Source organism: Channa argus, chromosome 16 (genome assembly GCF_033026475.1).
Source record: "Channa argus isolate prfri chromosome 16, Channa argus male v1.0, whole genome shotgun sequence".
Lineage (NCBI taxonomy): Eukaryota > Metazoa > Chordata > Actinopteri > Anabantiformes > Channidae > Channa > Channa argus.
Window position 1 is genome coordinate 562,788 of NC_090212.1, and position 67,213 is coordinate 630,000.

General features: G+C 39.6%; 2 pseudogenes; one reads left to right on the top strand and one right to left on the bottom strand.

Moving 5' to 3' along the window:
- Positions 1-43,275: 43,275 nt before the first annotated feature.
- On the bottom strand, positions 43,276-44,323 carry LOC137101965 (uncharacterized; annotated as a pseudogene).
- Positions 44,324-59,287: 14,964 nt separating this feature from the next.
- Positions 59,288-60,072, top strand: LOC137101712 (uncharacterized; annotated as a pseudogene).
- The last annotated feature ends 7,141 nt before the right edge of the window (positions 60,073-67,213 follow it).

A 67,213-nucleotide genomic window follows, 5' to 3' on the forward strand; every position in this document is an offset into this window, starting at 1 on the left:
GAGCATGTAGGTGAAAGGAACAGATGTGATGAGAATGTGATGGGCAAGTTTGGTCTTCCGCACTCCCCTGCCAGATCCTCGTTATTATCGTCGTCATTGTCATTGTTATTATCCTCACCAACCCCACATCTGTATGTATGTTTGGTTCATGTTCCGTTTTACCCTAAGTAGTTGTTACTAAGTGGGTTCATTTTTGTTTAGCAGTTTGTTTGTTTTTTTTACCTGCATCTTATTTAGTTTTTTGGTGTGTTCCTGTTAATGTCCTCTGCCATATCCCTTGAGTTCAATTTGAATTAGTAGTTATTGTAATCCATATCATTTGTTTTTAGTTTATCTATCCTGTTTATTAGTTATTGTTATCTTATCTTTTACTGAGTCATCTTCCCCTCATGTTCTGGGCCTCTGGTTAGTTTTGTCTGAGTCTGTTGTGTTTCTGAGCCTGTTTTCTTATACCCTCCTGTAAGATGCAATTTCTGTTCATTTAAGTCAGTTTCAAATAAAGCCCTTTTTAGTTCATCACTTGCACTGTCTCCTCTCTTGGGTCCATCCTCTAACCAAAACCGTGACAGCCTAAGGTGAAGGTAGAGGTGGCAAAGGCCAAACAAAGAGCATATGAGGACTTGTATGTTAGGTTGGACACTAAAGAGGGAGAGGTGGATTTGTACAGGTTGGCCAGACAAAGAGACAGAGATGGAAAGGATGTGCAGCAGGTTAGGGTGATTAAAGATAAGGATGGAAATGTATTGACAGGTGCCAAGAGTGTGATGGGAAGGTAGAAGGAGAACTTTGAAGAGTTGATGCACGAGGAAAATGAAAGGGAACGAAGAGTAGAAGAGGTGACTGTTGTGGAGCAGGAAGTAGCAAAGATTAGTAAGAGTGAAGTGAGGAGGACGTTGAAGAGGATGAAGAGCGGAAAGGCAGTTGGTCCTGATGACATACCCCGCAATTGTCACCACTGTATGTCATTAACTCTGTGTTCTCTCCCGTAGTTGTCTTTGTCCTTCTCTGTCCCTCCTGCAGGTGTCCCCCAGCTTTGAAGCTGTGTATCTTCCAGCGTGCAGCTACTGGTCCTACCAATCTGCCCGATCTTTTGTTGTTGCTTTTTGTTGCTCTGTTCTTTTCTCTCTCCCCTTTCCACTCACCCCAACCAGTCAAGGCAGATGGCCGTCCACCCTGAGCCTGGTTCTGCTGGAGGTTTCTTCCGTTAAAGGGAGTTTTTCTTCTCCACTCTTGCCTATGACTTGCTCCAGGGGGAATTGTTGGGTTCTCTCCATACATCTTTATAATCTAGACTTTATTCTGTAGTGCCCTGAGATGACTTTGTTGTGAATTTTCGCTACATAAATAAAGTTTAATTGAATACCTGTGGAGGTATGGGAGTGTCTAAGAGAGGTGGCAGTAGAGTTTCTGACTGTTTGTTTAACAAGATCTTGGAGAGTGAGAGGATGCCCAAGAATGGAGAAGTGTACTGGTGCTAATTTTTAAGAACAAGGGAGATGTGCAGAGCTGTGGCAACTACACAGGAATAAAGCTGATGAGCCACATAATGAAGTTGTGGGAAAGAGTAGTGGAAGCTAGGCTAAGGGCAGAGGTGAACATTTGTGAGCAGCAATATGGTTTCATGCCTAGAAAGAGTACAACAGATGCAGTATTTGCTTTGAGGATGCTGATGGAGAAGTACAGAAAGGGTCATAGGGAGTTGCATTGTGTCTTTGTAGATTTAGATAAAGCATATGACAGGGTGCTGAGAGAGGAGCTGTGGTATTGTATGAGGACGTCTGGAGTGGCAGAGAAGTATGTTAGAGTGGTGCAGGACATGTATGAGAGCTGTAAGACCGTGGTGAGGTGAGCTGTAGGTGTGATGGAGTTCAAGGTGGAGGTGGGTCTGCATCAAGGATCAGCTCTGAGCCCCTTCTTGTTTGCTCTGGTGATGGACAGACTGGCAGATGAGATTAAAAGGGAATCTCCATGGACTCTGATGTTTGCAGATGACATTGTGATTTGTGGTGAGAGCAGGGAGCAGGTGGAGGAAAATCTAGAGAGGTGGAGGTCTGCTCTGGAAAACAGAGGAATGAAGCTTAGCCGCAATAAAACAGAATACGTGTGTGAATGAGAGGAACCCAAGTAATACGGCGAGGTTACAGGGAGCAGAGGTGAAGAAGGTGCAGGACTTTAAGTACTTAGGGTCAACGGTTCAGACCAATGGAGAGTTTGGAAAAGAAGTGAAGAGGCGAGTGCAGGCAGGTTGAAACGGGTGGAGAAAAGTTTCAGGTGTGTTGTGTGATGAAAGAGTATCAGCGAGAATGAAAGGAAAGATGTTCAAGACGGTGGTGAGACCAGAGATGTTGTTCGGCTTAGAGACAGTGGCACTGAAGAAAAGACAGGAGGCAGAGCTGGAGGTAGCAGAGCTTAAGATGTTGAGGTTCTCTTTGAGAGTGACGAGGATGGACAGGATCAGGAATGAGGACATCAGAGGGACAGCTCATGTTAGATGTGTTGGAGATAAAGAGAGAGACCAGATTGAGGTGGTTTGGACATGTTCAGAGGAGAAACTGTGAATATATCGGTAGAAGGATGCTGAGGTTGGAGCTGCCAGGCAGGAGGTCTAGAGGAAGGTCAATGAGGAGATTTATGGATGTAGTGAGAGAGGACATGAAGTTAGTTGGTGTGAGAGAAGAGGATGCAGAGGACAGGGTTAGATGGAGGCACATGATTCGCTGTGACGACTCCTGAAAGGGAACAGCCGAAAGGTAAAGAAGAGGAGTGCGTACTATCAGCTGATACAGAAAATGGTGAGACACCTAAAAGACTGTTTGCTGGCAATATCACATCAGGATTTTGCTAGAGGATACACACTCTTAGTTTTAATATTGATCCAGACTAAGGAATGCGCCGGCCACGTGTCTCTGGCTAAATGTGAAAATGTCAGAGTAGAATCTCGCTTTAAACAGCCTCAGCATCGCACAGTTACCATTTTGGCATATTCTGTGTACGACTCGATTCTGGAAGTGTCTGCAAGAAGACAGATTTTGATGGACTTTCATTAGACATCATGAATACTGTAGAACTGACAAGTATTCTTAAAAGGACAACCTGTTCACCTTTCTGATATGCCTGGAGAACATCGGCTAGGAGTCTATTTTACTGAAAAAAGGACTGTTATTTTTTTGGTCGCTTTGGTAACCCCCCCCCCCCCCACATATGCTCAATTCCCTCAACTCTTAAACATAATTGTTGTCATGGCAAAAATGACAATATCTGGTCTTAGACACTTCAAGTGTAATCAGTAAAGAAGCTTCAACATCCAGGATGTCTTTTAGGGTTTTATTATCTTGCAAGAGAAGTACATGGACAGACTTCCAGTTCTAAACCTCATACATTCACACATTAGTTTTATAACTTTCTGGGGGACCATCTTCCACCCTCAAGACACTGCCCTGGCCCTTTCATGGAAACCATTTCCCTTTCCAGCACTTTGATAAGCACCTGTGACCATGGAGTGACTCTGGGTCAGAGTCAGTGTGGGATGGTCCGCTCAGCCAACACTCTCTGGGAGCAACTCAATTTGGGTTCAGTGTCTTGCTAAAGGACACTTCAACATGTGACCGAAGGAGCAGGGGATTGAACCAACAACTGCAAGATTGGTGGACAACTGCTCTACCTTCCTGCGCCACAGTTGCCACATGCAGTCATTCGCCCTAATGACAGCAGTTCATATACCGATCTCCTGCACAACACAAGTCTCCAGATCATCTCAGTAACCTCCACGGTACTCGAGTACACTAGGCTTCTTAAAACTAACCAGCATAAGAATTACCTGCTCATTCATTGTGTCTCCTCTCCCACAGAACCACTAGCCGCCCTGCTATGTCCCGTCATCCTCTTCGACTCCTCGGCACCCACGTTCCACGGCTACCTCCCGTAACTCACCGCTCCATCACTCTTCGTCAGCAGTCCCCTTCCCCCCCTTTCTACCTGCGCTGCCTACCCCAATAAACCATTCTAACAATCCCCAATAACCTGGTTCCATTTCTCTTTCTGGATCCACTTGTATTGGCTGCACTTAGTAAGTGTGACACATTTTAATCGCAAGACACACAACAGAAGTTATCAGATGTACAAATTCACAAAGATTCAATATACATCCTCTTAATGTTGTATTGGAAATTCAGGCACTGTTTTTGTGTGACATCGACATCACTGGGGTACAGAGCTAAGTACAGATTAGAAAGTATGTAGCATATTTACACATAGTGATTTATATCACTAGAATCTGTGTACAGATGAACATCAGGTTATAAAAGAGGAACTAAATTCTTTGCAGATGTCATATCAATGAGTGCCATCTGATGAGTCATAGCACTCTGTCTTCTTTTCCTTTCCGCTGTTCCCTTTCAGGGGTCATGTGTCACCATCTAATTCTATCATTTGCATCCTCTTCTCTCACACCAACTAACTTCATGTCCTCTCTCATTGCATCCATAAATCTCCTCTTTGGTCTTCCTCTAGACCTCCTGCCTGGCAGCTCCAACCTTAGCATCCTTCTATCAATATATTCAGTTTCTCCCCTGAACATGTCCAAACCACCTCAATCTGGCCTCTCTGACTTTATCTCCAACACATCTAACATGAGCTGTCCCTCTGATGTCCTCATTCCTGATCCTGTCCATCCTCGTCACTCCCAAAGAGAACCTCAACATCTTAAGCTCTGCTACCTCCAGCTCTGCCTCCTGTCTTTTCTTCAGTGTCACTGTCTCTAAGCCGAACAACATCTCTGGTCTCACCACCGTCTTGAAAACCTTTCCTTTCATTCTCGCTGATACTCTTTTATCACACAAGACACCTGACTCTTTTCTCGACCCGTTTCAACCTGCCTTTTCACCTCTTTTTCCTGTAACCTCACCGTTCCACCTGGGTCCCTCTCATTTACACACCTGTATTCTGTCTTGCTGTGGCTAACCTTCATTCCTCTATGACTCACATAATTAGACCTCTTACACAAGGGATAAGACAACACATGTAAAAATTGCAAGCACAAGTGTAGAAGTAACCAAAGACAATATAGCAGGTTTCCATTTACCAAATATCTGGTCAATCCAGTTGATCCAACCCGTATTTACACCAAGGTTTCATGCCAATTCTTCCCTGAGGGATCTAAGACCCTCCAGGGGTTTGGTGATACTTCCATCAGGTGCAGTATTATTAGGAATGAAAGTACAACATAAGTCTCCAAAGATCACACAAATACCTTTCTCAGCAAGGAGCGTGTCTAGGGTCATCCTATTCTGCCATCTGCTCCGCCAGGTATTCTACAGCATCAGAGGTGTGGTTCTGTGCAGTTCTGTGATAGAGTCTGTTGATTCACCACGTCAAAGTATATGTTTTACTCATATTTGGCACAAGGAGTCTCATTCTGTCTTCTATGGTGTTCTCACTTTTTGCTGTAAAAAATCAAAATTCCCCCCTTTTGAAACATGACTTAACCTGTGTGTCAACTTTATCAGTTTTTAGGAAAATTTTTAGAACTTTTGGAATTTGCAACCCCCCCTTTTTTTACATTTCTTTCTCAGAGATAGAACATTTTTGCACAGTAGTGAGTGATGATAAAATGTCTGAGTCTCTGTGTGTGTGAGATACTTCCCGTTGGGCAGCTTCCTTAGCAACTGCATCCACTTTTGTGTTTCCTGCTGAAACTAAGTCAGTGTTATTACATATCAAGCAGCATTATTAGGTTAAAAAAATATGATTATCAGATTCGTTTAACTCTTTGTCCAGAGTGTTCCAGATTCGTGAACAATTCAAAAGTCAAGGCTAAAATCCAGCATTTCTACAGTTTTTGTCTTCAGTTCCTCTTCTATGAGCCAAAAATTCAGTTAAATAATATGATAAACATCACATTATGTAACAACAGCAAAATCTTCTTGGTTTTCTCCAGTGGTGAGATTGTGTAATACAGAACCATCTGGAAAAAGTAACATTGTAACTGAGTTAAGAACATTACATCCAACACTGTATCGTATCTCAGACATCTTACTGTAGAAAGGTGATGAGTTTGTGCTCCTGGTATAAGAGAGAGAGTTAGATCAGCCTAACCAACACTTTGTCTGCAACAGTCACAGCTTGCAGGCAGCAACTACAGGATCCAATTTAGCTGAAAAGTAAGCAATATGTTGTTATCTGCTATCACAGTCCTGTAACAAAACAGATGTCATACAGCCAAGTCCCTGGTTAACAAACTTAACACAGGGATTGGGTAACAATAATGTGGAGTCTGCTCAAATTATTTTACATGAGCTGAAAGTTATTTTCCATGGAACAATACATTTGGAGCCTTTCTGTCTTGATAAATTTGAATCCATTGTTTTCAGTTTGATGTCATACCCAATAAACTCATAATTTGTTTCTGGGTTAAAGAGATGAGAATGTATTGGTTGGTTATGCCCTTAGCTGTGATCACATGACCTAAATAAGTTACCTTAGATAAATTAGTGCAAATTGCAATGTAAACAGACTGATTTTATGTCGTTTTCAGCTAAATGTTTGAGTGGCTTCACCTTATCTGACATGCAGGCTTTCTCAGACAGGACCAAGAAGTTATTTGGTTGTGGATTTAATACTTCAAGAGCTCTCGGATGGATTGGCATTTTACTGTTCTCAAATCCTAAACAGGACAGCTTCATGCCCTTTTACTGGGAAATATTAAAATCTTAGTTGATTCACACAGGAAAGAATCACTAGCTCATCTGATCCTAACCCTCTCCTCTCTGCTAGCACCTCCTTCACTATGTGTTGTTGCCACCATTTCTGATATTTCTGATTTCTGATAGGAAAAAAGTGCGTGTTTTCTGCTCGGGCACAAGCAGGCAAAACAGAACTAAAAGCCTACCTGTAGGCACAGGCAGACACTGAAGATATCACCGTTGATTCAACCTCAAGATGTTACCAAGCATGCACAGAAGTACAATTTTGACAAAATAGCCTAAATTTTCCCACCTATCTTATTCTGATTTAACAAATGAAAATATGGGTAACAGCATTTGGAACATCATAGAAAGTTTTGTTCCTCATTCAGAGAGACAGCACATAAGTGAAAAGACCAATGAAACACTGGAGTCATTTTCTCAAAATTCACTGAATCCCCTCTTTGTTCATAAGAAACATCAGGTCCATGTGAAACATGTGCTGTACAATGTAAATCACTTTCTGACATGAACAAAACAAGACAGACTGCTGCAGCTTCCATTCATACACATATATAACAGATAATCAGGGCTATAATTCATAATGGTGTGTGTTTGTACATTTAAATTATTAACCACTTGTATTACGTCTGATATCGACATCAGATAGATCCACAACTTAATCATAACATATGTCAAATTTATGGGGCATAATTCTGACAACATGAATGCATGTTTAAGAAATCGATCTTGAGAATTAGCACAAGGCAACACTTTTTTTGTGATTTTCCAGAAACACCATGGGACAACATGTACAACATGTATATTGCTCATTTTGCGACTTCAGTTCAGTTTTAATACTGACCTTATTGCCTATCAAAAAATAAATAAATCACCTCTTGATCCCTTTCAGAGTGTATTGAGGAATTTGACTCTTTCCCTCAGCATTTAAACCTCAGTTGGTTTAAATTTAGCTCTGATATTACACACATTGCTCAATCAAATCCACATTTATTCCAGCATGTGTGAGCTTTAACAAGCAGTTTTCATTGCATTTGTCTGGCAAACTATCAGTACATGTCTGAGCAAGCATGTCTTCATTGCAGTGTGTGTCAGTGTGCATCACCTCCCTCCTTTTGGTCAGTCATCAGCAACTGTCCCCGCGACACCAGCTGTTCCTCCTCCCGTCAGTTCGCCACTGGCGATGACTTCTCAGGACAATCTCTGGGTCCGTCCTCCACAATCCCAGTGGGAAAGTCCTTTGCACCAGGTCCCCTTTGCTCACATGTGTGGCATCCCTCTGCAGCTACTGAACGTCAGCCACATCCAACTCCTTATCCCCTGTCTCTCCATCGTCCACAATATCCTTTTCCTCCACAACATCTGTCATATGAAGACATCTTCATCCTGAATTACTGACTGTCTGGGCCTGCCACTTCGACCATGTTTTTTCTCTTCCATCTTTCCCCTTTCTGAGGTGGTTGCAAATGAGGCAGATGATGAAAATGCAGAAAGGGAGGAAGATGAGGATGAGGACGGAGATGTGGTGGAGTCAGGTGGTGGTTGTTGTTGTGGGACGGATTTTTGTTGCACACGTTGTTCATGGTGTCCTTGCGGTGGTGGTTGTGGAGGCACTGACGAGTAGGAGTCCAAGCCAGCGTCCAGTTTTAGTGCCGTAATCTGTGGACAGAGAGAAGACACACTGGGAGAATATGGTGGTGGTGTGTGTTGTATACTGAAGCGTCATCTGTTCTGTGTGGTGCAGTTGTCATGAGCTTTTTTTTTTTTCTTTTTTTCCCTTCAGCCGTCTTCTTTCCCTAAACTCTACTTCATTTTTCTTTGTTCACATATTTAACATTATGTAAGTTACACATCTGTTTGTGACACTCTTTTTAGCCTTCAGTTTCTTTTCTTGATTTTCTCTCACTGGCACTCAATTCCTAGTCCGAGTGTGCGCACTTCTTGCCACACTTCCAATAAGGAAATGCCAGGGTATCTCTTTAAAGCTCCCAATACAAAAGCTTTATTTGGTGGCCCCTTCGTCCAACTTGGCTGTTGCCCTTTATACTCCCCAACTAACTTGGAGTTCTTGATTAATTACACTTAGCTGTCAATATCCTTTATACCCTCCAACTGACTAAGAGTTGCTAAGTTGTGACATCAAGCTGTCAACATCCTTTATACTCTCCAATCTTCTTTACAACTCACCCGGTATTCATGCTGACCAGTTTTATAAGTCATATGTGTTATATTTCAGTAAGTCCTCAGACCACAGTAAATATTCTGCACTTTTATAGCGCTTTTCTACCTATTGGCACTCAAAACACTTTACACTGCTTCTTATTCACCCATTCACACTCACACACTCATACACTCATACACCAGTGGGGGATTTGCTATGCAGCTGGCCAACACCAGGAGCAACTAAGTTGGGGTTCAGTGTCTTGCTCAAGGACACTTCAGGGATTGAACCAACAACTGTGAGATTGGTGGACAACCACTGTACCTTCCTGCGCCACAGTTGCCCATGTTTGTAGTGGTGGTTTTAAGACTAAAAATGGTACCCTCTCTATGAAGAATTGCTGCTTTTTGCAGCCTACATGCATACCACACACGTGTTGCTAACACTGCATTTTCTTTTACAGTTAATAACTGTTTTATTTTACATAATAATTCGAATAGGACTATTAGATATTAATAATTTTTCATTTGTAAGTACAATATTAGGAAAATTAATTTTCTACAGTAAACATGAAAGAAAATAAAGCAATGTTAGTGCTGTTCTTGATTTGTTTTGCCTTAAACAAAAGTACTTATTAGAGTACTTTTAAAGTCTTTTGTGGCTCCCTTCACCCTACACTTGATGTTTAGTAAATTTTCTTCTGAATTGAATGTATTGATTGATGAAAAAGGGGGTGTAAGGGGTGACTTCCACAGTCTGGTATGTGTAGAAACTCTTTGCCTACCTTCTGTTGTCCCCTAAAGCACAGCTATTATTCCCCATTGTAAAGCTAGTCTAGTTAGTAAAGGGAACCACAAAGAAGGTGCAGGTTGCCTTTAGCTTTCTCCATGTGTCACATGGTCCTTGCCTTGCATGTCATACCCTTCTCTTGAGAATATCCTTCATTGCTGTAAACAAATCCATAGGTAACAAGATAAAATTATTATTTACAGGCAGTAATGTGATCTATGAGTCAGATTGCTGCTACCTTTCCTCAGTTATTCAGGCCTCTATTACGATCAGGCTTCACGATAAAACATTAACCTTACACTCTACAGGAGGTGCCATTATTGACTCAGCTTGCCCTAAATTTTAGCACTTATATTCCTAAAATGCAAGGTGATAAACCTTGTGGTTTTTGTTTGTATGTTTGTTCTTTAATGACACTATCGCTTCTCTTTAAGCAACACCAGCAGTAAAAACTTCTGTTTTCATCTCCAGTACTGTAAATGTGTCAATCTTCAGTATTCTCTGGATTTCTGACATAGGTGATGTCACTATGGTAGTTTGAGAGCACAGATTTTGGAAATGGCTCAGGTTGTGTTGTCTCTCTCTCTGTCTCTGTCACACACACACACACACACACACACACACACACACACACAAACACACACAGTAGTGCTCACTGTCCTTAATGACCTGTGGATGGACCAAAAAGAGCTGCAGGGCAGAGCATCTGGATTTTGCTGATAACCATGCAGACAAATAACCCAGCACTGTCTGCCTTGCTGGGCAGGCACATCCCTTTGCATGCTGGGCTACATCATAGAGGACTCACAAGAGTAATAAACAAAACATAAACGAGCGACTAATCAGCTGCATACTATTTCACACAGAAAAACATACAAAAAGAATGCGCTTACACAAAGAATGCATATTACCTGCTGTGGTAGCCCCACTGAGGGCCATCCTGCTAATCAAGGGGAGACAAAAACAGCCTGTGATTAGATCATTAAAATCACACACAAACACACACACGGGTTTTGCTAAAATGACTAAATGTGAATTGGAAGATAATGTTTGCTATTAAGAAATAGATGTGACAACAAAATAGATAATATAGTAATAATAAATTCAATAAATAAAGGCAAAATCATACCTTCTGCATACCATTGTCTAGTGATGGACCCTTGTGTATTGCTTTGAAACAGCTGAGCCTTTGTTAGTGACTCATGTTGGCCCCTGATATAGACTGGAGACCTCTCTAGGGAAGAGCCCACCTCTTGTTCAATGAGAGTTAAGATAGGCTCCATCCCCCTGCAACCCTGAAAAGAGTAAGATGTTTAAAATAACGAAAGAATGGATGAACCTTCTTGGGCTTTTACTTGCGTAAAAGGTTTGAAGTGCTACTAGCCCATTCTCATTCCTGAGGAGTCATTGCTGAAACCTTGTTCTCCATGACATTATTAAGACAACCTGTGTAAATGATGTCACTTATTGGCAGTATGTAATGTGTTACTGTAACAATATTACCTTTCCCAGTAATGTGTAATGTGAATGTGAAAATGAAAACATGACCTCAACTTAACCCCTTAAAACACTGACTAAGACTGCACAACACAACAAAGCAAGTCCCAAAGTTAAAATGGAACACACCTCTGAATGTTTTTGAGAATGACCATGTTTTGACCACCACATTCATTTTAAATAGGGTGGCCAAAACATAACAACATTAGAATATTGGGTTGTATTACATTATACAAGGGTAACTAATAAAGTAAATGGTCTGCACTTATATAGCGCTTTTCTACCTATTGGCACTCAAAGCACTTTACAATGCTTCTTATTCACCCATTCACATTCACAACCACACTCATACACCGATTGGGGAGGGACTGGCCAACACTCACCGGGAGCAACTAAGTTGGGGTACAGTGTCTTGCTCAAGGACACTTGGACATGTGACCGGAGGAGCCGGGGATTGAACCAACAACTGTGAGATTGGCTCTACTTCCTGCGCCACAGTCAATAAAAGTATGTGGCAATAAAAGTATATTATACTTTTTAAAAATGGCTAAAGGGGCAGCTATAGCTCAGTTGGTAAAGGCAGTTGCTTACGGACCACAGGGTGAGTGGGTCGATCCCCGGCCCTGGCTATTTGTCAAAGTGTCCCTAGGCAAGACCCTGAACCCCTAACAGCCCATTCCCCATCCCCAGCGATGCAGTGCTGGTCCAAGCCCGGTAGAAATTAGGGAGGGTTGTGTCAGGAAGGGCATCTGGTGTAAAAACTGTGCCAAATCAACATGCGGACAATGATCCGCTGTGGCAACCCCGAACTCACGGGATAAGCTGAAAGGAGAGTAGTAGATACTTTTTAAAAATGGCCATATTGTGAAGGGGGTCTGTTGAGATATGAAGATTGGGGTTTGTCAGCCTGATTCTTCTCACCTTATGCTCAAATTATTTTGAGATTTTAGTGGATAATATTGGAAGAGTGGTGGCAGTGGCCCAGTTGGTAGAATGATCCACTGCCCCACCTTTCCCAACCACATGTCGAAGCCTCTCTGGACCCCCAACCCCCACCACTCATCCCCATCCCCAGCCGGCAGTGTCAGTCCCAAGCCCGATAGAAGGAGGACTGGGTCAGGAAGGGCACCCAGCGTAAAAACTGCCAAATCAACATGAGGAGAAATGATCCGCTGATCCCCTGAACTCACAGGATAAGCCGAAAGTTCAGATGTGGAGACAAACAGTGGTGGGGAGTGGTAAACGCTCTCAGGGGGATGAGCCTCTCGCACCTGCAATAAAAAAGATTATTTCTCAAATTGATTAATTAATTATTAAAATGAAGTTTGCCTCTTTTATGATTCAGTAAACACTGAGATCCTTTATTACCTGTGGTAAATCACTTAAAGTAGGCTGACAACCTGACTTTATCAATCATTTTAAATAATTTTTTTTTAAAACTTCCTCAACATTGATAATTAATACTATTTTAATATTTTGACAGTTTACAGTATTTTCCCAAGGTCTAAACATTTCAATAAACTAGAAACCTTTGAAGCTGCATCTGGTGCAGGAGGAACTCCAATTCTATTCTGTTTAATCACAGAACCATTCTTTCCTGTGGACGTAATTACATGGTTTATAATCCAGACCTGGAGCTCGGCAGCAGGCTCCACAAAACACATGTTTCCACCTCACAAACATGTTCTGTTTACCTTGACATAATCATTGTTGGATGTCGATCTAATTACTAACCTCAGAGCACCATTTAATAAACCATGCTGTCCAAGAAGTTGCATCCTTTTTGTATCAATCAAATATACAGCGGGTTTAGAGAAAAATCACCCACCTTGGAAATGTTTTTTTTTTTAATTGAATCATGGTTGATTTAATTTGGCTTTTTTGACCATAATTTACAGAAGGGGCATCCATGTTAAAGTAAAAAGATCTCACCAAATTCAAACAAACCGAGAAGAGGACTCCCTGAAAAGCCTACAAAATACTGCAGCAAGAGTGCGGACTGGAGATTTGTCTTCACTAGCTTGTGCCAAATCTAGAATAGAATTTAAAGCCCTGCTTCTTACAGATGGATCTCTCCATCATATCTAAAAGACCTTGTAGTACCATAATATCCCAATATACCTATCTTAGAATTTCCCAGAATTTCCAAAGGTAGAAGGCGAGGGAGAACCTTTGTGTAGCTGTGTGCTGAGCCTGGTTCTACTGGAGATTTCTTCTGTTCAAGGGAGTTTTTCATCTCCACTGTTGCCTAGGGCTTGCTCAAATCAGATTTGTTTGTGTTTTTTCTATATATGTTTATAATCTGGCTTTATTGTGTAGCGAGATGACTGTGTTGTGAATTGGCGCTATATAAATGAAGTTGAATTGAATTGAAATTGAATTGAATAAAACTGAAAATAAGATTCACCACCTTAAAAGTAACTCACCTAAACCATCGCTGGTGCAGCTTAGCAGTTTCCAAAGTCACAGAGTTAGTTAAAATAGAGATCACCTGAGTGCAGTGAATGTGTTTAAAAGATTGTAGTATAAATAAATCTGTACCCAAAAGGTCCTTTTACAATACAAAAACAATTTGCCTAGAGCAAGCTGCAAGCTGAGTGATTGTGAAAGAAGAACCTTGTGAGGCCATCAAGACACCTATGACTATCAGACTAGGTAATTTTTTTTGGCGGGTAGGAACTACATAGAAGAACTAAGTTCCAAAAAATAGTTGAAAAAGTTAAAAAAGTTTCCATTGTTGGAAAAAGCGCTTGAATAGTTCATTTTGGTCCTTTCATGGATTAAGAAAAAAATTGGTCAGAGAAATTAATAGACATCAGGGATCAAACGAAGAGACTGCGGAAAAAAATTTGACATAATATTCATATAAAATCTGAAGCAGTTGTGACTTACAGGGGACCAAGTCCCCTATGGATGATGGTTCTGACCGTACAATAAAAGTCTATACCAAGGAACACTACTAAGTGAAGTCATCACCCATGTTAGGGCAAAAGACAAGTTTTCCTTTTGTTTTACATGTCATTTTTATTTCACATCCAATAATTGCATCAGCTTGAATACCTCTCAAGTCAAGCCAGCAGAGATTTTGTTAACAGCAGAAGGATGCCTTTCATCCTGTATTAGCCAGTCCTCATAATAATTAAAGCCAGTGTTCTGTAATTCTTCAAGTGCAACCTAATGAATTGGGCACTCCCCAGGATTTATTTGAACAGAATCAGTTAAGAAAATGTTCCAGGAGGAGAAATAAAGGGTACTGCTTAATGGGCAATTCCATTGATGAGAAAGATGACGATTATGTCAGATGTGCAGAGTTAAGATAATGACCTCCAGGTGGATGGCTCAAGGAAAAGCCAGACAGATATGCACTTAAAGCATGCAATGATCTTCAGTGGACCATGAAGGCAATGAGGAAGAATAATGTCTTTGCTCCTACTTATCACAAGAATTTTTTCTTTGAGTAAAACACAGTTTCAGTTCATTTATAGCCAAAGCCAAGGGATATAATGTGGCCACATTATGGCGTACTTCCTCTGATTTATGATATGATGTCAAACAAACTCACAGACCTCTCTCCAGCTGACTTGCATACGCATGATTTAGTGACGGGGGACAATTAGTGGGAAGACAGCACTGCTGTCATCAGTGTGTGTAGGTGGTTTGGCAGGCTGTCTGTTCAATGTTTCAAGAGCTTTTGAATTTTTTGGAGGTGATGTACATCTCTGTGCTCCAAACATCTGTATGTCTGGTAGTGTTCAAAAGAGGGGGAGAGAAAAGATAAAAGAGTATTTGAAATATGGGTGTCTAAAGGTCTTAGTGTCTGCCAAAACCTGCAAATGTCAAATTATCTACTCAGGTTCACAGACAGGTAAATCATCTCGAAGCAGCACAAAGAACATTGTGGTACTGCTGGAGCTTATGTGGGTATTTAGCTGAAGCCATGTGGAAATGAAACAATATATGTCCACAGCTGCAACATTGTAAACTTTTGTGTTTTTAAATGCTTCATTACGTGTAATGATCTTCTAATTTCATTATTAGTACTTTTTGTACATTTATTATTTACCCAAATATTATGGCCTGTTTCATAATAATATATATTATTTGATTATAATAAATGATGCATTTATTGGCCAATTGTAACTTTATGTATGATGTAATACATGCTCATTTAATAAATGACTGTAGATTATAGCAAAAATCTGCATCTTTGAAGAAATAATATTTAATAATAATAGACCAAATGTTACAAGTTACTGTTCACCACAGCCAAACACCATGTTTTCTTTGGCAGCAATAAGATAAAAAATACTATATAAGTGCAGACCAGTTAATATATACAATTTACAATCCCATAAGCATATTCTTGAATAGACTTCAAAACAACCCAGTGCCCAAGCACTTAACTGACTTTTAATTATGAAAGTGCAGTGACTTAACAGCACCATGCATAAGTCATTTATTCCTCTACGTAAATTAATTTTAAACAAGTTAGGGAAAAGCCGATTGTAACATTTTCAGCTTTCTACTTCTTTACAAAGTGTCTGTAACACACTACATAATGTAGTTTGAGAAAACAAGCAGCTCCAATGGTTGATGTTTTTGGCAGCGGCAGGTACATGATAAAAATGTTCCACTTTGAGCAGAATGTGTAAATTACATGTACGACATAATTACACCACCAGAACTAAAGATTCATAAGAGGCCAGTAACATCCAGCTAGCTTACTTATATATGAGAATGTACTGTAAGAGGGAGCTCACCACAAGGAACTGGCTGTTCTTCACCAAACATCTGTATTAATTTTTTAATCACTTAGTCTAATATTGGTTCTTTTAGAGGTGCAAATTAGTTTTACTGACTTCCAGGTTTTTATCTACACATGGACATAATTTTCATGAGCAATGACTGTTCTATGATCTTTATTCTGGCCAAACTAACATTACCCATGTAGCCCATTCTAACCACTGTAGCAGGCACAGGTAAACAGCCCACATATGTTACAAGTTGGCACCTGAGTCCCCCAACAGTTAAAAAGGCTTGACCTAACATCACATTCTTTATTATTACTGTAAAGTACTTGCAAAAATCAACTGTTTGATTTTTACCAACAACCTATTATTTTCTGTCTCTGTGCCACAGTATGTGCTTTTTATGCTGTTTGCATTATTAGTGTCGTCCACTTCACATTTTCTGCACTTATGTTCTGACTGACATGTATATTGTATTTATATAATTTGGGGAATGGGGAATAAATGCAGTTTTGCTTCGCTGTACACCTCCTATTTGTTTGGTTTTATATGAAAATAGAAGTAAACGTGATCTAAAAAAATTTTTTTTTACTGTTAAAGTCTATTAAAGTCAATGTTTCTTTTTGATCACAGTGTCTGCAGTCTGTCCAAATTTCAGGTAACTACAGGCCCATACTATTTTCGGAGGAGCAGCTAATGTACTTTCCTATATTTGAATAAGGAGACAAAAAGTGTGAGTTCTCAGATCCATCAGGTCGGTCTGCAACCAAGCAACACTGGCATTCCATCCATGATCAATAGATGTTGCAGCCTATTAGTAAGCAAACATTTAGAATTTACATTATGTTTGGAATACAATGAGCATTCCACTGTGAATACTAGTCAATCTGAAGCATCATCCACAGCTTTAACCTGAAAATGAGTAGACAACATCCCTAAATGCTGCACACAAAAAATAAATCATATTTTTTGCACATTTGGGATCATAACGTTTCTTTCAGTCCTAGGCTAAATTTACAAATGTTCTCTACTGCCTAACACTATCATACCTCCCACCAACGCTCACACCACTGTACATTCCTCAAGGCTCCCTTTCCATGAATAACCAACTAGTACTCCAGCTCATTAATAGTAAATACAAAAACACACCACCATAATGATTCAGCAGAGAGACCTCTAGTACACTTCACTCTCTCTACACTTCATACTGTATCTATAAGTATATCCAAGTTGAATGATTCTGCCCCCTGAACTTCTGAGGCTCTCCATGTTAAATTTCCTGATTTATTACCAAGCTTTGAGCTGCAGAAATTGATATGCCCTTCGTCTTGAAGAAGGACATAAAAATCTCATCCACAGTTGGCCATGATGTGTGAATAGAGGCAAACTCTGCAGGGCAGGAAGGCGGCCTCAATGAACCATTAGAAAGTCATTATTACGACTGTGTGTGATTGATCCTTTCCCAGGGACCCATGCTACGCCTTAACAATTAACCCACAAGCTATTAAATGTTGGCAGTGCAGCAGAGTGGCAAATAAATCATCGTGCTTTTACACCTTCAGATTCAAGATGGGTGCGGACTTTATTAAAGTGGGGCTTTGAATTAATCTGAAATTAAACAAGGGAAGACATTGCAGCAGCTTACAGGATCTGCTACTGGGTTCTAGATTTATGGATATTGAGTTTAATAATACAAGTATTATTGCAGTAGATTTTTCATTTTCTGAGCATGTGCTGATATAATTTTGCATTTATGTTGGAAAAGGAAGTAAAAACAATGTATAGCTCTGAAATTTACTTTGAATAAAGCCCTCACCTTTGGTGTTTGCACTGATAAACTATTATGGCCTTGTGGTGGTATTTCTCCACCTACCACCCTAATGAAAAAGAAATATACTTAAACAACATTTTATTGATAAAACTTAAGTAATGTTAAAGTGTATCTATACCAAGTATACTTTGGAAGCTTTTTAGTTGAGGAACATATTTTTTTATTTAATTCAATTCAATTCAATTTCAATTCAACTTTATTTATATAGCTCCAAATCACAACAAAGTCATCTCAAGGCACTTTACAGAATAAAGTCAAGATTATAAAGATGTATAGAGAGAACCCAACAATTCCCTCTGGAGCAAGCCATAGGCAACAGTGGAGAGGAAAAAATCCCTTTAACGGAAGAAACCTCCAGCAGAACCAGGCTCAGGGTGGACGACCATCTGCCTTGACCGGTTGGGGTGAGTGCAAAGTGAAGAGAGAAAAGTACAGAGCAACAAAAAGCAACAACAAAACATCTGGCAGATTGGTAGGACCAGTAGCTGCACGGTGGAAGACACACAGCTTCAAAGCCGGGGACACCTGCAGAAAGGGATAGAGAGAGGGGGACAGAGAAGGACAAAGACAACTACGGGAGACAACACAAAGAGATATAATAAACTATATGCTTTATTAAAGAGGAAGGTTTTAAGCCTAGACTTAAAAGTAGGGAGGGTGTCTGCTTCCCGAATCTGAACTGGGAGCTGGTTCCACAAGAGAGGAGCTTGATAGCTAAAGGCTCTACCTCCCATTCTACCTTTGGAAATTCTGGGAACCACAAGTAGGCCTGCATTCTGAGATCGAAGTGGTCTACTGGGATGATATGGTGCTATGAAGTCTTCTATATATGATGGAGCCTGACCATTCAGAGCTTTATATGTAAAAAGCAGGGTTTTAAATTCTATTCTAAATTTAATGGGAAGCCAATGGAGAGAAGCTAGTGAAGGTGAACTATGATCTCTCTTGCTAATTCCATTCAGCACTCTTGCTGCAGCATTTTGGATTAATTGCAGGCTCTTTAGGGAGTTACTGGGGCATCCTGAAAGTAGGGAATTACAGTAGTCCAACCTAGAAGTAACAAATGCAAATGCATGGACCAGTTTTTCGGCATCAATTTAAGACAGGATGCTCTTAATTTTGGCAATGTTCTGTAGGTGGAAGAAGGCTGTTCTAAAGATTTGTTTTATATGTGAGGTAAAGGACAAATCCTGGTCAAAAAAAAGAGCTTTATATTTAAGAAGCATGGTTTTAAATTCTATTCTAAATTTCCTTTTCCGCTTTTCTCTCTCCTCCCACTCTCCTCTCTCAGAAATAAAGGATTTATCCACTACGATGATTGTAAATGATTAATTAATAATTAAATTGATTCTGGTGTACAGAATAAAATGTAAGTTGGCTTATTCTGATTCATTAACAATTAATAAAGCAGTTAGTTAAAGCTTCTAAAGCCTTTATAAATCTTCCTTAAAAATTCCCCAACTTTTGATCTTTCAGTCAGAGCAGAATTCAGACAGAGTAAAAATAGATATTACAGATCATTTAATTGAGGATTTAAGAGCTCATTTCAGATGTCTGAGGCATTGTCCACAGAGCTAAGACACAGACAGGCTCATTTTTGTAGGTTGGACACCCAACAGTGCCTATAGGCTGACAGCACCAGGCATGTACCACATAAAAGTGCATGCGGGATGTTTAACAAGAAGAAAACATAACAGTTGTGACATAAATATAGCTATATAAATAAAGTTGAATTGAAATTGAATTGAATTGAATTAAATAAAAAAATATGTTCCTCAACTAAAAAGTAACTTAACAAACTTCCAAAGTAACTTAAGTTTTATCAATAAAATGTTGTTTAAGTATATTTCTTTTTCATTAGGGTGCTAGGTGGAGAAATACCACCACAAGGCCATAATAGTTTATCAGTGCAAACACCAAAGGTGAGGGTTTTATTCAAAATAAATTTCAGAGCTACACATTGTTTTTACTTCCTTTTCCAACATAAATGCAAAATTATATCAGCACATGCTCAGAAAATGAAAAATCTACTGCAATAATACTTGTATTATTAAACTCAATATCCATAAATCTAGAACCCAGTAACAGATCCTGTAAGCTGCAGCAACGTCTTCCCTTGTTTAATACCCTTAGAAGCTTCTACACAGCTTCTACACAGTGTGCAACAACACAGTTCCCAAACCCCTTTGGATGTGAACTGGTATTGCACTGAGCGTTTGTCCAAGCCTTTTCATTTAAGCCAACTGCTGCTGCCAATGAAAATAAACTAAAATAGTAAAGCTTAGATTTTTAAACTAAACTGGAAAAACAATTACATTTTTGACAGAAACTTAAGCATGTGATGCTACATCTTATCCTTTGTTACTATATCCCATCATCTGTCCTTTTTCTTTATCCTGTTAGGGGTTGTGGTAGTGATGGAGTCGATCGGTAACATTCTAGTCTGATTGATTTGGTGAGTCTTCAAGTGGTTCCTGGTGGCAACAGCAAGTCTGTTTAATAATGGAAATCCCAGAGATCAGTTTGAAACGACAGGTGGTGGCTAATCAGCACCTGCCGATCAACATCAGCAGAGTTTGATAAGACTGATGAAGATCAGATTATTGAGCCTTAAAAGAGTTTCACATTTGTACAAAAGCAAACAATATGTATATTGATACAGTTTGTGCTTAATGTAATTACTCCTCCTTTCATAATGACCATTATTTCTTAATTACACTGTTTCTTTCTTTAGTTGTCCCTCAACTGCAGACCAACACCACATATAATCAGCAGGGGGCAGTAGAGACAAATACAGTGGCAGAGCAACCTGACCCTCAAGAGAAAGGAATGGGGCAGAGACAAAGATCGAAGAGCTCATCAGAATGGTCATGGACAATGGGACACAATGAATGCTGTAGTGTAGTAGGCAGGTTATCCCTCACTGAGAAAAGAACTGGCAAATATGGCACATTTCCAGCCTCTCAAAGACAGTTACTGTGAGTTATAACATTTCACAGCAACAGAGTAAAAAAATATTTACCACAAGTAGACATGAAACAATATGAACGAAATAGTAAGGCTCTATTTTGGGGGGAGGGCAAATGATGTGACACAGAGTGCTGGTTGTTATGTACAGTGCACCCTGTGGAGATGTTTGATTGTAACTGCTGCTTCAGCCCAAAGTGGGAATCAGCAGACACCCACTCTGATCCTCTGGCTTATCCCGTGAGTTCAGGGTCGCCACAGCTGATCATTGTCCGCATGTTGATTTGGCACAGTTTTTATGCTGGCTGCCCTTCCTGACGCAACCCTCCCCAATTTCTGCTGGGCTTGGACAGGCACTGTGCAGCTGGGGATGGAGATGGGTTGCTGGGAGTTCAGTGTCCTGCCCAGAGACACTTTGACGTATGGCCGGGACCAGGGATCGAGCCACTGACCCTGTGGTCCCTGGACGACTGCCTTACCAACTGAGCTACAGCTGCCCCCCACCCTGACTACTACTACTAATACTTATTACGACCACTAGACGAGGCTTGTCTATCACATATCTGGATAGTAGAAAGCTGAAGTATTAAGGTGTTCAAGCACCTCACAACTGATGCCTGTATAATTTAATTGAATTAATCCTCTTCCTGGGCCCAGTATGCCAGATCTACTGATGCTAGGATAGCCACTAACTCATTGCTTCTGCCTTGTCTCAGTTACACAAATTGGGCAAAATGTCACAATAAATTGTAATGCAAGCACACAAATTGACCAAAATGACAAATTTACAAATGCATATTGTATCAGACCTCTAATTCACCTTCTAGTAAATGTGAGATACTCATATGCACATATACTGTGTACACTCTCCAACACTACATTTACAGCTCCCTGTCTGGGATGTAATTAATACAAGAACCAATAGTTGGGGAAATGAACACACCTGCCCTCTTACATTTCCATACAGTGCAATGGCAGCAGCTTTTCAATGGTCCCCCCTCCACAGGGAGAAGGAGGATGCAGTATAACAGCCATATGAACAGGGGAGCTAAATAACAGTTACACTTAAACTTGTTTTTACTAAATAGGTAAAAACAAATTAATATACATCTCTTTTTATGTTCAGTAAGAAAATGCTCCATTCGCAAATCCAATTTTCTGAAGTTTACGGAAACTATAAAAACTAAATAAATAGAAAATGCAAAGATTTTCAAATCATGTAAAACCTAGTTTTGTGCAATCTATCAGTTGTTGGAACTGACAGTATGTTGTCAGGAGCATGTTGTTGTGGTATTTACAATCAAATGATTCCAATGATTTGCAAATCATTGCATTTTTTAATTTACATTTTACACAGCAACTCTATTTTCTGTGAACATGGATTGTAATTTGTACACTTTGCACGTTTCTTGCTTGCAAGGATTGAAGTGACAGTAATAACCATAAAATCTCCATGAGTCTGAGATTTGTTGTGTAGACACTTGAGAAAAGTACATTGCAGTAATTTGACCTGCTGGAAACTAAACACGGATATATGGATCAATGTTTTTTTATTCTGGCACTGAGAGTTTGCGTAAGACCAGTAAATGTAATGGCAATAATAATAATAATAATACAAATAATAATCAAATACAAAATAAGTAAAAATACCGGGGTCAAAACAACATCTAATCAGTTATGTTTTCTGGCCCCAGACATGTGTAAATGTTAAGGGGCATTCTAAATGAGCTGTTCAGCCAAATGGAGAACGGAAATGAGTTTTTACCCTGAAAAGCACATGCTTACACCTTATATGGAGATTACATCAAGGGACATGGTGTAGTGTGACCAAAAACATGCATGAGATGCCTTCTTGTGAATAACAACTGGTTACTGGATAAATTATTCTGAAGACAAGTTGGTAGCAGTCAGGGCCATGAAGAGATGTTCCAGGTAGTATTTTATTTATTCCCAGCAGCAGCAGCAGCAGCAGCAGCAGCAGCAAGGTATGAGAGACCTGAAAGGCAAAAAGGCTGAGAACAACTCTCATATGCATCAATTTTATTTTAATTTCAATGCTGCCACTTGCCTTGATTATATCTCCTCTTACAGCAGAGGGGGAATTAAACTCTATCAGCTCCACAGCACTGATGCAATCTGAGTGGAATGACATGTCAGTGGGCTCACCACCTTCTCCCCTGCTGTTTCTATTGATCTTGGTATTCCAGATCTGAGGGACAAATTGATATGATTAAAACATGATGCAGCTCTGACACTAGCACTGGCATGCATGCTCACATTGCTGAATGTGTGATGTGCAGAACACATCTCAATATACGTTCTATTACATTTATTAAATGCTACTGGAAAACCGTTTTGGCTTTTCCATGGAAACATGAAACAACTTGTCTGTGCCCCTGTAGTGTAAGTGAGCATGTAGCACTGATATTACACATATTGTGATTCAGGGCCACTGGCCAACTGTTAAAAAGGGACAAGCCAGAAGCCTTTGGAATACTGGAATAATAGTAGTTTAAGTTTTAAAATTAGTTAGCTAGCTGTTTTTTTGCTGTTTGTGGAAACTTTGACAGGCGCACGGGATGAAAATTGTCTTAAAATAAGTATCCACTTGATCCACTATGATACTTTATTGCAATGCTGTAGGGCTGCATTGCAATTTAATGGATGTTTTTAGGGCTTTGTTGTGGTTATTACATACCTTACATCAACATGGTAAATAAACTTTAGATTACATCATAGTGTCAAACTAGTGTCATTGCTTTTTGTAACCTATTAATGAGGCAATAAATAAAACTATGCAGAGTTAAGAAAACCCTGTAATATTACTGTAACATGAAGGTCAGAATTGTTTGCTTTGGATGCTTTCTTTGCTTGTTCAGTAAGAGCTTCAGATAAATAAATGTATATATAACGCAACAGTTGAGTAAAAGTGAATCCCACTCAACAATCGTAGGGAAAGTCAACCAAAGTTCTGGCTTATTGGGGTTTGAGTGATTGTACTGAATTGTGGATGCTAAAGAAATAGAGGCTATCCTGGACCAGACCAATGACTTTGGCTCTCTGTGCAACTGTGAGTGGTATAAACATAAAAGTAAGTCACAGCCTTTGAGATGGATAGTGCTGAAGTCTATTGATGTTGTGTTTCCTGAATGCTTCAGTGATGTGGACCATTTGCACTGACTGTGTTTTTCTCCTCTTTGATGTTCCCTACATAAACTCAGCTCTGTGTATTAGCACTAAGTTTTTCAAAGCTTATCTCACAGGACCCTGGAGATTGCTGACTTATTCGGATGCGTGCTGCTGATGATAAGAATGGACTTTACTCATGAGCACTGTAAGGATTTGAAGACTAGCACTTGGGAAGAGTAGTACAAACTTTGGCAAATAAGAATAAAGACAACACATAACTAAACCTAGTGACTATTAAATAAGTAAAACCATACTTGTAAGAAAAACTAAAGACATTAGAATCATATACTCAGCACCACCTCTTGAAATAACAATGCTGAAAAATGTTGGGGTTCAGTGTCTTGCCAAAGGGCACTTTGACAAGCAGGGAATCCTGTGGTCCGTGAATGACTGCCTTGTAAAAAGTAAAAAGTTATGAAACATGATTTGTTTTCAGAATTCTTCTAATCAAACAAAAATTATGGGGCACAATGTCTGAATATTTTGGTTTCTCCTGTGACAAGATCCACGCATGTACAGTAAAAGTAAAAGTATTCCACTAAAGTAAAATTAAGTACGTGATTTATATTTTACTTAAAGTTTTCTAAATAAAAGTGCTTGACTATTTTTTTCTCAGTGTGCCTTTCTGTTGATCAGTGCTGCTTTATTCTTGGGAGAAACATTAACTAATTAATGGTAATGGACATAAATGACGGGTTAAAGTTGTTGATCAGATTTTTTTTTTTTGTTTGTTTTTTTCTAAACTCCTCATGTTGTACTACCACACAATTATAGTAACATCCTTTAATTTCAAGAATAAAACAGTGATCCAACCACTGATAAAATCCAGAGAACTGGAAATAAAGTGAGGATGGACACAATTAAACCCAGTAAAACATATCAGTCAGACAATCATATTAATGTCAACGCCAAGTTCAAGAAACATTTGGAGGCTGCTTGTTCTATTGTTTGTTGACTTTAACATGGCAGAGTGACACTGCATTCAGTGATCACCATTTAAAGCCACACTTCACCATGAAATTAGTAAATTTATGTCTAATAATAAACTCACATTTAAGCACAACAATCCTCAAAGTTTTCAGTTTTATATTTGCATTTAATTTACAAATTAAATTGTTCCATCTATAAAGCTACTAAAGGGAAATGATATTATAAAAATAGGAGGTTTTATTTGGGTGGTGGTACAAGTGAATATACCAAAAAGAATTCCTGACTGCAGTGTGCTGAATGGTGCAATAGTCCTTTAGTGACCACAGAGCATTTTTACCCTCCACCAGTTTACAGCGCTGTTGGAGGGTATGAATTGCCCATCCATTCTGCCACAGCCAATAATACATTCCTCTCTCTGTCTAGCAGTTGGGGCCATTGGAATGAATCTGACAAGACAATTAGAGAGAGAATGCAGAATTTCACTTGTGTCATTGTGAAGGATTAGTAATGAGGAACATGGCAGGACAGTTATTTGACAGGGGATAAGCTTTGAGGCTCTCAGCTTGTCTCCACGGGCTCTCAGAGAAAGTTTGGTCGAGGTCCAGTAATTGATTTGTTATTGTTTATTTGTAGAACTGAAGGGCCACTCCTATGTTCACTCTCTGCAAGTTTACTTTGTGGTATTTCATTACAGTATGGCTTCATTTATTTGAACCCTGAGAGAATAAAGGGTTTATTACAAATTTTAGATCATTTTAGAAGGAGAGGAGAGGCAGAGGGAGGCTCTCTGCAGTAATGTTGACACAAGTGATTACAATAAGTTGTACATGATATTTATGTTGTCAAGCAAAACCCCAGACAGTTATTACTGACTTATTATTACTCTGTTCAGTGAAGTTAAGGTCTCTTTGGACAGGGGTGGATGGATTGCCAGACTTGGGTCTAATAGGTCATTGTGGGTCAATTTGTGTCTATGTGTCTGTGTCTGAAAGTCCCTGTCAATATTTTTTGTTTGAAAAATACAACATGACTGAACCACTAAATGTGGACAACTTTAACGCAAGCCCTCTGCTGTAGTCTACAGCTAACATAGCCCTGTAATCCAGAAACTGAAATATTTGCCATGCTTTGACATTTAGCCTTTCTAGTAGTTGTTCCCAGATGCTGATCCTTTAGGTTGAATGTTTGATGGTTCTGTATTGTTATATGTGGACCACTAGGGCCTCTAGCTTTGCACCCCTCTGTTCCTTCTCAGTTGTCAATTTCCTGTTAAGATCTTCTAAGCCACCCATGACCTGTCCCTTGGGCCCCATATAGCACTGTCCATGTCCACTGACCTCCTTCTGAAGCAGTAATTGGCGGGAAAGAAGTTGGCTAACTAACTATGTAGTAGTTACCAACTATTTAGCTTTTGTGCCTTACCTGTCCTAACATTCATAATCTGTCTTCGTAAAACAACCAAGCTGTTTTTGTTCCTCACACAACCAAACCGTCATTCATAATTACAAACAATATTAGTGATGACAAATCAATGGACTCTGATGAAGCTGGAATGTTCTGTAGGTGTGTTGAACTGAACATCTTTGAAAATCCTCTAAAGTTAAGTCAGTTAAGACAGAGCTGATAATAATGTCACACCCACATTAATCATGCTTCATTTGACCAGCCAGGTTATGATAACCACACCTGTTCTAGCCAAGTTAACCATTTTGGGGTATTTTGTGCATATTAACACAGACAGATGTCGGACAAATGTGTGTGTGACTGTGTGACTAATGAGATACAAATAAAGCAGAAGTGCAAAAACAGTATATACTTGAAGCTTTAACTTAGTAGATATATGCTTGTTTTGACCAAGGGGGATTGTTAGTAGTATTATTTTTAACAGTAGTACGAGTAATAGTAATATTACTGTTGATGTTGGTGAATCTCTCTCTGATCCTCAGGTGAAATCTGATTAGACCAACCTTGTAAATATTCCACTGAATATATGAAGCACTAGGTAGCCACTGAAGGAGTGAGAAGCCCGTTTATTTAATTTTTTTTTCCAGATTTTTTTTTTCCTGCTTAGGTTATACCACCTGTCTTTTATTTTGTGGTTTGGTTTTTGTTTGAATCTTGTCTTAGCTTTTGGTTTGCTGTCAATCGAAACCCATGCCCAACGCATCTGTATATTAGCATTTCTTGCATTTCAGAAAGCCAAACATAGCCAAACTCTGCCCCTCCCTCTCCCTCTGGGACACTGAAAGGCTGGTCCACACCTTTGACTCCTCTAGGCTGAACTACTGCAATGCACTCCTCATTCAGATCTCTGGCAGGAGCCTTTAAAATCTCCAATACATTCAAAACAGTGCTGCCAGGATCCTTATGAGATATATGAACACGTCACTCCTTTCCTCCAGACACTTCACTGGCTCCCCATCCACCTTCGCATTGAATAAAATGTCGGTCTACTTACCCACCATCCATGGAAATGCCCCACAATAGCTTAAAGAACTCCTCACACCACAATCTACAACAAGACCCCTTCACTCCACCAATATTTATTGTCTCTACCCCTCCAGAACCAAACTCTACACAATTGGGGATCAAGCTCTCTCAGCAGCTGCTCCACGGCTCTGGAACGCTCTGCCTAAGAACCTGAGGGCACCACAGACTGTGGTGACTTTTCTGTTCAGAAAACATTTTATAAGTGATCATTACTTTTACTTTAATGCTGTGTTATTTCATGTTTTATATGCTTTACATATTTAATATGTTTTATTCTTGGTTCTAATCCGCTTGTGTAGCACTTTGAGATTTGTTAACAAATGTAAAGTGCTTATTAAATAAAACAAATTATTATTGTTTCTATGCCTTAAATGTTTTTTTATGTTTTATTCTTGCTTTTAATCTGCTTGTGTAGTACTTTGAAATTTGCAGACAAATGTAAAGTGCTTTATAAATAAAATTAATTAGCATTATTATTATTGTAGTTGCTGTTTTGGGTATTGCTCACTTCCAAAAATAAATTACTACCTTTTGGATTTTTAATACTTTATCCTGCTGGTTTCACTAGGTATTGGGGAAAGTGGGAAAGCATATTATGTTACGCCTAGGTCACCCTTAACCAGGGGCATAACATTAGATTTTGAGGTTGGGGTTGCTCAAAATTATTTTGAAACTTTCTCTGTTAGAAATTTAACAACAAAGAACATTCCAGTTGAAATTTGACTGGGTGAAATCAGAAGTCCCCACTTAGGCTTAAAAATGGATTTCATCATTACAGCCTATTTTATCAATGAGTCGTGTTTTTTTTTTTTTTTTTTTTACTCGTCTTCCACCAGCAGACACACCAAAGTCACAATCTGTTTTTCTAAGCCATTTTTGAACACACACATTAAATAACAAATAACTCAAAATGTGCTAATCAGCTTTTCCTCATTTTCAAATTGATTCATGTTGGGAGGTAATTGCATTTTCTTCTTCAATAGATATGTCACCAGTAGTGACATATTGCTATAAAGTGGGAGGTTATTATAGTGCTATTTTAAGAGACAACTGCTGAAAAAAGTGTTTGTAGAAGCCTGGCAACCACTATTAAGGTGCTATTTCAGTAGATGCCTAGTTTAAACAGATAAACCCTACAGCATGCAGTAGATATTATCACCCTTCTAACCAACCAGAGAAACTCACACCCAATGAATTACATGCCAATGTAAAAGGGTACTTATCATGTACAGTATATAGGAAACACCTATGCTGTGACTGTGGCAGTATTGAAGGCCTTGGCTCATGCTATCGCTATTCATACCACAAGTTGCATATTGTAACTCTGTCTGTCACTCCTACGACCATTATCCAAAATTCTCATAAGAAATCTGATAGAGTGTTGTGACAGTTACTAAGAACATTCTTTTATATTTTCTGTCTTGTTAAAACTATCTTGTTTCAACTCCACTTAAACACCCACGCATAGACACATATTTAAAGGTGGAATATCTCTGATTACACTTAATGACAATAATTACGCACATCATTGAATGTAATCAAGCACGCTATAAGCTATCAGCCAGAATCAAATTGGAATAATCGGAAGCAGAATACATTATCAGTACAATAAATAATGACAAAAGCAAGACGCAGCAAGTAAAATGAAACTATTAACTAATCAGTCATCAACATTGACTTATCAAAAGCTAAGCAGACATTGTCAAGCATTCTAATGTGAAACTTTGAGAAAATCAGAGACACTTAAGAAAATTCAAACAGCGTACTGACAACTGATATAGTGAAATGATTATTTTTCATTTTTTGCCATGGATGTAGAAAAAACTAATTAGGTTAGATATTAGAAGTTTACCACTGTTTCAGCACTTTTATATTAAGAACAAATAGCTTACAGATCCAGGGCACTTTTGTAACAAGTAATCAAGAAAGGAAGAAAGGGTCTGGGAGACAATCAGTCCCAACATGCAAAGTCTTAATGTATAGATTCAGCCCTTGGCACAATCTTTCTCAAGTCCAGAGTTCCCAGTGTGGCAGGTCTGTGCACACGCACACTTGTGCACATGTCTAAACACCAAACAGGTATTTTTATTGATACTTATAAAAATTGAATTATAATATGTAATTATAATAATTAATATTATTATGCTTCAGTAACATGATAAATGCTGCTAAAATACAGAGTTACAGCAAAAGCAAGTGGTGGAATGGTTACCACTGCCCCTTCACAACTAGAAGGTCCCTAGCTAGTGACTAGTGAATTTAAATTTAAATTTTAATTTAAATTAATTTAAATTTAAAATTTGTTTTTCCCCACTAAATATGAGTAGACCTATAAACAGTACACGAGTCACATATTTGTACAGTTCCTTGTTAAAGCAAGTCTGTGAGCTACATCCTAATATGGCTTTAATAGTAACCTATGGCTCATGGCCACAGCTCTATTAGTGTTCCACAAAAAACAATGAGTTTAGAGTTCAAAATGGACAGAAGCCATAAACACAGGAGCAGATTTTCATTATAGTGGTCTTTCATCCCTTATGAAATGTAATAAAATTCTGTGGGCCCAAGTTAATCACACAGAATTAGAGCGCTTTAATGAACTTGTAATTTATGACTAAACCACAGAAAATGAAGTATTGTACTGCTAAATAAAATCAGACAAGTTTCCTGTTGTCTTTTGCCTACGATGGTTGTAAAACTGTCTATCTACTCTCCTACTCATTATCTGTTGATTAACTGAACTATATTAAAGTATTTGCATTTTTCTTTTTTTTCCATGTAAAGTGAGTGAACAAATGTCTAGGGGGTTGCCTATGTGTTTAATGATGTAGGTCGGGCTGTAGGACAAAATTGACGCCAGTTAGATGTAGAGGGAGACAGAGGTGACGGAGAGGTCACCATGTCTGTCACCACTGAATCAAGCCAGGTCTTAAACCTTTCTTCTCTGATGTTAGTGTTGGTGAACCAACTGTCTGCACTCTGGTTTGCAACCTTATTTCCTTGAAGGCTCCCCACTTGGATCAAGGAAATGCTGAGCACCTCAGGGATGAATAATAATGATTCATAATTAGCGTAAGCACCTATACTGTATGTAAATGGTAAATGTTCTGCACTTATATAGCACTTTTCTACCTATTGGCACTCAAAGCGCTTTACACTACTTCTCATTCACCCATTCATACTCACAATCACACACACACACATTCACTCACACACCGATGGGGGAGCTGCTATGCAGCTGGCCAACACTCACTGGGAGCAACTAAGTGCATACATTTTAGCGCAATCCAGGACAACTGTGGTTTAGGAGGTAGAGTAATTGTTCACCAATCCTTGGATTTTTGGTTGTTGGCTCTGGTCAAAGTGTCCTTGAGCAAGACACTGAACCCACAACTTAATTCCTCCCGATGAGTGTTGGCCAGCTGCATAGCAGCTCCCCCATCTGTGTGTGTGATTGTGAGTGTAAATGTGTGAGCGAAAAACAGTGTGGCTTTGAGTGCCAATAGGTAGAAAAGCAGAAAGAAAGAAAGAAAGAAAGAAAATTGCGGACTGTTTATCATCTCTATTTTTTGCAAAAACAATAGATAGCCTAGGTTTAATGTCAAAATGTTGCCACATTCTTTATTTATATGTTTTGTAACACGTGTTTTGTAAGCCAAATCGCGATCGCGATGATTGGTTTGTTGCTGAAAGAAACGTACAAAATAAAGTTAGAGATTGATTTTCTGACCATAATAGATACAGTATGAAAAAATACAATACAAATTTACGTACCAAAGAACAGTTTTGTATGAATAACAAATTTTGTACAAAAATGTCAGTTAGAACATTATAATTGACACAAAGTTTTTATCAAGTTATGAGCATAAAGGTGTTAATATTTGCACGTTATTACATATGTGAGGATCCTGTAAACAGACAGGTCATCATTGTAAATGGTCTGCACTTATATAGCACTTTTTTACCTTATTGGTACAAAGTGCTTTAGATGTTGCTTAACATTCACCCATTTATACATGCACGCACATGCAGAAACACACACACACACACACACACACTAGGATTGCTGGATGACCTTTTCACCTCCTGACCCACAATAATTCGTTCCATTAAATTACTGAAGCATTTGATTCACCAACACATCAAATAAAAACACAAAATGAAAAATGTTAAAAATGAGGCCAAGGTAAGTGATTTATATTTATGAAATTAAGAGTTTAGGAAGTTAATATCAATCCCAATAATATTTGTATTATTATGTTTATGTGTTTGTCAGCAAGGGAAGTATCACGAACACCCAGCAGATAAAGCTGGTATTAACATATTGAATCTTAATTAGGACACTAATAGTGAGCAGTACTGAGATCAATCAACAGAGACTAACAAGGCTGACGCACCACTGACTGCAAAAACATGTAATCTTTTTACCTGGACTGCATTTCAACTCAGGACTCCCAATGTTCCACTACAAAGAGCACAGTGACAGCTTGATGAATGGAGTTTATAATTGACTTCATTTCAAGGTCAAGGATGTACCCTGCAAGACGCAGGGTACATCCTTGACAGGTCTCCAGTCTATCTTAGGGTCAACACAGAGAGACATTCACAGACAGTCAACGATTCACACTCATATTCACGCACATGGGCAATTTAGAGTGAGCAATTAACCTCATATGTACGTTTTTGGACTTTGGGAGGAAACCCACGCAAACACAGGGAGAACAAGCAAACTTCACACAGAAAGGCCACAGTGGATTCGAACTGGGGACATTCTAGATGAGGCTGAGGCAACAGCACTAATCACTCCACCTTAGTGCTGCCCCACATTACACTTACTAGTTATGAGTAATAGTATGTTACTCACTCATTTTAGGGTTCCACTGTTCAGAGTATTACCAAAATGAGTAGGGCTGTCACCTGGGCTTAGCCACTGTAACTACAGAAACCTTCGAATTGCACTTTCTGAAGAAAATAATATAGTTGAAAGGTTATTCTGCAAGTCAGCATGATTCTGCTTTGTTGAGAACTACACAGAGCACAGTGACAACTTGATGGATGGAGTTTATAATTGACTTCATTTACAGTGAACATTCATAATTTCCACTCGAGCTGCACAGATGCATACACATTGATTCATTGACTCTTTGTGTCCTTATTTTAAAAACAGTGACCCTAGTTTAACCATTCAGTGAATATTCAGTGAAGCTGCTAACTGATCACAGCCAGGGGGGCAATGCTTTATCATTAAGTAGAGTTTCATATTTTTGCTTTATAAAGGTACCTCAGTAGTAGTTGTTGCGATGCAGTTTGATACTCACAGGTTAATTGGGATTTAAGATGGACAAAATGTATTCAAACTATCTCTGCACTTTTGTTTCTCTCTGTGTCTGCGGTGCCTCCTCTCATATAGTATGGTAAAATAATTCAGGCTCTAGCTCTGCAGTGGATCAATTAGGGTTGTCCTCTGTTAGGAGAGGCAAGGACACTTTACTGTAACAATCACTCTAATGAATGTAGAGATGTTCAAGGTAAAAAACAGGCTCAACTTTAACAGCCTTCTCCAGCATTAAGGAAATGAGTATTAGTTCATTCTCAGGTCAGTTTGATGTTTGCTAGGTCTGACTAAACCTTTGACTGTACTTAATAATAACCCATTAGTAATAAACAATTTTTGTAATTTAGTGCATTACACTTACTATCCAACCATCCATTATCTGTAAACCCTTATGCTGTACAAGGTCATCGGGGAGCCTATCCCAGCTCTCATTGGGGAAGAGGCAGGGTACATCTGTTACGGCTGTGAGACTGATTCGTGTTGCCTGGGTGATCAGTACTTTCTCCTACCCACTCTGGTTCCCGGGCGACTGTGGCGCAGGAAGGTAGAGCGGTTGTCCACCAATCTCACAGTTGTTGGTTCAATCCCCGGCTCCTCCGGTCATATGTCGAAGTGTCCTTGAGCAAGACACTGAACCCCAACTTAGTTGCTCCCGGTGAGTGTTGGCCAGCTGCATAGCAGCTCCCCCATCGGTGTATGAATGTGTGTGTGATTGTGAGTGTGAATGGGTGAATAAGAAGCAGTGTAAAGCGCTTTGAGTGCCAATAGGTAGAAAAGCGCTATATAAGTGCAGACCATTTACCATTTACCATTCCCTCTCGCCTCTCTCCTCTCTCTCCTGATCTCCAAGCAACCTCATTCCGTTTACCTGTGGCCTCCCCTTATATGCTCCGTTCACCTGTCCCTGTCTGCCAGTTTGTCTTTCCTACCTTCCGAGTGACAAGCCTGTCTCTCGTCCTGAAAGAATCCCCGTTTTAAAGTCTAGTTTGAGTTCTCAGTCTGGTTACCTGTTATCTTTCGAGCGTCTAAGTTTTTGTTTGATACTTTGTTACCTCCCTGCCTGGTGACAGCGTCCCAGAGGACGTCTGTTTCATTCTGTTTTGACAAGCGATTTTTGAAATTTCTGCACGTCAGTTACATTCCTGATGAATTTATTATTTTTGAAGAAAGTCTTGCTACTTCCTTTTGTTTTTACTTGCCTTTCAGTTGTACTTTGTTCGGGTCTTCCTGTTTTTTATCCTCCTGGTTTCTTTCAGCCGCCTTTAGTTGCTGTACTTAGCTGGTTTCTGGTTTCTGGTAAAACGTGATAACATCCTTGAGGAAACCCACACAAACACAGGGAGAGCAAGCAAACTTCACACAGAAAGGCCACAGCGGATTGGAACTGAGGACCTTTTAGGTGAGGCTGAGGCAGCAGCACTAATCACTCCACCTTAGTGCTGCCCCACATTACACTTACTAGTTATGAGTAATAGTATGTTACTCCCTCATTTTAGGGTTCCACTGTTCAGAGTATTACCAAAATGAGTAGGGCTGTCACCTGGGCTTAGCCACTGTAACTACAGAAACCTTCGAATTGCACTTTCTGAAGAAAATAATATAGTTGAAAGGTTATTCTGCAAGTCAGCATGATTCTGCTTTGTTGAGAATGGCACCTGTAGTCAGTTTGGATTTACAGCAAAACAGTCAAAACCTCTGAACCACTATAGCAGAATGTCAATTTCCTTGTGAATCAATGAATCAGCAATTATGCTGCATGCAGTGGAGCTCACAAACCAAAGTATGGAGAAGTAATAGTGTGACTCAGATATACAATAGCATTTGTAGTTAAAACATTTGGAACAAATGAAAAATGCAAATACAAATTAGCTAATAATTAAGAGATTTGTGGTGTATTGCCCTTCTGACCGAAAATGGCATTGGCAAAATAAAATTAGTATTTCCCTTTGAGAATACTGGAATACCATATTTTCCTCAACATGAAATTTTATAGGCTAAAATGTCAGTCCATCACCCCAAATAATGCATTAGATTGGCTGGCTGCTACCAAGATACACATGGGTTCACACAGACAGAATATGGCAGAGAACTAAAAAACATAGGGAATTAACCATTAGTATTAAGATCCTGAGGTTATGCGCTTTCTATCCGGGTATAGTTCGACATAGTCGCTTCAAAACACCCTTAAAAAACTAAAACTAATCAAAAAACAAAAAAGCAAACAGTAATTTCTAATGTATCACAAGTGAAACGTTTGAGCTTTCCTTAAAAATCACTGGAAATCATTAAATGACATGCAATTGATCATTATACATCATGTTCAAATCATACAATGTTTTATTTAAAAGAGTTATAGTTAGATTTGTTAATATCAATGGTAATGTCTCACACATTGTCCCAGTTTCTTGAAGCATGTTTGCATGGATCTCCTTGGTTGTTAATTTCAGTTAATGGCACCTCTGGTTTACGTCATCAGCCGTGTTATATGCCCACCATTTTAGCAGAATGTTTCTCATCAAACACTGTACATACTGTAACCCAAAGGTTCAAAACAGTAACATACAAATGTTACTGTTCTGAAAATTTGAAAGAAAAATCAGCAGAAAAAATGCTGTGTAAATTACTGGTAAAGGCCATAGCAAATAATTCACATCATTTTACTCTCAGCAAACTATTCAGTGTCCCCTTTAGATGGGGGCATTTTCATCCTAAAAGAGACAACTCCCATTAGGATAGCAATATTTCTTTATAGGATAAATATTATCACTCAAAGGGAACACTTGAAACACACTATCAATGTAAACAGACTGATCACTGAATCCACGTTGTCAGTCCATAGTGGAAATATTGCTCTACTTACATCTCACCACTTGAGCATCACAGCTAACAATTGTGCACTGTTGACCAAAATTCCAGCCCTCTTCCCTGTTTCCCATAGATTGAAATGTGGCTGTCAATTTGGTCAGTTTAATAACTGATAAACCAACCAGTTGGGCAGCTAAACCGTACCATTGTGTGCACCTGCAGCATCTGGTTTTTTTGTTTGTTTGTTTTTTTTTCAGGTTTTTCCTTCCTATCCATTCATGTAATGATGGTTTGTAACAAATGATCCGTTGGTCTAAACACCAACTGGGTTCAGAGATAATACTTTCACCTTATGACACAGAGACAGTCGTGAACATTTTTTGTTAATGCCTGTTAATCTGCATTCATTTTCTCTCCCATTTTGTACTGATTCCATTTTACTTTTAACATGTTTAATTTATCCTTGTTACTGATGGTATTGATGTTATACTGTTGTACTGGTGTTACTGATTTGATTCTGATGGTATTCCATTTACAGCACAGACCTACTGGCCTTGCAATAGATACCAAAGCACACTTTGAAGCTCACTAACCCACATGGAAAAAAGAATGTGAAACACAAAAATCAATAGAGCTTTGACTTATTTTGAGAAGAGGTTGAAATGGATTAATAATTATTTAGGGCAAACCCAAAGGCTAAAACCCTGATATTCTACTTTGATCCTTTAAATTAAAAGACTGTCACCCTGGACCCCATTCAAACTAAATTATACTGCATTTTGGATGCATTGAAAACACTGACTTGTTACAATTTTAAGGACAACAAACACACACACACACACACTGTCTCCCTTTCGGCCTTGAACAGCCTCTTGTCTAAATTTTCAGGCTGGGTGTTAGAACACGACAAGGGGCCTCACTTCTTTAATTGATTTCCATGGCTGAGAGAGTAAGGAAGAGCAGGAGGGCAGATTGATCGAGTCGTTGGCTGGGCAGAGGGACATCACACATGCTTTGTGTTCATCGATCTGATCTCTGAAATAAATTCATTTCTCTCTCTGCTTGGTGCTGTACTCCTAACCCCTCATCAATGACAATGATTTATCAGTCGGACTACCAAAGAGGGCCTCTAATTCCTTTATTAAGTTATGAAAGCCCTCGGAGATAAGATTTTTTAGCAAGGGATCCCTCACTGATCTCAACTCTATTTTACACATTCTAAGTCAAACTGGGACGTGTTAATTTAACATCTTTTCCATGTATTCACTGCCTTTCAGTAATCTGTTCAAGACATAGAAGTGTGGTTGTCCACCAATCTCACAGTTGTTGGTTCAATCCCCGGATCCTCTGGTCACATGTCGAAGTGTCCTAGAGCAAGACACTGGACCCCAACTTAGTTGCTAGTGGTGAGTGTTGGCCAGCTGCATAGCAGCTCCCCCACCGGTGTATGAGTTTGCGTGTGAATGGGTGAATAAGAAGCAGTGTAAAGTGCTTTGAGTGACAATAGGTAGAAAAGCACAGACCATTTACCATTTAATAAAAAAAATATTTTGATAATTTTTTTGGTGCCTGACCCCATAATTTAAATGGCCCATGTTATGATCTGCTTACTAGATTACAACAGAGTTTGACTGTGATCACTAGGTGTCACTATCACTATATAGAAATATCAGTCACATGAAGCTCTCTGTGATGGGTACCATGGGGAAACCTATTAAGCTTATCTAGTCCTTAATAAATGGGAGTTTAGGAAGTTGGTCTTGCAAATTGGTCATGGAACAGCTCTGCCTAACTGAGTAACCCTGAGTAAGTGACCCAGGCCTTTCATCTGTACAAACAGCTTATTTTAAAGTGGCTACAATCATTTTATTGTAAGCAATGGATGAAATCATATCACTTAGTATCAGGAGCATGAATGTGTTAGGGAAAACTAGATATTTCGATCCCATTCACTCCTATGGTGCATTTTTCGAAAATTTACCCTGGTTTTGGGCCCAGAGCTGTGCTAATGTTTTTGTCCGGTCAAGTCTCTTGGCTGCATGAACATGGATAAAATGAAACAACACAGTGAACAAAATGTATTGTTGTAATGTATAAGTTCTAATAAGAAAAATTCTCAGTTCACTGGATTTGTTACACTTAGTAAAATGTATTCACCATTTTATAGCTGCTACTTTTGCAAAGATTCTCTATGACATTTAAGCTTTTTGGGCTGGTGTGCATCAGAAAGCTGCAGTTGTGAAGAAACCACCCTAGAGGTTTCTTGAGGTCTTGGTTAGACTAGATTTTCAAACCTTATTTATTTCTGCTTCTATTTTATGCCAAACAAAGATCATTTTCCTCAACTGAACCATATTGTTAAAGGGACACTAAACACCAGGTTTAAGCTTGGATGTTTATTCCAAAACAACAGCCAGTGCAATGGTCAGATGATGTCAGGATGAGAGGTGTTTAACAGTTTGATCTGCAAGAATTAGTTATCGTTATTATGATGATGAGGACAAATGTTTCCTTTGAACCTACACAGATTTAATGTTAGATATTGGACAGGTTCACCATTGTGACAAAAGACATAATTTCTATTCTGCAAATCTGGTTAAATTACATCAGGTTGCAGTCTGTTTCTGTTTACACTTATCTGTGCTTAGATTAAAATGTCTAATTTAAATAGTGAAAACATGATGACACTTACATGATGACATGGTTTAGTCAGCTTTTTTTTAATAATTAATAAATCAGAAATAATGGCAATGAAACATGACAATGAAGACATAAATCGAATTATAGTTGCCAGGAGTTTTGACTTTTTGAATACACTGAGATAAAATATAGTTGTTATCCTTCCTCAATCAATCTATCAAAAATTCATCAATTTGTTGTGCAACTTTATAATTCAGGCCAATAAGTATCAGTAAAAATGAAAAAGGAGAGTAGAGTCAGGTCAGATGGTTCTCCGTCCTCTGTTTCCCAGCCAACATCTCAATAATTAAGTGTAGTTTTATTGATATTTTTTTCCAGGCCATTCCAAGTCTGATCGGAAGGAGGCATAACAGCACAGCTGTTGCCAGATGGTTGAGGGCACAGATCCAGCCTCTCAGTGCTTTGTTTCTGTTACTACCACACTCCAGCAGCTTTCCTGGCAGCTTGCTGCAGCCCTGGAACAAGGCCTTGAAGACTTTAGGACCTAGACCAATTCATCAAACACCCTGCTCCTCATGTCTCCAGTGTGAAAACTGACTAAACCTGTCGTCACAACAGCTCTTAACAACCCCTCTCTCTAGTGTCCCCATGCAAAAGGGACACTGTCTGGAAATAACTCTGTGCCCTAACAGTGCTTTATTACCTACTATGGACGGAGACCAGACAGGAGAAGCAGACAGTTAGACTTTTTAGGTTTGGTAAGGAGGACACTGTCCCAAGGGAATCAGTTAATCTTCATTAAAAGAGAATGTTTGTCAGCTTGACAAGTCTTGATTAAAAAGTAATTGAAGCAGATAATGATAAAATAAAACTTTATCACCAACCCCAGTTTCTCGGAGAAGTGTGCATGATGGTGTTGCATGCCAATGTGTGGGTCTCTCACCTACTGTACCTTGGCCTGCTTTTATATAACTACAACCCCATTTCAAAAAAAGTTGGGACGATGTGAAAACCTAAATAAAAACAGAATGCAATGATTTGCAAATCTCATCAACCCATAATTTATTCACAATATAACATAAACAACATATCAGATGTTGAAACGGAGGCATTTTACCATTCTGTGAAGCTTATTAGCTCATTTTGATATGACTGCAGCAACACATCTCAAAAAAGTTGGAAAAGGGTTGTGTTTACCATTGTGTAGCAGTCCCTCTTCTTTTAACGACTGTCTGTAAAAAACCGAGAACTGATAGACCAGTTGCTGGAGTTTAAGAGAGTAATGGGGCGACTGTGTGACTCTAACCTTAGAGAGGGCAGGATCATTCCAATTGATACGAATGACTTTCTAAATGCTGAATACTAAAAAAGGTTTTAAAGTTTTTTTCAAAAAAAAAAACAATGCACACTTAACAACTTCATGTGCCGACTGTCAGGACTGACTGAGCCAGACTGGCACAAGCCAGGACCAAGTCTGCCAGCCAAAAGTAGGTTGATTTCTTCACACAATAATTTTTTTTGAAAGTCTTAGCTAGTCTTTTGAAGTTACACCAGCTTAAAATAATGTAATATTGACTGTGGATCTTAGTTTAGTGTAAATGGGTGAATAAAAAGCAGTTTAAAGTGGTTTGAGTGCCAATAGGCAGAAGCGCTATATAAGTGCAAACCATCTATTATTAAAAGACAACACTACCAATTTTCGATGTCCTGGTTCAAGTTTTAGGAATACTTGAATACATGATTCTAAACTTCTGTCTCCTGTTTATTTATTAATATCTATTTGCTTTTGGATGAAAATCTTCTCCAGATGACATCATCTAGAGGCGTATTTTGCCTTTGGGAGTTAGGATGACATGCAGATCATTTCTAAACAGTAGGTTGACCATGATAACCTCCATAGTATGAACAATGAGAGGACGAATGATGATGACTTCATCTCAACTATTTTTGCTAAGAGTAGGAAGACATTGTTTTTCACGTAAATGGAGGTGCTATTGGTCTATCAAAGCTGGAAGAATCAGTATAGGCTTATGTGCCGTAACAAGCTCCACAATATCTTTGAGAAGCATGAAAATTTCCTAAGGGTTTTCTTCCCCATGGACATAGAGACTAATGAAAAGTGGAAGGAGCCTTTGGACTGAAATCCTTTTCCGAGTCTTTGAGGCCGATCAGTCTCGTCAGTAAATGTGTAATTAAAGTATCTGATTGAACTGATTTAGTATACTTAGACTGAAATACTGATCAGGTCTGACAGATATAGAGGCCCTTCAACTGTGACAGTGCCTTTGAAGACATCATGTGAAATGCCAGGAGGGTAACTGATTCAATTCAATTCAATTCAACTTTATTTATATTGCGCCAACTCACAATAAAGTCATCTCAGGGCACTTTACAGAATAAAGTCATGATTATAAAGATGTATAGCGAGAACCCAACAATTCCCCCTGGAGCAAGCCATAGGCAACAGTGGAGAGGAAAAAATCCCTTTACGGAAGAAACCTCCAGCAGAACCAGGCTCAGGGTGGACGGCCATCTGCCTTGACTGGTTGGGGTGAGTGGAAAGTAAAGAGAGAAAAGAACAGAGCTACAAAAAGCAACAACAAAACATCGGGCAGGTTGGTAGGACCAGTAGCTGCACGCTGGAAGACACACAGATTCAAAGCCGGGGACACCTGGAGAAAGGGACAGAGAGAGGGGGACAGAGAAGGACAAAGAAAACTAAGGGAGAGAACACACAGAGTTAATGACATATAGTTGTGACAATTGCGGGGTGAGAGAAGAGATGGTCAAGAGGAGGAAAGGAGCTTAGTGCATCGGGGGGTGGGTCCCCCAGCAGTCTAAGCCTATGGCAGCATAACTATAACTATATGCTTTATTAAAGAGCAAGGTTTTAAGCCTAGACTTAAAAGTAGAGAGGGTTTCTGCTTCCCGAATCTGAACTGGGAGCTGGTTCCACAGGAGAGGAGCTTGATAGCTAAAGGCTCTACCTCCCATTCTACCTTTGGAAATTCTGGGAACCAGAAGTAGGCCTGCATTCTGAGATTGAAGTGGTCTACTGGGATGATATGGTGCTATGAGGTCTTCTATATATGATGGAGCCTGACCATTCAGAGCTTTATATGTAAGAAGCAGGGTTTTAAATTCTATTCTAAATTTAATGGGAAGCCAATGGAGAGAAGCTAGTGAAGGTGAAATATGATCTCTCTTGCTAGTTCCAGTCAGCACTCTTGCTGCAGCATTTTGGATTAATAGCAGGCTCTTTAGGGAGTTAGTGGGGCATCCAGAAAGTAGGGAAATACAGTAGTCCAACCTAGAGGTAACAAATGCATGGAGCAGTTTATCTGGATCACTTTGAGACAAGATGCTCCTAATTTTGGCAATGTTCTTTAGGTGGAAGAAGGCTGTTCTGGAGATTTGTTTTATATGTTAGGTTAAGGACAAATCCTGGTCAAAAATAACTCCAAGGTTCCTTGCAGTAGTACTGGAGGCCAGACTTATGCCATCTAGAGTAACAATATGTTTGGACATCATGTCTCTGAGATTTTTGGGACCAAAAACTATCACTTCAGTTTTGTCTGAGTTTAGAAGTAATTTTTCATCTGGTTCCATAGATAAATATAGCTTGGTATCATAAGCATAGCAGTGGAAATTTATGGAGTGTTGCCTAAAGGAGACATATATGAAGTAAAAAGTATTGGTCCTAACACAGAGCCTTGTGGAACTCCATAGCTAACCTTTGTGTGCATGGAGGATTCATCATTGGAATAGGGTCTAACAGACAGGTTGTTGGTTTAGATGAGGTAATAATTGAAGTTAGCTCAGAGAGATCTATGGGTAAAAGCAGTCTAAAAGGGATTGGGGCCTTATCGATGACTCTAGCACTGCTGTACGTGAAGATCTATCTGTAATATTTGGGGGAGGATCTGGTGAATTCTTTCTCTAATAGCTACAATTTTATTCATAAAGACAGTTATGAAGTCATTGCTGCTCAGAGTTAAGGGAAAACTAGGCTCAACAGAACTATGGCTCTTAGTCAGCCTGGCTACAGTGCTGAACAGAAACCGGGGGTTGTTCTTGTTTTCTTCTATTAATGATGAATAATATGCTGTTCTGGCATCACAGAGAACTTTTTTGTACATTTTTAAACAGTTTTTCCAGGCTAAATGAGATTCTTCTAAATTTCTGGAACACCACTTCCTTTCCAACTTTCGTGTTTCCTGTTTTAAGTTGCGTGTTTGTGAACTATACCATGGAGATCACCTCTGCTGGTTTACTGCCTTCTTTTTCAGAGGGGCAACACTATCGAGTATTGTACGTAGTGAGGCTGCAGAATTGTCAACAAGATAATCTACTTGTGCAGGAGAAACATTAAGGAGACTACTTTCCATTGTATTAACATATGGTGAAGCAAATGATGAAAAAATAATTTCTTTAAATTTGTTGACAGCTTTTTCACTTAAGCATCTGCTATAGTGGAATTTTTCCCTAACTGCTGTATAGTCCGTTATTGTAAATTCAAATGTTATTAAAAAATGGTCAGACAGAATAGAGTTGTGAGGAAATATGGTTAAATTATCCATTTCAATTCCATACGTAAGGACAAGGTGTAACGTGACTAAAACAGTGAGTGGGTTTATTTACATTTTGGGAAAAACCAATTGAATCTAATACTGAATTAAACGCAGTGCTCAGGCAGTTACTGTCAGCATCTACATGAATGTTAAAGTCACCCACTATAATGACTTTATCTGTACTAAGCACTAAATCAGATAGAAAATCAGAAAATTCAATCAAAATCTCTGAATAAGGGACTGGAGGACGGTACACGATAACAAATAATAGTGGTTTTTGAGTTTTCCAGTTTGGGTGTGAAAGGCTAAGAGTAAGGCTCTCAAATGAGTTATAACTATGTTTAGGTCTAGGGTTTATTGATAAGCTACAATGGAAGATTGCTGCAACTCCTCCACCTCGGCCTGTGATTCTAGGAACATGATAATTAATATGACTTGGGGGGGTTGACTCATTTAAACTGACATATTCTTCCTGCTGCAACCAAGTTTCAGTGAGACAAAATAAATCGAATTGATGATCACTTATTATGTCATTAAGTAACAGATATTTAGAAGAGAGAGATCTGATATTTAATAATCCACATTTAATAGCTTTGGGGTTTTGTTCTGTAAGAGGAGTAGTCTTAGCTTTTCTTAGGTTATCATGATTAACTCCTCTTGTTGTCATATTTACTTTATGTAATTTAGGTCGGGGAACAGACACAGTCTCTATAGGTATGTGGGAGTTGTGGGGGGGTGACGGTTGTAAGGATACTGCAGAGAGGCGTGTAGGACTGGATCTCTGCATCCTAGGCTCAACTCTGGATTGTCATACTTTTGGTTGTTTAATAAAACCAGCCATATTTCTGGATAAGAAAGCTGCACCATCTAAAGTAGGATGGATGCCATCTCTCCTAATCAGCCTAGGTTTTCCCCAAAAACGTTTCCAATTGTCTATGTAGCCCACATCGTTTGCTGGACACCACCTAGACAGCCAGCGGTTGAATGACGACATGCGGGTGTACATGTCCTCACTGCTCAGATTTGGCAGGGGACCAGAGAAAATTACAGAGTCCGACATTGTTTTGGCAAAATTAGACACCGATTCAATGTTCATTTTAGTGACCTCCGATTTGCGTAATCGGGCGTCATTAACTCCCACATGAATAATAATCTTACTGTATTTACGTTTATCCTTAGCCAGGAGTTTCAAATATGATTCAGTGTCACCCGCTCTGGCCCCAGGAAGACATTTGACTACGGCCGCTGGAGTCTCTAACTTCACGTTTCTGACTATAGAGCTGCCAATTACCAGAGTTGGTTTCTCAGCGGGTGTGTCGCTGAGTGGGGAAAATCGATTAGAAACGTGAAGCGACTGGTGGTGAACCATGGGCGTCTATTTAGCATTAGATCTCTTACAAACCGTCATCCAGCCGGACTGGCTTCCCGGCTGCTCGGGAACTGCCGGGGGACAGCTAGCAGGGGCTACGCTAGGTCGGCCCGCACCAGCTACCAGGACCTGACTAGCTGAATTGTTTTCCATGGTGCGGAGCAGTGGTTCCAATTCCGTGAGCCTCGCCTCCAAAGCTGCAAAAACCTTACACTTATTACATAAACCATTATCACTAAAGGAGGAAGAGGAAAAACTGAACATGAGACACACCGAGCAAGTGAGAGAAGGAGAGACAGAGGGAGCTTTAGCTTGTTTTGTTTTGTGAGAGCAGGTGCTTGTGTAATACAAGCGTATGTTACGACTAAGTATTAATTATTGTGTGAAGAAATCACTTATTTAAGTAAAAATAACAGCTCAAACAGTCCTTCGGTAGAAACCCAAGAGTGTGCAGAAACAGGAAGTGACGCAATAACGCACGAGGAGCAGGAGCAGGTGATGACCACATAAAAGTGTGTCAGCGTTCCAGTAAGAGGACATAGTCCTTTTACCCCAGAATTCTGACTTATGGCTGGGTCTTTGATCACCTCTTGGACAGGGTTCATCTAAAAATTGAAAGAAAACAGAACATGCTTCTTGTTGCTGGAAGTCATTTATGGATGTCTTACAGATTCTGCAAAATTTCTTCACTGTGAAGCCCTCATGGAATCCACGAACTTATACATTTTGGTTATTTTGTCTATGTCGGCCAACATGGGCAGCAGGGGCCTCACAGGGACAGGATATTCAGTCTACTGGAATCAGAGCAGTGCAGGAAGAAGTGTCAATGCTGCCAAAAAAGAGAAAAGAAGAAAAAAAAAACCATTTAGGTGGCTGTGGATGAAGACAAGTGATCTGTGGGTGTAGTGGCCTACTTGGACAAAAGCAGAGGACTGTTCACGCACCAGCTGCGTGTCTGCCAGGTGAGGGTGTCTGATGATCTGATCCTGACCTGAAACACCTGATGACCTTGTGTTTATCAACAATGATGTGTTCAATTTGCCTGACTCTAAGTTTCAGAAATATAGACCTGGACATTTTCATAAAAACAAACAAATAAATAAATAACTGTTAACACTTGGTTGCAAATTATTTGCTGTCGATAAATTCTGGGACTACCAACTTCACAGGTTTCTTCTCCAGTGAAGAACGCTAAACTCTTTAATCAGCAGTACATAATAATGTACATAATTACACAGAAAATGTTTTGTTTGCCATGCCGACAGCATAACACCATATATCAACCATGCTTCACAGTTGAAGAGGTATGCTTCAGCTCCTGAACAGTTCTATTCCTTCTCTAAACCCCTGTCTTCCCATTTTTCAGAATTAAGTTTATCTGTCCATAAGGTAATGTGCCAGAGCTGCACTGGGTTTTTTTTTTTTGCACCTTACTTGGCCACCACTAATCAGGCCATCATGTTATTAAAACATGCCCTTCATGTTAATAGCAATCAAATTTTTACATTGTCATCTGAAAGATAGCCTGTTTTACTAACATACTTTAAGCACACTTTTTTGTGGTGGTGTACACAGCCAAAATGACTGTAAAACAGTCCAAAAATATATGGAGCTGTGTATTTTATATTCTCTATAAGTTAAAGCTTCAAGCTAAGAAGTTACCTTTTCCTTTACCCTTTGCTATCTGCAGAGACTTGGCATTTTAAAGGATGGACTGGAAATATCCTTCTTTCTGAAGCAGTAAGCCATTAGCGCAAAGTCATTTTAAACAATTAGAATGGAGTCTTGGTGTAGTTAGTGTCCTAATTACTGTAGTTTGTAAATTTGTGTTAAAGGTCTGGCTAGCAAGTCTCTGAACCAGTATAGCAATACTTTGTGATTGATACCACAGTTCTGTGCAACTGTGTGCTGGTTTGTTATTATTTATTGAATTCTTTACTTTTTCAGTGAGGTTATTTGAATAAATCTGTGTTGTTACTGAACTGGGTTTTTGTAACAGACTGAAAGTTGAATTAATGTTGCTTTTTGGTAAATAAGTCTTCTGAATGTAGGAACAAGATCATTTGTGGGGTTATTTAAAGGACACTCTACAGCATAATTTCTCTTTTCCAGAGGTAATAAAGTGTCGAGGTCATTAGCATTCACTTTATTACTTAGGTTAAACTCTCATTGATTGTTTTTTTCCTTTCCATCATCTGGAGTGGGGGCTGTGGGCCTTGGGGGCCAACTCTGGAGGCAAATGAAAAATGAAATGGTAATTAAGTGCAAGATGGAGGCAGAGCAGGCCTGTCAGCAGGGAGAGATTGAGGAAGTTAAAGCATTCAGTTTTAGAAAGAGGCAGCACAGCAGGAAATCTGGAGGCACAGTGGAGCCATTGTTTCACTGGTGGCACCTCTCAATAAAGCCTGGCTAATTTATTTTAAGACTCTCATTACACGCTCAGATCCTCACAGGTGTGGATATGTTAAATGTGAAGCTTTTAACCCTGTTGGGGATACCGCAGGCCTGTCCCTAGTCCCCTGTGCAGCAGAGAACTCAGCTGTCCACACAACCTAACTGATGATTCAGCTGAAACACAGACCACATGACAATATACTAAAGTAGCAGTACAGTTATAAATTATCAAAACCAACAATCAAATAACATAAGTCTGAAATTATAGCACCACCTCCCCCATCAGAAACTTGTTCCATTTTTTACTACTTACTAGTTCATTAATTATTTTACTAAATATGATCAAATGTATTGGACTCATAAAGCATTTTAGTATTAAAAGAATTTATGAGTCCACTGCCCTCTCCTTGAAAACTGGAAAAAATATACTTTACAGCAACATTAAATCTCAGAAATTTAATTTGCTCAACTAATTTACAACCATATATACATCAGGAATAAAACATAACACTACACAGATTACATTTTTATCAACTTAATGAAAAATCATTAATTACCATAACCAGTCAACGCTTATCAGTAAAATGTTTTCCATTTTACATCTAGTTTAATAATGAAAAAAGATGTATGGAGTGACACATTCACCATAAGGGATAGCAGGCCTACCTATTTTTTTATGTATATGTGGAAATAAGTCTGAGGAAGGTGGGTATTCAGAAATACAAGAAATCGTGACTTGTTTTTAAATCAATTGAAATGAATGGAAACATATTTGTGGAACGGACCATTGTAAAAATAGGAGTAAGCTAGAAATGGCAGCACAATGTATTTTAAAAGAAACTGCAAGTGAAAGCACGCCACAAGTTAATGGGTCATTGTAGCAGTTCATCTTTGCAAATCCTTATGTAAGAGGGGAAACTTCTATATGAGTAGAAAGCTAAAAACACATGGAGACAGTCATAATGTTTTGGTTATGTACAAATGATTTTTAAATGTGTGCAGCGATATGAGCATTCAGGTTATAGACAGGGTCAAGATGTATGTTTAACTACTGTATACAGATTGTTCTAGGAGTTTTAATATGAGATTAATAGTTTTGGATGGGTTCTACTGTTTGAGTCACCACAGAGATTTGGATAGAAAATGTTTATGATTGAGGTTAAACAGTCTTAAGTTTGCAGTAAGGTCCACTGGGCTAAAGACAAATTCAACAGAATAATGTATTTTTCTTCTTATTATTATTATTATTAATATAATTGTTGTGAAAAAAAAAACTATGGTTACGTATTGTAACCCCAGATTCTATGAGTATAGGCATAGCCCTCTAAGGGCTGTTGCTGTTGGGGTTATTGGGGTGAAGATTTTGCTTTTGCACCCAGCGCAGCACTGGGCTCGCTCACTCAGGTACGCAAACAAATTATATAATACTGGTTTGACCTGAGTTCTCCCAGTAAGCCAGCATTTTTACTTCAGCCGACTTGGGTGGAAGCAGTCCGGCCAACAGTTTAGAGGGTTACGCCTATACTCATAGAATCTGGAGTTACAATGACGTAACCCCAGACGTTCTATTTCGCATAGGCTTCACCCTCTAAGAGCTCTTGCTATTGTGATTAGGGTGAATGAGCTGGATTTGGTGGATTTGGAGAGATGTTGGCTTCCGCCAATTTTTCTCCAATGACCTGATACAGACACATCCCACAACACTGGAACAGTACTGTGAACACTGATATGTGTGATCACTCTGCCAATCTCATCAGACAGCTCAGCGGTGAGAGCACCGGGCTGCGCTGTGATGGAGGAGACAGAGGACGAGCACAGCGCCATTTTGTTAATGGTGGCTGCTGTCTGAGCAGAGCACTGGTTTGCACGGTCAGTGGGAATGGGTGGTGGCCTGGTACCATGTAGACAGCGGAGTAGGCCAGCGTCTACGATTAATGTTGCCTTGGGAAGCAAGATAGAGGCTAGACTGTATTCTAGCGGTGGAACAGCAGGAAAACCACGCTCGATTTCTCAGTGGACTCTGGAGAAGGCGTCATATTGTGAGACTGGCGCCCTCAGTCTTCCTGGGTGTTGGCGAGCCTACGAAAAGAAAGGGCGCAGGGCCAGAAAACTCGGCCAGAGAGAGAGACACTTGGTCTCTTACTCTATGTGTCTCAAACCATATGGTTGGAGGCTGGGGTATTGACTTCAGGTCAGCAGCTCTCGTCATTATCTGCGGGAGGTCCCGGAGAAGAGCCTGAAGGGGTGGCGTGCCTCTGTGCTGACAGTGCCTCTTGCTCGCCTTCGTATTCCACGTCTTCCAATGGGAAGAGGGTAGAACCAGGAGGGGAGCCAGCAATGGAGGGAACATTGCTCAGAGGACTCTTGCCCTGCATTGTGCTCCTCAGGCAGGGAGGGTCTGGGGTGTCACCCAAAGGTGAAGGCGAGCATTTCACCTGGCTAGCATCATCATGGTCATGGTAGTCTTCCCCCTGGAGCATCACAAAAAACGTGCACAGCAGGGGCATGTAGACCGGGGAGTGAGAGCTAGCCTACATTAGATGACCTACAGCGTCGTGGTGCAGGATGGGATGCAGGAACCGCCACTAAAACAGTGAAATGAACTCTTCATCTTCTTCTTGATTATTCGTAGTGACAGCTTCATACGCTGAAGCAGTCACTACGAATACTGCTCACTAAAAAGGGGAGCAGAACTCAGGCCAAATCGGTATTATATACTTTGTGTGTGGACCTGAAGGACTCAGTATAAGTAAATCTTCACGAATGCGCATGTGCACGACCTGCTGGTTGACTTGTCCCAATAGGCTTATCCTTGGCATGAATAGATTTAATTCATTTCTGCATTAAAATTAGAAAAGATGAAAATACATAGTTTGAGTAGTTACCCCATCTATATGTCAAACTGATACCCATATAGCTACTGATGGGTCATGTCAGGAATTTGGTGTGTGTGTGTCTGTGTGTGTGCTTACAAATTGAATGACAAACAATGGTTAGAAAACGGGTACAAAATCAGAAATTAACCTTGAGCTAGGCTGTTTAAACTGCCCCTTTACAGTGGCAGCTCAACTGCGCAGTTGACCCTGTTTTCTGAAGAATCATAGATACAGTATATATTTTATTTTCTGATTTATGTCCATCAACTAAAATATGATTGCTAGGGCATCTAGAAATGATATCTAAAAAAAAAAAATCACCTCAACTTTCACACCTATTCCATGTTATTTCTGAGGAACTGATAAGTTTAGTTTAAGATAAGTTTTTAGAGTTTTTACTACTGCAAAAGAGTGGCAAAAAAAGGTCAACCATGTGGTTACAATGCCACTTAAAGTGCTAAAAGGAAAGAGAGACAGAGAGAGAGGTAGAGACAGTTGGAGTAATGTCAAGTTTTAAACAAGTAGTGCACAAAGATAATTAAACAAACTCTGCTGATGTTGACCATACAGTATGATTCTGTCCAGAACAACGAACTTGACCTTGCTTGTTATATCAGTTTATTATGTATCTATTGTAAAGTTGTTGTGGACATTTCCTCACGGATGGTAACACTGGCTAGTTAACTATTTGTAGTACCTGTGTACTAGTGTGTTAGCTGTTGAGGGTGACTGTGGCGCAGAGGGTAGACCAATGTCCACCAATGTCCCAGGTACTGGTTCGATCCTGCTCTGTTCACATGTCAAAGTTTCCTTCAGCAAGACACTGAACCCCAACTTAGGTTCTCCCAGTGAGTCTTGACCAGACTCACCCCATTGGTGTGTGAGTGTGTGTGATTATGAGTGTGAATGGGTGAATAAGAAGCAGTGTAAAGCGCATTGAGTACCAATAGGTAGAAAAGTGCTATGTAAGTGCAGACCATTCATGTGAAATCATCTACACAGGCCTGGGCCCCCTGGTGCTACAAGCTAAGCCAGCTAAACAATAAAGTAACTGAAAATGCTAGAAATATGCACCAGAGTAACTGATCCAATCAATTACATTTGGAAAGAAATGGAAATGTAACTAGGAAATTACTTTGTTTTTCCTAGCATCAGTGAGACAGAGGATACACCAGCAAGTGGCTCTTTGTGCTTATAGGTTAGAATAGAAGGAGTGAGCAGAAAGGAGAGCTCAACTGTGTCCATAGAGAGGGGAAGGCACAAACACCAGCAAGCAGCAAGACTTGTTTTTCTGAACTTTCTCTGACATGCCCGATGGGGAATCATTCTTGGCCCTCAGCTTTCAACTCCCCAGTTGAAATTATGCTGTTATTTACTGTATTATTGAGATGATTACGTAATAGGCAATGTATCACAGAAATTGTACAGAAATTATTGCACTGCAAAGTTCATATAAGGGGAAACCATGCTCATGGCTGCAGAAGCTGTACTAATTGGTGAAATGCAGAATGTTTGATGAAGGTGTTTTAAACTGTGCGCCTTGGAGGACTATGATTCTGCAAGTTTCTAGCCCAGAAAAATACAACAATTAATGTTACTAGTGTAGTGATACAGCACACAAATAGGTTATGGCTGATATGAATGTGTTCTACTATCTGGGCCTGAGTAGAAACCTTTTAAGACATCGTCTATAACTCAATTGACTGTTTCAGAGCAACCTGTCATTTTTTCTTGATGCCCACAGAGGTTGTTTGTCCCCTACTCTACTCTCACTTTGACCCAATGCACTATTTGTTGAAATACAGCTGCCACATTGGGAGTGAATAGTGTAAATATTAAGATTCAGTCATGTGTTCACTACAACCACTAATGGTCTGCATTTATATAGCGCTTTTCTACCTATTGGCACTCAAAGTGCTTTACACTGCTTTTCATTCACCCACTACACTCACAATCAAACACACGCAAATGGGGGAGCTGCTATGCAGCTGGCCAACACTCATTGGGAGCAAGTTGAGGTTTAGTGTCTTACTCAAAAGAGAAAATGGAAAAGAATAGTCTTTATTGTCGTTATGCACAGGTTCGGCTTCTTTCTCAATGTAAAATGGTAATACTAAAATGCAAAATAAAGATACAATTAAAAATAAAAAATAAAATGGCAGTAGAATTAAAATTGAAATAAAACCAGTCATATAAACGAGATATAAAGGAATGCAGGAGTAAAGTGGTCTCAGCAGTATAATTAAATTTTAGGTCACCAGTAGTTTAAACCAAATCACAGCATCTAAGATACAGAAGCAGATGTACAGCAGTAACAATTACATTCAATTTTTAATTTAACTTTATTTATATAGTGCCAATTTACAACAAAGTCATCTCAGGGCACTTTACAGAATAAAGTCAAGATTACAAAGAATATAGAGATAACCCAACAATTTCCCCTAGACCAAGCCATAGGCAACAGTGGAGAGGAAAAACTCCCTTTACGGAAGAAACCTCCAGCAGAACCAGGCTCAGGGTGGACGGCCATCTGCCTTGACCGGTTGGGGTGAGTGGAAAGGGGAGAGAGAAAAGAACAGAGCAACAAAAACCAACAACAAAACACGGGCAGGTTGGTAGGACCAGTAGCTGCACGGTGGAAGACACACATCTTCAAAGCCGGGGACACCTGCAGAAAGGGACACAGAGAGGGGGACAGAGAAGGACAAAGACAACTACTGGAGAAAACACAAAGAGTTAATGACGTACAGTAGTGACAATTGTGGGGTGAGAGGAGAGGAGAGAGGGTCAAGAGGAGAAAAGTAGCTCAGTGCATTGGGGGGTGGGTCCCCCAGCAGTCTAAGCCTATGGCAGCATAACTATAACTAACTATATGCTTTATTAAAGAGGAAGGTTTTGAGCCTAGACTTAAAAGTAGAGAGGGTGTCTGCTTTCTGAATCTGAACTGGGAGCTGGTTCCACAGGAGAGGAGCTTGATAGCTAAAGGCTCTGCCTCCCATTCTACCTTTGGAAATTCTGGGAACCACAAGTAGGCCTGCATTCTGAGATCGAAGTGGTCTACTGGGATGATATGGTGCTATGAGATCTTCTATATATGATGGAGCCTGACCATTCAGAGCTTTATGTGTAAGAAGCAGGGTTTTAAATTCTATCCTAGATTTAATGGGAAGCCAATGGAGAGAAGCTAGTGAAGGTGAAATACGATCTCTCTTGCTAATTCCAGTCAGCACTTTTGCTGCAGCATTTTGGATTATTTGCAGGCTCTTTAGGGAGTTACTGGGGCATCCTGAAAGTAGGGAATTACAGTAGTCCAGTTTTTTGGCATCACTTTGAGACAGGATGCTCCTAATTTTGGCAATGTTCCGTAGGTGGAAGAAGGTTCCAGGTTCTTATTTTTATTTGTGAGGTAAAGGACAAATCTTGATCAAACATAACTCCAAGGTTCCTTGCAGTAGTACTGGAGGCAAACTTATGCCATCTAGAGTAACAATATGGTTGGACATCATATTTCTGAGATTTTTGGGCCCAAATACTATGACTTCAGTTTTGTCTGAGTTTAGAAGTAAAAAATTGTGGGACATCCATTCCATAGATAACCAAAACACTTCTTGCTGGATTGGAGAACAGACTCGTGCGGTAAGCGTATTGCTTCCTGTTTCTGCACACTCTTGGGTTTCTACCGAAGGACTGTTTACTGATTAATTGTAGCTGTTATTTTTACTTAAATAAGTGATTTCTTCACACAAGAATTAATACTTGAGTCGTAACTTACGCTTGTATTACACAAGCACCTGCTCTTGCAAAACATAACCAGCTAAAGTTTACAAATTCCAGATTTCACCTATATTAGCTTCATTAGCTTAGCAGTTATCCATTAGCAATGGCTTCTCTGTCTCCCTCTGTCTCTCCTTCTCTCACTTGCTCGCTGTTAGGGTTTTTTAATTGTTTCCAACATTAAATGTAATGTTTGCCTGTGTGTGTAATGTAATTTATGTTTGTGATATGTGATATATTGTGCCCGGTGGAGTTGGCTGAGTTTGGGTGAAGTGTTAAGTCACTAAGACCCCGCGGGCTCCCCTTGTGCAAGTAAAAGACAAAAGTCGACTCGTTTTGTTATTTCACCGTAGTTGAACTGTATTTCCAGGTGTAATCAGAGCTGTTGTGGTTGTTAGAACCCAACATTTAATTGGTCCTTTGAGCCAGATCCCAAGTGATGGCAGTCATCGAGGAGGGAGACCACACACCGAAGTCGGTCGACTGCCGGACGTCTAGAAACGCCAGCTAAAAGACCCAGGACGTCAATTCGTGGCTGGGCCGGTGTTTTTACCTGTCCGATCCTCCCTTGCTGTGTGTCGCCCGAAGGGATCCAGGAGACAGTTCAGGTGAAATAACGCAGTAAGTAAAAGTGTGACTGTGAATTCGGAATTTAAAATTGGTGAGCTTTGCCGGAAGAGAGCATAGTTGTCTCCACTGAAAGGGAGATGAATTGACAAAGGCTTACGCCGCCATTTAAGGGGTGTGAAAAATTAACAGTGAAAGAGAACTAAAACAGTCAAAGTTTGATAAACCGGTATAGAGTGAGCAATTGCAACAATGTAATGTAATAAATAAATAAAGAATATAATAAGTAAGTAATTAGTAATAAGTAAATAATTAAGTAAATACAAGGTGTGAGTGAAGTGCACATGTGTGAGTGTGAATGCCACTTGTGAAGAAACCACCTCTGAAGGAAACCTGACAGTGTCAACGTAAGAGTGTTGAAAGTACACACAAAGAAGTGGATTTGGGTTAGGTCCTGATAAAGGCACATAACCTGTAATGGACAAAAAGTTGTCATAATGGGGAATGAGAAAAGTAAGCCTGCCTACGAGGGGGATGCAAAATATATGGATAAATTCAGTCCAGGCAGCACCAGTTATTTACCACAATGGGAAAAGAGACATCAGTTTGATGGCAAATTAATTGTTACCAATTTTCAAGCTCTAGTAGGGAAGGAAGTTAGAAGTTGAACGCGCAACGCAGACAAAGAGCAGTTAGAGAAAGAATTAAATTGTGCAAAGCTGTGGTTAGACCAAGCAAGAAAGAAGAGGTCATGCATAAATGAGGGGAAAGCACGCAGGGCAGCTGCACTGCAGGCGGCTGCACGTCTGAAACCGGATGAGGAAACAGGAACAGTTTCAGATGTAAACCGTCAGCGTAGAGAGCATGAGAGGCAGCGTCAGAAAGCTGATGCAGCTAAAAGAGTCACAGAACAAGGTCAGGGTGTAGGAGGAAGAGCTGGAGGCTCATCAGGATTTACTCCCATTGGAAGTCCGGTATCAAGTCATACGAGTCACAAACATAGTGGACCCGTACAAAATCTAGTAGCCACCGTTGCACCAGAAACTCATCCTTATATCCAAATTTAGAGGGAGCTAAACAAAAATATGGAACTATAAAGTATGATGGAGAATGTGATGGGTGTGGCCCCATGCCTCACCCACCAACAGGCCCAGGTGGAGGTAGCAAACCCACATTTCGGCATAGACTAGGATCGCGAGCGAACCATTCGCGTCTACCGCCCCTGGACAGACGCTTAATGTACTAAAGCTTGTAAAAGTTTAGGAAGCCCATATACAGATGTAGACTCATGGATAACAAATCATAAACTCCTTATGTTATCCTACAACCAAGATGGTTATGAGGTAGAAAAGACGTTCAAGAAATGTCTCACCTTTAATTGGGGAAGAGTAAAGGGTACATATACGGGAAACAATGCTGCTGGAGTAAAACTCGCAGCAGGGACTGCGGACTTACTAGCCCAGACTCAGGGGGTGTATGATCGAATGGAGGAAGCGTTTAGATGAGGTCCAGATTATGCTAAAATTTCCCAATGCAGAAAAAGGACTCGGTAGATGTTTTCGAGTACAGAGGCAGACTCGAAGAAGTTTTTAGACAACACAGTGGTCTAAATGATAATAATAATGCCAATGGCCCATACCAACAGCAACTAAAACAGGCTCTTATGAATGAGTTCCTGCCACACATTTCAGATTTCATAAGGAAGCACAATGTCAGTCATCGTACAGATGATGTTCCACACACTATGAAATATGCCCAACATGCCCAAAAAGTGATAAAAGATAAGAAAAAGAAAGCTACCGCTACAGGACAGACATTCTTTGAAGATTCATGGGAAATGGGAGAAACTTTCCTTCAGGGGGCAAGTAGGGGACATATGAGACGAGGTAGAGCGGGAAGGCGAAGTTCAGGAAGATGTAGTGCATGGGGAGGAGCTAATAGAGATCAGAAAGATGAAAATTGTTGGAACTGTGGTAAACCGGGACATCTTGAATGACACTGTAGATCCAGATGGCCTGACGAATATAACCATTATCACCAGTGAGACATTTGTCTATTCTTTCCAACTTAATGTCACAGCCTCACATAACTGTTAAAAGATGCAATATCCTGAACCCTTCTTCACTTATTCCTACTGAAGATGAGGGTAACACGCACAATTGTGTAGAGTCAACAGAAGAACAATGCAAACCCCGACAAGACCTACAAGACACTCCCTTACAGAAAGGAGAGACGTGGTTTGTCGATGGTTCATGCTCCAAGACAATTTCAGGTCAAACTCAAACAGGATTCGCTGTAGTAACAGATGAAAACATTGTGCACGCAGGAAAATTACCATCACATCTGTCAGCCCAAGCAACTTAAATTATTGCACTCATTGAAGCATGCAAAGCTGCAAAAGGGAAGTGTGTAACTATTTACACTGACAGTCAATACGTCTTTTCCACATTACACTATTTCGCTGCACAGTGGTCACGAAGAGGCATGACAACCTCTAAGGGTAAAGCAGTAGAACATGCTCCTCTGCTAACAAAATTACTAGATGCAGTGTTGCTAACACAAAAAATAGCAGTGTAAATGCGCAGCGCACACAAAAGGCACAAACCCAGTAACCAAGGGCAATGCCTTTGCAGATAAAATAGCAAAAGAGGCAGCCACAGGACTGCAAGGCACATTGACAACACCACAGTGGAAGAACCAATCTCTACCGATGTTTTGAGAGACATGCAAAAACATTCACTCAACAAAGAGAAGCAAATGTGGTTGAAACAAGGAGCTACTATCCATAATGACATCTACTACATTAACAACAAACCTATCCTTCCGAAAAATCTTTTTAAAACAGCAGCTATTTTGAACCATGGGCCTTGCCATGTCTCAACAGGAGGGAAGGTGGGGGTAGTAGAGCAGCATTTGCATGCACATGGATTCAATGCTTATTCAAAAAAATTTTGTAGAGCTTGTCTCACATGCTGTAAGCACAATGCTCAGGGTAACGATAGACCTAAGTGAGGAGAATTCCCACAAGCAGAACACCCATTCCAGTTTTTGCACATGAATTTCATTGAATTAAATAAATGCAATAACTACAAGTACTGTCTAGTGCTAATATGCCCGTTTTCTAAGTGGGTAGAAATAGTGCCAAGCAAAAATGCAGATGCACTAACAGTAGCTAAAGCCCTGTGCAAACTCATCATACCTGATCGTGGCATTCCACAAAAACTGTGTAGCGACAATGGTCCTCACTTTGTGAATAAAGTAGTCAAAAAGAAAGAAAAGAACAGCAGAAAATCTTGGAATAGAATTAAAAAACCGCTGTTCATACCATCCACAAAGTGCAGGGCTAGTGTAAAGAACGAATGGCACTGTAAAGCTAAGGTTAAGAAAAACCATGGAGCAGACAGGGAGAACTTGGCCTGAATGCATTGATCTCGTAAAACTATACATGACAATTACGCCAACAGGGAATGCCCTGACTCCTTTTGAGATTATATATGGTCGACCATTCACACTACCTGTGTTCATTGATGATTACACAAAAGCTGAGGAAGAGCACACCTTAGCAGATTGGATGCTTAAGTTATTGAAAAGTAAAGAAGTTATGAGTGCATATAATCTGCCAGACACTTTTGTTTCTTTGCAGGAAAACCAAATTAAGCCTGGACATCTGGTGTTGATCAAAGTCAAAAGGAAGTGCTGGTTCAACCTTCGTTGGGAGGGACCCTACAAAGTCATCTTGTCCACACCAACTGCTGTGAAAATTGAGGAGAGAGCCACCTGGATACACTGTAGCCATTGTAAAAGAGTGACCTCACTGGTCTGCATCGAGTAGCAGTGGAAGTCCGGCTACAAAGGGTGGGTGAATAAAACTCCTGGTCTCAAAGAAATCAACTGATCTGTGCTCAACAACCATGGCCACGTGATGGAAACTCATCCTGGCTTTCGTCCTGGCAGGTACACTCTTACTCATCTTTCAACAGAAGGAGCCAAAAGGGAACTGGTCATGAAGATGGACACACCTGCACATAGATGATGAGACTGGATGGATGTGGACCCAAAGCATCCTTGGGAAACCAACGCGTGGTATCATTATACCAAAACATTAGCTACGTCATATAATAAGTCAAGCTGTTATGTATGTTCTGTAATGCCACATTCATCAACCCAAATGTCCCTTATTGCATTAGCCATGAATTATACACAAGATGTATGTTTTGCTAATTTAGCGGCCAAAGGGACGGCAAGTGACAGCTTACCTGTAGCAGGATGCTACCAGTGGATTGCTGAAGGAAAAACTGATGCATGTAATGGTAAAAACATAACTGTAAGCAGCAATACTGGAACATGCAATAGCACAGGCTCACCATGGCAATTGACATAAAAGATTAACCATACTGTGTCTGCTCAACGATGTTTATGGTAAATTTAAATTGGACAGTAAAAGGCCACCATAGGCAACAAGTATTCACTCATATTAACAAATTACATATCTGTAACTCAAAAAATAAAACAAGAGGATTCCCATTGTGTTTTTCCCAAAAGACAGGTGGGTAATCTTACAGAAAGCCTAAGTTGTTTAACACATGAAAGTGGTCCAAATTGGGGTCCAGTACGAAGGAATGTTTTTTCTAATGGAACATTTTTAACTGAGGGAGGTTGGTGGATATGTGGCAACCATTTGGTAACACACTTTACCCGCTAATTGGACTGGAGTATGTGCCCCCATAATGGTAACAGATCACACATTTTTTATTGAGGGAGAGACAGCGCCAACATTAGCTGGAATGACAGGCCGGAAACGCAGATCGCTCAGACCCAAATTTAAGCCTCATGATGCCGTCTGGGGAAGTTACTCTCGCATTATTCCCACAAGTAGGGGTGGCGAAAAACACGTTGAGGCTAGAAACTGTTGATTACCGATTTTAAGTGTTTGTGAATTAATCTATTAAAATAGATGAAGAACAAAACAGAGAAATAGATGCCTTAAGACTCGTGACACTTCAGAACAGGATGGTATTGGACCTCCTGACTGCCTCTGAAGGAGGAGTCTGTGTCAAACTAGGAACAGCCAGCTGTACATATATACCTGATGAAGTACACACAAACATTTCTGAAGCCATGAATGTGTTAAAGGATTTGCAAAAGGTGATGTCCCAGGACCATGCCGCAGCAGAACCAAATTGACTGTCATGGTTCCTGTCTGGGTCCTGGTGGCAAAAGTTATTTAAACTGTTGACTCCATTTTTCATTAAACTGTTTGTATTTCTTTTGCTCTTTGCATGTATTATACTCTGCCTAAGATCTATGATATCCAAAATGTTAACTCAAACCTTTTCTAACTATGTACAGTTGGAAAGAATGGATGTTGAAGACCCGAACCTGGGTGAGTCCTGCAAAACATTAAAGGAAACTAACAATGGGTGCAATGGGTTTGTTAATTGTTTCCAACATTAAATGTAATGTTTGCCTGTGTGTGTAATGTAATGTATGTTTTGTGATGTGTCTATGTACTGATGATGTCATTAGTGACACCATATAGCTTTGATAGTTTGCCTTTGATAGCTGCCTTTGTAGTTTACCTTTAAAGTCTGTTAACCAGTGGTCAAGGAAAAATTGAAACGCTATACTATCCTTGGAGGTGCGGCTACGCACCATGGAAAACAACTCGGCTAGTCAGGCCCCAGTAGCTGGTGCGGGCCGACCTAGCGTAGCCCCTGCTAGTTGTCACCCGGCAGTTCCCGAGCAGCCGGGAAGCCAGTCCGGCTGGGTGACGGTTCATAAGAGATCTAATGCTAAACAGACGCCTGAGGGTCACCACCAGTTGGTTAACGTTTTTAATCGATTTTCCCCACTCAGCGACACACCCGCTGAGAAACCAACTCTGGTAACTGGCAGCTCTATAGTCATAAAAGTGAAGTTAGAGACTCCAGCGGCCGTAGTCAAATGCCTCCTTGCGGCCAAAGCGGGCGACGCTGAAACTCCTGGCTAAAGATAAACGTAAATACAGTAAGATTATTATTCATGTGGGAGTTAATGACGCCCGATTACGCAAATCGGAGGTCACTAAAATGAATGTTGAATCGGTGTGTAACTTTGCAAAAAGAATGTCGGACTCTGTAATTTTCTCTGGTCCCCTGCCAAATCTGACCAGTGACGACATGTACACCCGCATGTCATCATTCAACCGCTGGCTGTCTAGGTGGTGTCCAGCAAACGATGTAGGCTACATAGACAATTGGAAACGTTTTGGGGGAAAACCTAGGCTGATTAGGAGAGATGGCATCCATCCTACTTTAGATGGTGCAGCTTTCTTATCCAGAAATATGGCTGGTTTTATTAGTCAACCAAAAGAATGACAATCCAGAGTTGAGCCTAGGATGCAGAGATCCAGTCCTACATGATTCTCTGCAGTATCCTTACAACCGCCACCCCCCCACAACTCCCAAATACCTATAGAGACTGTGTCTGTTCCCCGACCAACTAAATTACTTAAACTAAAAACGACAACAAGAGGAGTTAATCATGATAACCTAATAAAAGTTAAAACTACTCCTCTTACAGAACAAAGCCCAAAACTATTAAATTGTTAAACATCACACACCGATTCAACGTTCATTTTAGTGACCTCCGATTTGCACACAAATCCTCCATGCACACAAAGGTTAGCTATGGAGTTCCACAAGGCTCTGTGTTAGGACCAATACTTTTTACTTTATATATGTCTCCTTTAGGCAACATTATTAGAAAGCACTCTTTGCTCTAACCACTGCTATGCTGATGATACCCAGCTATATTTAATCAATTCAATTAAATTCAACACTGCACTACAACACTACAACACTGTGCACAGTGTGAGTGTGTGTGGGATCCTGGGTTCTCCTCTCACTTAGCACTAACTAAATATGAGAAGTTGCAGCTGAATGTTTCCCACATAAAAAAAAAAAAACTCTTGGTTTAGTTTCTGCTGCTCCATCTAAGCTGGACATCATGGAACAAGAGCTTCAGTGACATATCATGTTAGTGTTAAAGAAAGCATGTAGCGAGTGTTTGAAATATCCAACTGTGCATTAGCAAGTGTGTTTGATGCTCTGCACACCAGGCTCCTCACAGAAGTAATCATCCTGTTGTCTGTAGGTTGCCCTGTGGCTCTAAAAACTCCATAAGGCGTGGAAATTCAACATTTTTGACCACAGAGGTGAAGTGAAGAGTCTCCCACAAATCAATAGTATCTCCTTCATGCCCCTCGATGCATAGACTAAGTGGCAGTGAAGAGGAATTCCCTTTAACAGAAGAAACATCTGACAGAACCATGATTGGGGTGGGTGGCCATCTGCCTCGACTGGTTGTTGTAAGTGGAGAGAGGAAAGTCAAGCAGACCAACAGGAAGCAACAACAAAACAGGCTGGAACCACATGTCTTACAAATCTGGGAAGACCAGCAGAAGGGAAGAGCGAGAGAAAGAAGCACAATTATGGGAAAAAGAAGACACAAAGTTAATGAGGTGCAATCCCTGAAGTTTGACTAATTGATTTGTTTTATCATGTTTCAGAGATAACTATAGTTGGATCTGTGTAGCAATGAACATTTATGGGGTGCTTCTTAATAATGTTGCCTGAGGGAGATATTAATAAAATGAAAAGTACTGGTGCTGGCACTGAACACTGTGCTTGGAAGATTCATCATTTACAGTTAGTAATTTAGCATGTACAGTAGCCTCCAGTCATATGTCCCTGAAGTAACTGCTCAATTACATGCATGTTCAGTCTGCAAAGATTCTTTGAAATAGTGCAGAGAAGACAATGCCATGTGCGTAAAAAGTTTCTCACTTTTTAAGTCGTGTTGCAGATAATGTTAGTACATTTAGTCGTTTTAGTAATTTATCAGAGTGAGGTACGTTAGGGCCTAGAAGGTGCAAAAATCTTCTCAGTTTGTACTAAGACACTGGCAAAAAATAGCAATGAAATGTTTATATATTATCAATAAAGGGTTCTGCAGTAATCCATCATGTTCTTCTTTGAGCTGTTTTAAATTGACTTTAGATCGATGTTGTGCAAGAAGTTTTTTTATTCATTTCTTATGTTAAACAGACAAAAGCATTGTACTTACAACTGAGTGGATAAAGGATTAATACATCCTTTAATAATCAGTAATAGAGGCGTTAAATACACTTTATAAACCATATATGAATTGTGTCTTAAATGTTACTATTGCCTATTTGTCTGCGTCTGTACTTGTGCTTCTCACAACTATGCAACTGTGGCGCAGGAAGCTGGAGCAATAGTGTAAAGCCCTTTGAGTGCCAATAAGTAGAAAACCAGTGACCATAAGTGACCATTTACCATATATCTAGAAGTTTTAGATGCAATAAGAAAAGGCCGCCTCATTCTTATTCCATTCTCTAATGTAGATGCAATTATGGTATATCCCCTAAATAAAGTTGGTAAAAAAGAACTCCCTTTCAAAACTAATTTCAAGATCAAAAGTACACACACATTCACACACAGTACTGATGGAACTAAAATAGTCATCTGACTTGTCCCCTTTGGCTCAGTGACAGGAAGCTGTAATGAACTCAGACCCCAGCTAATAAATGTCTTCTTTATTGCTTATAGTCAGTGCAGTTTTATTTGTGGAAATAAACGGGACCATGACAGTAAATCATTTATCATGCTAGTAGCAGAAAAAACAATGTTGCTGCAATTTTATTTGATTAGATGTGATTTGATTTGGTGGAATTATATTGACGCCTGTGGGGTAAATTGGCTGCCACATACAGTATAATTGAGAGAGGAAACAGAAACTATGTAAAAACAGAGGATATTATGTTAATGCACAAAACACTCCATCCTACATACTGTAAGAGCATTGTTAACTGGTTGTAAACAGACTATTTAAAGATTTAACTATTTTTTTAGCAAAAACCTGTAAGTTTGATTTTTATAGAAGTATATAATTTCAGTTGTGGAAGCAGAGTCCAAATCCGGGGCTCAACTCTATTGTGGGTTATTGTACACTTTAATGATGACCATAAAAGAATGTTATGCATGCTGTTAATATAGTAAGGAAGTACTTGTGTGCTGTTGTCACTGTTTGTAGTGGGGTTTTTTTTATAATGTAATTTATCATCTAATGTAACCTTACCCTGAAGTTGTTTTCTCTAACCTCGCAGATTTTGTGTTTATAAAGTCAAGTTAGAGTGTCCCCGAGGAAGTCACTGAACCCCAACTTAGTTGCTTTTGGTGACTGTAGGCCAGCTTCATAGGAGCTCACCCCCCCCACCGGTGTATGAGTGTGTGTGTGATTGTGAGTGCAAATGGGTGAATGAGAAGCAGTATGCTTTGAGTGCCAATAGGTAGAAAAATGCCATATAATTGCAGACCACTTACCATTTAAACTCAAGCAAAGTTAAATCAGCAAATTATCTGGAACTGAACAGACCACCTTACAAAGACATACTGACCTCATAGACTGACTAAGAGGACCATATATAATGGCTAATAAGACCATTAATAAACCCAGTAGTAACTGGATAACAACAACACCTGTAAAAACAACCAATTTTACAGTTATTCTCAGTTATGTAGAATTAAACAACTGTCTAAAAGTAAAACAATCTATTTTTAAATTAACAGAATCACCAAAATAAAAATGAGGCAGGTGCTTGGTACAGTGCAACTGCCACTTTTGGTATTTAACTATTTTGTTTCCAGGGGTCCATTGTTTGCCCAGGCCCAACAAGATGTCCCACAGGCTGGTTAATATCATAGCCTATTTAAATGGGATGAGCTGAGTAATTAGTAAAAAAGTGATAACAGTAAAGATAGGTCTTGGTTAACAAACATTTTCTCATCTTCTCCTGACAAACTTCTGAAAATGCACTCCAACCTGTGCTTTGATAGCAACTGTGTGAATAGGAATAATAGGAAATTAAAACATGTCAGACTGATTTGTGAGAAAATTATATCTTCTGTGTTATAAGTGTGGTAAAGTTCTGTTTTTCATGTACTGTGTCTATTTCTATTACAGGCAGTTTACAGTGTTTTGATATATGACCACATTGCAAAATTGCTTTGCAATTTCAAAGCAACAACTCTGAATCAGGAGAATAACCCAGAAAATTATTTTTACCTTGATCTTTAGACTTTGGGACGGAGGTGGAAGCCTGATAAAAATCAAGATGGCTGCTCAAGAGATACGTGTTAAAATATTTACACACATGCATTTAATATATTTTGAATTGATTATATAGAATGTAGTGTGTAAAAAATATAGGGTTAATGTGTAGGTATATTTTTTAACTAAACAAACTTTTTACTGTTAATTATGTTCTTTTAGTTCACAATATAACATAATAGAAATACAGTAGTACTTATTTACTTCCTTGATAGGTCGGTATCTGGATCCAGGGTTGGTTTATAACAAGACTAATACTACTACTTGTTTTATCTCAACTTGTTGTTTTCTTTTCTTTTTTCTGGAAAGGTAGTTTTAATGGGATTGGGAAACTAGTTGTAATGCTTTGGATTTAGCTATTATGTTGGCTACCACTTATGCTAACCAGCATGCCAGGCGTTTACACTGCTGATATCTTTGACAGCTGTCACCAGATGTGGAAACAAATTCTCCTCCAGTTCATACTATGATGATGAGCAGGCTATTAGCAGCTGAAACATGTTCATCCTAGTGTTTAGTGATTGAGGTGTTAGCTCTGTTAAGGTGGATTTAGAATTAAGTTAGACTAGTTAGTTAAACTAAAAAAAATGGCAATTTAAAATTCTTGAATATGGGAAAATGGGAATGTCCATAGGGGATTTTTTTATGGGGGTCACATAGACAAAGTTCTTTATAGAAAATCCACTAGGGAAACATATCCCCTCAACGGTTTAACCTCCAGTATGTACGTTTCTCTTTCTAAGGTGCTTGAAAGTGTTCTGCTGTGTCCTCCTTTCAGAAAACCTGAAAATCAATCATCATGTCTATCTGAGGAACCAGTTGTATGGATATTTCAGTCTGTGTTTCCTCAATTTATGGTAGTGACTAGTATGACTACTGATTAAGTCAAAGGAGCGTCAACAGAGGGCCAGAGGGCTAAATTATTTATGTAACTATGAGGGTCCTTACCGACGTGTGTATGTGGATTTTCTTAAAGACCTTTTTCATCTGATAAAGTTAGGTTTATTTTTATTTTTAGTGTATTGCAAGTCAGCAAACACAAAACCAATCAGTATGGGCCAAATCTATATGGAGGAGGAATCAGGAATTGTTAGGAATGTGGGTTGACTTGCTTGGAGAAAGAACCACAGGAATTGAAAGATGGATGGTCTATGGAGTAATACTGCTAAAAGGTTAGAGTACTAATATTGGTACCTTAAAAAAAGTGGATATTTTTGCACATCAACATACATTTATAAATGTGCATAAAATGTATACTATCAAAACAAAAGCACTGCTTTTCTTTTGATTGGTATACATTGGTATACATTTTGCTCCACAGCTCCCTAGATGTAATTAAATACCAAGGGAATATTTTCTTCAAAGTGTTTAATGTGCATTTGTGTTGTGATCAACGGTGTTAAACGGTTGAGACATTTTGGTCTTGTTCTCTCATACATGGGGTATGTGTTGTGAAAGCGTTGTGTACAGGAGTGGCCATCACGGTCTCTGGCCCCTGTTCGTGTGTGTTCCAAAATAAACTCAGCTATCTCTTGTGATGGGGATAGCTGTAAAAAGGCAAGAGGTGTTTGGTCACCGCTTCCTGTTAACCAGCTTCAGACACTTGGGGTCATGCAGTGTACGGGGCACAAGTGCTCTCTCTTCCACCTGCCTTTTTGGGAAGTTCACTCCCATGTTTGCCTTAGCCTTAGCTTTAGCTTCACCACCTCCCGCAGTTAGCTCCCATAGTTGTGAGTTGCTAAAATATTTACAACTCAGTTTATTTGTTATATGTTGTATTGTATGTAACTTTTTATTTAGTTAGGGAGGTGGAATTTTGTGGAGGTGGAGGTGGAACAGTCTGAACTAATCTAATAGTAATTTGCTTACAAGATAGGATAGCAATGTTTTGTCTGATTCTTTAGCTTTGTGATTTAGTAATGGGTAAAATGTAACACTTCTTACTTTCAAAATTTCAGTTAAAAAGTGTTGGGTTTCCAATATTAGTCCCTCGCTATTATGCTTCTAAACTCATGGCATCCATTGGCTGTGGAGAAAATGCAACTATTTTACATTGAGTCTTTTGGCTGTTTCAACACAGGCTACCACAGGTGTCATATCTCAATCAGTACACAGCAATTCAAAGGGAGGTCTTAAATGGTTTGAGTAATTCTTGTCCAATAGGAATGTTTGTATGTGCCCTGATAATTTCTCATTTTCTGTTGGCCCTGTTTAATCAATGGTGTTAAATAGGGTCATGTCTAGTTCTCTGTTATTTTCTACAGTTCAGTTTAATTATCAAGAAATATGTGTTATCTCTTCACTAGTATGCTGACTACAATCAACGCAATTCGTTTGCTTGTGAATTAGAAGAAATTATTAATTATTCACCCATAACACTCACAATCACACACCGATGGGGTAGCAGCTAGTCAACACTCACCGGGAGCAAGTAAGTAAGAGTTCAGTGTCTTGCTCAAGGACACTGCGACATGTGACCGGAGGAGCCGGGGATCGACCAACTGTTGGATTGGTGGTTGACCGCTCTACCTTCCTGCGCCCAGTCACATGGATCATATTTGTGTGAAAAAAATCATCATTTAACAATAACAGTTCTACAAACTCCTGCCTCACATGTGTTTATCCAAGATAAAGATTTACCTTTGATATCATGACTTCAATTACTTGGACCGAGATTTTTGTAAAATTAACTCTATCACTGAACTTCAACATTTGGGGACAATCAAGGTAAACCATTTGCAAACAAATCCACCTATAAGACATGTCACTAAAGCAACAGCAACTTAAAGTCTGTTGATTGTCTCATTCGCATCAAATAACAAAATTATCCCCCATCGCCTGAGTCTGTCATCTTAAAAAAAGTGATCAGATAATTTTCCATTTCCCTGATTTGTTTCTACTAAACAAGAGAAAATCTGAATCAAATGTGAGCCACGAAATGTTGACTATCAGCTCCAAGACAAGTCTGATGTACTGAATGGATAAGCAGAAAAATCACATGAAAATAGTGAAAATATGAAAATAGTCATTATTATGTAGCAATTCTTTTTAATAACTGTGTATTTCCTTAATAATGTTTCATAAATTGTAGTGGTAGATATAATTTGTGCTGATCAAGATGAGACAATACATAGACAATACATTTTAAAACAATACAGCAATAATATTCTCACATCTCTAGTTTAAGTATTTATTGTTATTGTTTGTGTATAATAATCCAGGACAGTAAAGCAGATGATGTTCAGAAAGGTCACAGAGGAGCAGAGTCATCTTGTTCCCTGCTTCTGTGTCGTACAGTCTCATTATTTCACATTGATAAAGGCCTAAACATGGTTCAGGCAAGTAGACAGACACAATGAATTATTGGCCCAGTGGACATAAGTAGATACGGAGGTGATCCAGCTCT